Source organism: Salvelinus fontinalis, chromosome 23, assembly GCF_029448725.1.
Source record: "Salvelinus fontinalis isolate EN_2023a chromosome 23, ASM2944872v1, whole genome shotgun sequence".
Taxonomy (NCBI): domain Eukaryota; kingdom Metazoa; phylum Chordata; class Actinopteri; order Salmoniformes; family Salmonidae; genus Salvelinus; species Salvelinus fontinalis.
This window is the reverse complement of record NC_074687.1, coordinates 20911049-20971996: the sequence shown is the minus strand read 5'-3', so window position 1 is coordinate 20971996 and position 60948 is coordinate 20911049. Positions and strand designations below refer to the sequence as shown.

The following is a 60948-nucleotide window of genomic DNA, read 5'->3' as shown; positions in this document are numbered from 1 at the left end:
ATGTACTGTATATATAATTATGAATATGTACTGTATATATGAACATGTACTGTATATATGAACATGTACTGTATATATGAACATGTACTGTATATATAATTATGAATATATACTGTATATATATATATTTTTTTATTATTATTATTATTATTATTATTTTATTTTTTTACCGTTATTTTACCAGGTAAGTTGACTGAGAACACGTTCTCATTTGCAGCAACGACCTGGGGAATAGTTACAGGGGAGAGGAGGGGGATGAATGAGCCAATTGTAAACTGGGGATTATTAGGTGACCATGATGGTTTGAGGGCCAGATTGGGAATTTAGCCAGGACACCGGGGTTAACACCCCTACTCTTACGATAAGTGCCATGGGATCTTTAATGACCTCAGAGAGTCAGGACACCCGTTTAACGTCCCATCCGAAAGACAGCACCCTACACAGGGCAGTGTCCCCAATCACTGCCCTGGGGCATTGGGATATTTTTTTTTTTTTAGACCAGAGGAAAGAGTGCCTCCTACTGGCCCTCCAACACCACTTCCAGCAGCATCTGGTCTCCCATCCAGGGCCTGACCAGGACCAACCCTGCTTAGCTTCAGAAGCAAGCCAGTAGTGGTATGCAGGGTGGTATGCTGCTGGCTATATGAACATGTACTGTATATATGAACATGTACTGTATATATAATTATCAATATGTACTGTATATATGAACATGTACTGTATATATGAACATGTACTGTATATATGAACATGTACTGTATATATAATTATCAATATGTACTGTATATATGAACATGTACTGTATATATGAACATGTACTGTATATATAATTATCAATATGTACTGTATATATGAACATGTACTGTATATATGAACATGTACTGTATATATAATTATCAATATGTACTGTATATATGAACATGTAAAGTATATATGAACATGTACTGTATATACACTGCTCAAAAAATAAAGGGAACACTAAAATAACACATCCTAGATCTGAATGAATGAAATATTCTTATTAAATACTTTTTTCTTTACATAGTTGAATGTGCTGACGACAAAATCACACAAGAATTATCAATGGAAATCAAATTTATCAACCCATGGAGGTCTGGATTTGGAGTCACACTCAAAATTAAAGTGGAAAACCACACTACAGGCTGATCCAACTTTGATGTAATGTCCTTAAAACAAGTCAAAATGAGGCTCAGCAGTGTGCGTGGTCTCCACCTGCCTGTATGACCTCCATGCAACGCCTGGGCATGCTCCTGATGAGGTGGCGGATGGTCTCCTGAGGGATCTCCTCCCAGACCTGGACTAAAGCATCCGCCAACTCATGGACAGTCTGTGATGCAACGTGGCGTTGGTGGATGGAGCGAGACATGATGTCCCAGATGTGCTCAATTGGATTCAGGTCTGGGGAACGGGCGGGCCAGTCCATAGCATCAATGCCTTCCTCTTGCAGGAACTTCTGACACACTCCAGCCACATGAGGTCTAGCATTGTCTTGCATTAGGAGGAACCCAGGGCCAACCGCACCAGCATATGGTCTCACAAGGGGTCTGAGGATCTCATCTCGGTACCTAATGGCAGTCAGGCTACCTCTGGCGAGCACATGGAGGGCTGTGCGCCCCCCAAAGAAATGCCACCCCACACCATGACTGACCCACCGCCAAACCGGTCATGCTGGAGGATGTTGCAGGCAGCAGAACGTTCTCCACGGCGTCTCCAGACTCTGTCACGTCTGTCACATGTGCGTGTGAACCTGCTTTCATCTGTTAAGAGCACAGGGCGCCAGTGGCGAATTTGCCAATCTTGGTATTCTCTGGCAAATGCCAAACGTCCTGCACGGTGTTGGGCTGTAAGCACAACCCCCACCTGTGGACGTCGGGCCCTCATACCACCCTCATGGAGTCTGTTTCTGTTTGGAGTCTGCAGACACATGCACATTTGTGGCCTGCTGGAGGTAATTTTGCAGGGCTCTGGCAGTGCTCCTCCTGCTACTCCTTGCACAAAGGTGGAGGTAGCGGTCCTGCTGCTGGGTTGTTGCCCTCCTACGGCCTCCTCCACGTCTCCTGATGTACTGGCCTGTCTCCTGGTAGCGCTTCCATGCTCTGGACACTACGCTGACAGACACAGCAAAACTTCTTGCCACAGCTCGCATTGATGTGCCATCCTGGATGAGCTGCACTACCTGAGCCACTTGTGTGGGATGTAGACTCCGTCTCATGCTACCATTAGAGTGAAAGCACCGCCAGCATTCAAAAGTGACCAAAACATCAGCCAGGAAGCATAGGAACTGAGAAGTGGTCCTGTACTGTACATATGAACATGTACTGTATATATGATTATGAATATGTACTGTATATATGAACATGTACTGTATATATGATTATGAATATGTACTGTATATATGAACATGTACTGTATATATGAACATGTACTGTATATATAATTATGAATATGTACTGTATATATGAACATGTACTGTATATATGAACATGTACTGTATATATAATTATGAATATGTACTGTATATATGAACATGTACTGTATATATGAACATGTACTGCATATATGAACATGTACTATATATATAATTATGAATATGTACTGTATATATGAACATGTACTGTACATATGAACATGTACTGTATATATAATTATGAATATGTACTGTATATATGAACATGTACTGTATATATGAACATGTACTGTATATACGAACATGTACTGTATATATAATTATGAATATGTACTGTATATATGAACATGTAAAGTATATATGAACATGTACTGTATAAATAATTATGAATATGTACTGTATATATGAATATGTACTGTATATATGAAAATGTACTGTATATATAATTATGAATATGTACTGTATATATGAATATGTACTGTATATATGAATAGTGTGTAAATAGTATTTATGTTGTCTCTTGGTGTCTTTCCAAAATGTAACTCTTATTTTATTGTTATTTTTTATTTTGAATTTAATGTAATCTCTTATGTTGTTTTTGGCTATAACTGTTCTGCACTTTGTCATGTATTTGTATATTTTATGTGGACCTCAGCTAGAGTAGCTGCTGCATGTGAAGTAGCTAATGGGGATCCTAATACAATTCAATTAAATAATCTACGACAAAGGAACCATACGATGTTGATGAAATGGAATAGCTCATTCTTTAGGTTTAGTCTCAACTGTCATGAGAGACATTCTCCTGCACAGCGTGAGCATGGAGTCACTCTCCCGTCTACGCTTCACCAGCTGTTAACCAACAGGCAGCACAGTTACACTACATCATTAGGCGTACTGTGACAGCTACATTACATCAACAACATACAGGTAACTGACAAAATAATGGAAAAACTTGAGTAAATGAGGGATACAAAGTATATCGAAAGCAGGCACTTCCACACAGGTGTGGTTCCTGAGTTAATTAATTAAGTAACATCCCATCATGCTTAGGGTCATGTATAAAATGCTGGGCAGGCCATTATTTTGGCTACCATGGCTATGCCCCCATAGGATAACAATGCCCCCATCCACAGGGCTCGAGTGGTCACTGAATGATTTGATGAGCATGACAACGATGCAAACCACATGCCATAGCCGTCTCAGTCACCAGATCTAAACCCAAATAAACACTTATGGAAGATTCAGGAGCGGCACCAGAGACAGCATTTTCCACCACCATAAACAAAATACCAAATTATAAAATTTCACGCGGAAGAATGGTATCACATCTCTCCAATAGAGTTCCGGACACATGTAGGATCTATGCAAAGGTGCATCGAAGCTGTTCTAGTTTGTGTGTTATGACACTTTATGTTGCTGTTTCCTTTATTTTGGCAGTAACCTGATATGTTACAGTATGTAATAACATACTAGAGATAAAATATGTAGATGTGTTACGCATGCGTGTGCACGCTGAAGTTACCTCTGAGACTATACAACGTGGAACAGTAATACCACAGCTGTGTGGTTACCAGTGATGGAGAATGTAGGGGGTAACAGTGATGGAGTATGTAGGGGGTAAACACAGTGATGAGTACTGTAGGGGGTAAACACAGTGATGAGTACTGTAGGGGGTAAACACAGTGATGGAGTACTGTAGGGGGTAACACAGTGATGGAGTACTGTAGGGGGTGAACACAGTGATGAGTACTGTAGGGGGTGAACACAGTGATGGAGTACTGCAGGGGGTAAACACAGTGATGAGTACTGTAGGGGGTAAACACAGTGATGGAGTACTGTAGGGGGTAAACACAGTGATGGAGTACGGTAGGGGGTAAACACAGTGATAGAGTACTGTAGGGGGTAAACAGAGTGATGAGTAGTTTGGGGGTAAACACAGTGATGGAGTACTGTAGGGGTAAACACAGTGATGGAGTACTGTAGGGGGTGAACACAGTGATGAGTACTGTAGGGGGTAAACACAGTGATGGAGTACTGTAGGGGGTGAACACAGTGATGAGTACTGTAGGGGGTAAACACAGTGATGGAGTACTGTAGGGGGTAAACACAGTGATGGAGTACTGTAGGGGGTAAACACAGTGATGGAGTACTGTAGGGGGTAAACACAGTGATGGAGTACTGTAGGGGGTGAACACAGTGATGAGTACTGTAGGGGGTAAACACAGTGATGGAGTACTGTAGGGGGTAAACACAGTGATGGAGTACTGTAGGGGGTAAACACAGTGATGGAGTACTGTAGGGGGTAAACACAGTGATGGAGTACTGTAGGGGGTTAACACAGTGATGAGTACTGTAGGGGGTAACACAGTGATGGAGTAGTGTAGGGGGTAAACACAGTGATGAGTACTGTAGGGGGTAAACACAGTGATGGAGTACTGTAGGGGGTGAACACAGTGATGGAGTACTGTAGGGGGTAACACAGTGATAGAGTACTGTAAGGGGTAAACACAGTGATGGAGTACTGTAGGGGGTGAACACAGTGATGAGTACTGTAGGGGGTAAACACAGTGATGGGTACTGTAGGGGGTAAACACAGTGATGGAGTACTGTAGGGGGTAAACACAGTGATGGAGTACTGTAAGGGGTAACACAGTGATAGAGTACTGTAAGGGGTAAACACAGTGATGGAGTACTGTAGGGGGTAAACACAGTGATGGAGTACTGTAGGGGGTAAACACAGTGACAGAGTACTGTAGGGGGTGAACACAGTGATGAGTACTGTAGGGGGTAAACACAGTGATGGAGTACTGTAGGGGGTGAACACAGTGATGAGTACTGTAGGGGGTGAACACAGTGATGAGTACTGTAGGGGGTAAACACAGTGATGGAGTACTGTAGGGGGTAAACACAGTGATGGAGTACTGTAGGGGGTAAACACAGTGATGAGTACTGTAGGGGGTAAACACAGTAATGGAGTACTGTAGGGGGTGAACACAGTGATGGAGTACTGTAGGGGGTAAACACAGTGATGGAGTACTGTAGGGGGTAAACACAGTGATGAGTACTGTAGGGGGTAAACACAGTGATGGAGTATTGTAGGGGGTAAACACAGTGATGGAGTACTGTAGGGGGTAAACACAGTGATGGAGTACTGTAGGGGGTAAACACAGTGATGGAGTACTGTAGGGGGTGAACACAGTGATGAGTACTGTAGGGGGTAAACACAGTGATGGAGTACTGTAGGGGATAAACACAGTGATGGAGTACTGTAGGGGGTAAACACAGTGATGGAGTACTGTAGGGGGTAAACACAGTGATGGAGTACTGTAGGGGGTTAACACAGTGATAGAGTACTGTAGGGGGTAAACACAGTGATGGAGTACTGTAGGGGGTAAACACAGTGATAGAGTACTGTAGGGGGTAACACAGTGATGGAGTACTGTAGGGGGTTAACACAGTGATGAGTACTGTAGGGGGTAAACACAGTGATGGAGTACTGTAGGGGGTGAACACAGTGATGGAGTACTGTAGGGGGTAAACACAGTGATGGAGTACTGTAGGGGGTAAACACATTGATGGAGTACTGTAAGGGGTAACACAGTGATAGAGTACTGTAAGGGGTAAACACAGTGATGGAGTACTGTAGGGGGTAAACACAGTGATGGAGTCCTGTAGGGGGTAACACAGTGATAGAGTACTGTAAGGGGTAACACAGTGATGGAGTACTGTAGGGGGTAAACACAGTGATGGAGTACTGTAAGGGGTAACACAGTGATAGAGTACTGTAGGGGGTAAACACAGTGATGGAGTACTGTAGGGGGTAAACACAGTGATGGAGTACTGTAGGGGGTAACACAGTGATAGAGTACTGTAAGGGGTAAACACAGTGATGGAGTACTGTAGGGGGGAAAACACAGTGATGGAGTACTGTAGGGGGTAAACACAGTGATAGAGTACTGTAAGGGGTAAACACAGTGATGGAGTACTGTAGGGGGTAAACACAGTGATGGAGTACTGTAGGGGGTGAACACAGTGATGAGTACTGTAGGGGGTAAACACAGTGATGAGTACTGTAGGGGGTAAACACAGTGATGAGTACTGTAGGGGGTGAACACAGTGATGGAGTACTGTAGGGGGTTAACACAGTGATGGAGTACTGTAGGGGGTAAACACAGTGATGAGTACTGTAGGGGGTAAACACAGTGATAGAGTACTGTAAGGGGTAAACACAGTGATGGAGTACTGTAGGGGGTGAACACAGTGATGGAGTACTGTAGGGGGTAAACACAGTGATGAGTACTGTAGGGGGTAAACACAGTGATGGAGTACTGTAGGGGGTAACACAGTGATGGAGTACTGTAAGGGGTAAACACAGTGATGGAGTACTGTAGGGGGTAAACACAGTGATAGAGTACTGTAGGGGGTAAACACAGTGATGGAGTACTGTAAGGGGTAAACACAGTGATAGAGTACTGTAGGGGGTAAACAGAGTGATGAGTACTGTAGGGGGTGAACACAGTGATGAGTACTGTAGGGGGTAAACACAGTGATGGAGTACTGTAGGGGGTTAACACAGTGATGAGTACTGTAGGGGGTAAACACAGTGATGAGTACTGTAGGGGGTAAACACAGTGATGGAGTACTGTAAGGGGTAAACACAGTGATGGAGTACTGTAGGGGGTAAACACAGTGATAGAGTACTGTAAGGGGTAAACACAGTGATGGAGTACTGTAGGGGGTAAACACAGTGATGGAGTACTGTAGGGGGTAAACACAGTGATAGAGTACTGTAAGGGGTAAACACAGTGATGGAGTACTGTAGGGGGTAAACACAGTGATGGAGTACTGTAGGGGGTGAACACAGTGATGGAGTACTGTAGGGGGTAACACAGTGATGGAGTACTGTAGGGGATAAACACAGTGATAGAGTACTGTAAGGGGTAAACACAGTGATGGAGTACTGTAGGGGGTAAACACAGTGATGGAGTACTGTAGGGGGTAAACACAGTGATAGAGTACTGTAGGGGTAAACACAGTGATGGAGTACTGTAGGGGATAAACACAGTGATGGAGTACTGTAGGGGGTGAACACAGTGATGGAGTACTGTAGGGGGTAAACACAGTGATGGAGTACTGTAGGGGATAAACACAGTGATAGAGTACTGTAGGGGGTAAACACAGTGATGGAGTACTGTAGGGGGTAAACACAGTGATGGAGTACTGTAGGGGGTGAACACAGTGATGGAGTACTGTAGGGGGTAAACACAGTGATGGAGTACTGTAGGGGGTAAACACAGTGATGGAGTACTGTAGGGGGTAAACACAGTGATGGAGTACTGTAGGGGGTTAACACAGTGATGAGTACTGTAGGGGGTAAACACAGTGATGGAGTACTGTAGGGGGTTAACACAGTGATGAGTACTGTAGGGGGTAAACACAGTGATAGAGTACTGTAGGGGATAAACACAGTGATGGAGTACTGTAGGGGGTGAACACAGTGATGGAGTATGTAGGGGGTAAACACAGTGATGAGTACTGTAGGGGGTAAACACAGTGATGAGTACTGTAGGGGGTTAACACAGTGATGAGTACTGTAGGGGGTAAACACAGTGATGGAGTACTGTAGGGGGTTAACACAGTGATGGAGTACTGTAGGGGGTGAACACAGTGATGGAGTACTGTAGGGGGTAACACAGTGATAGAGTACTGTAGGGGGTAAACACAGTGATGAGTACTGTAGGGGGTAACACAGTGATAGAGTACTGTAGGGGGTAAACACAGTGATGAGTACTGTAGGGGGTAACACAGTGATAGAGTACTGTAGGGGGTAAACAGAGTGATGAGTACTGTAGGGGGTAAACACAGTGATGAGTACTGTAGGGGGTAAACACAGTGATAGAGTACTGTAGGGGGTAAACACAGTGATGGAGTACTGTAGGGGGTAAACACAGTGATAGAGTACTGTAGGGGGTTAACACAGTGATGAGTACTGTAGGGGGTAAACACAGTGATGGAGTACTGTAGGGGGTAAACACAGTGATAGAGTACTGTAGGGGGTAAACACAGTGATGGAGTACTGTAGGGGGTAAACACAGTGATAGAGTACTGTAGGGGGTTAACACAGTGATGAGTACTGTAGGGGGTAAACACAGTGATGGAGTACTGTAGGGGGTAAACACAGTGATGGAGTACTGTAGGGGGTAAACACAGTGATGGAGTACTGTAGGGGGTGAACACAGTGATGAGTACTGTAGGGGGTAAACACAGTGATAGAGTACTGTAGGGGGTAAACACAGTGATGGAGTACTGTAAGGGGTAAACACAGTGATGGAGTACTGTAGGGGGTGAACACAGTGATGAGTACTGTAGGGGGTGAACACAGTGATGAGTACTGTAGGGGGTAACACAGTGATAGAGTACTGTAGGGGGTAAACAGAGTGATGAGTAGTGTAGGGGGTAAACACAGTGATGGAGTACTGTAGGGGGTAAACACAGTGATGGAGTACTGTAGGGGGTGAACACAGGGCGTGTCAGGTAAATATACAGTACCTTCCTATCAATATATGGTACCTTTTAGGGTAGCAGCCACTGAAGTCCTCTGATTGTGGGTGGAATCACTGCTGCACTATAGAGATTGCGATACACACACACACGCACACACGCACACACACACACACACACACACACACACACACACACACACACACACACACACACACACACACACACACACACACACACACACACACACACACACACACACACACACACACACACACACACACACACATACACACACACACACACACACACACACACACACATACACACACACGCACCCTTTAGATTCAGGGGGACAGTGAATGACACAAAACACTTGTTTCACAACATGCTGTCCCTTTGTTTCTTGCACTGGCCTGTTTGTACTAGCGCCTGTTTGAAGACCCAAGCCACCACAGAGTTGCTGCTGCTCACTACATGAAAGAGATGAGAGTCCTTGGAACATGGAGCAGACTGGAGCAGACTTTCCCACTGTGCCTCTGTCCGCACGACTCCTTGGCCCTGCTGTGTCACACTGTGAGACAGCGATGCCGGGTTACAGGCCTGCCTGCCTGAATGTCAACCAGCTGCCAGCCATGGCAGACACAAGAACTGCAGAGCCCACACACACCCAGAGAGCGAGAGAGCGAGAGAGCGAGAGAGCGAGAGAGCGAGAGAGCGAGAGAGAGAGAGAGAGAGAGAGAGAGAGAGAGAGAGAGAGAGAAATAGGGGGGATGGAGGCAGGGGACAGAGAGCAACAGAAGATGGCAGGTCTGTCAACATGTATTCTCTCCTCTCCATGTCTTGACGCGTACTGTACTGAGCTCTTAATAAACTGATATGATATTTATGTTTAGATGATGACACAGTCCCACTGAAGACTATACTGTAATTGAGATTATATTAGAGACAGAATAGTCCTAACTGTTAGTGAGACAGCGCTAATATGTTTTTTAAAATAGCTGCATCTGCAAGGAAGAAGTTGCTATGGCAGCACGGCAACCACGCTTCACAAAATGTGTATATTTAGAAATTGTGAAACTAGGTCTCCCGGGTGGCGCAGTGGTCTAAGGCACTGCATCACAGTACTTTCAGTACTCCATCAGAGATTCTGGGTTCGAATCCAGGCTCTGTTGCACGGGAGGCCCATGGGGCGGCGCACAATTGGCCCAGCGTCGCCCGGGTTAGGGAGAGTTTGGCCGGAAGGGATGTCCTTGTCTCATTGTACACTAGCGACTCCTGTGGCGGGCCGGGTGTAGTGCACGCTGACCAGGTCACCGAGTGTATGGTGTTTCCTCTGACACATTGGTGCGGCTGGCTTCCGGGTTGGATGGGCATTGTGTCAAGAAGCAGTGCAGCTTGGCTGGGTTGTGTTTCGGAGGACTCATAGCTCTCGACCTTTGCCTCTCTCGAGTCCCTATGGGAGTTGCAGCAATGAGACAAGACTGGCCGGCAGGGATATAATACTACCAATTGGGGAGAAAAAAGGGGGTACATTATTATAAAAAATGTTTTTATAAAAAAAGAAAGTGTGAAACCAAATAGAAACCAACCATTGAAATGTATTCCTGACAGATAGTATGGGAACGTATCTAGAGATATAATATGTGTGACTTAGTGTGTGAGAGACAAATAATGACAATGTGTGTAGTCTACAGAATATGTATGTGGAACTGTGTGTGAGTGAAAGATAATAACAGGATATGTGTGTGTGTGTGTGTGTGTGTGTGTGTGTGTGTGTGTGTGTGTGTGTGTGTGTTGTGTGTGTGTGTGTGTGTGTGTGTGTGTGTGTGTGTGTGTGTGTGTGTGTGTGTGTGTGTGTGTGTGTGTGTGTGTGTGTGTGTGTGTGTGTGTGTGTGTGTGTGAGCATCATATCAGGGACTGGGGTAGTGAGAGATCCAGAAACATGTGTTAGTGAGACGGGGTTTAGCGAGCGTGTCTCTCTCACACACACACACACACACACACACACACACACACACACACACACACACACACACACACACACACACACACACACACACACACACACACACACACACACACACACACACACACACACACACACACACACACACTTACACTGCAAGGATGATGGGAGTTGATGAGTGTGGTGGCGCGTCTGTCTGGCTGAGCTGCATGGTGACAGAGAGGAGGGTTGACAGCAGCTAAACTATGCTAATGAAGACATCAGCTCTCTACCTCGGGCAGCTGCCAAAACTCACACGTTACTAGTGTTGAACCAAGGCCACTGACAGCCCAGCCACAAGAAGGCCGAGACACACAGAGAGAACATCATGTGCTGCTTGGAGAGGCAGGCTGAGATAGTGTCGAAGTGAGAGGTCCTCATGACTGTGTCTCACAGCCAGGTACATGTGTGGAGGCAAAGTGGGAGGAAAATGACAGCCTCTCTCTTTGTGTGATGGTTGGATCTAATTTCATTTGTTTCTTGGCTTGTAGTTTTATTCGTTTACTGCGGGAGGTGACTTCAGGTCGCAGCAGTCAAGCACAGTGAGCCACAGCAGCTGGCATCGAAAATCTGAAGAAGAAAAGTTCATTGCACATTTCACTCATCACTGTCCATCATCAGCTACTATGGTAATTCTGAGGGCTCGTGGATACAGGAGGAAAATAAGTGTCACATTTCCTCTGGAAGGGCTGACATGTGATGGTGCTGACTCACAAAGTCAGGAGCTTATGTGGCGAAACATGTTTTACAGAGATGCGTACTTTTCCTCACATGAATAGAGAGTGGGGGGAGAAAGTGGACATACAAACTGACATGTAAAAGAAAGAGGCACACAGAGACACACACATAGAAGAGAAGGTCGACATGGAGATAGAGCTGTACACAGAGAATAGACAACAGTCAGGGAAAAACAAGCATACTAACATGCAGATACTGTAGAGAGGTGGCAGGAGTCGGCACAGACAGATAGAGATGAATATGAGGAGGAGCACAGATAAAAGCACACAGATACACACAGACAAGCTGTACACAAACATGTAGAAAGACAGACAGACATTGTGAGAAGTGGCTTGCTGTTTTTACCCATCCGCAGTAAGAAAAGAATGCACTATAGACATTAGGCACCACTGTCATTTCCTCTCCTCTCCTCTCCTCTCCTCTCCTCTCCTCTCCTCTCCTCTCCTCTCCTCTCCTCTCCTCTCCTCTCCTCTCCTCTCCTCTCCTCTCCTCTCCTCTCCTTTTCCCCTCTCTCACAAATGATGAAGAGCACCAACAGGGTGCAGTGTGGGTAATGACACATTGACTGTGACATTTTTCTCCTCTCTGTTGGTCCCCCTCTTCTCTCACGAGAGAAAAACCATTTAGGGCCAAACTGATGGACTGTCAGATGTGAGTTTAGTCTGTAAGAGGTGTTGGATGATGTGTTGATAGATTAGGGTCTGCCGTCGCTGAGAGTGACTGATCTAATTCTCTGATACGGGTTGGTCTGTATTGGCACTTGTATTGGGAGATAAAACTGACTGAGCTAATGTTTTTGGGTCCGGATGACATTTTCCCTTCCTCTGATCCCGGAGCTGAGGCAGATGGAAACCTTGTCAAATCCAACATCGGATACGCCGAACAGCATGCAAACAAACAGAACCAGCTTAACTGCTGCTCTCTCATTGCCATCAAACTAGAATTCAGTCTGGAATCACCACATAGTTCTGCCAAACAGAAAGTCCAGCAGTCCAACTGCCAAAAGTCAGAGCTGGTTGCAGAGTTGTGTTGCCTTGGTGATGTTTGTGTCACCCCGGTCCACAGCGAGTTGTCATCTGTTCCCCGGCATGCGCGTCTCTGAGCCAATGAGAGACACGTCTTAGTCCCAGTGCATTAGTAGCGTATGTTGCCTCATCAGTTATTCATAAAGATGTAGGATCTTAATTTGATCATCCTGTTGCAGGAGAACTTTCCTGCAAGGAATTATATGTGAGGTATAAAAAGGTTTCGGAAGTTTGTAATTTCCATTTGGAAATTTCAGACTTGATTTTCCTCTACAATAATGTCCATTCATTATAATCCACATAATAATTCACATTTCCCATTACTGCGGGATTATTTTCATGCAGTTGCAAACTGGCTCAAATTAAGATATGTACTGGTTCTATGTTGCTGTCACTGGTATTTGTTTGATAGGGACGCCCAATAATTTATTAAAGAGACACTGAATAATTCTGCAGGGAATGATAACAGTTATGCTAGTGTGTGTGTGTGTGTGTGTGTGTGTGTGTGTGTGTGTGTGTGTGTGTGTGTGTGTGTGTGTGCGCGTGTGCGTGCCTGCGTGCGTCCGTGTGTGTGTGTTCCCAGAATGCTCTCTAGCAGTCACATACAAGCATCAACAGCATGTTGTTTATGCTGTTAAGCCTGTGAGACCAGACGGTGTTTGTCCTTAAAATGTAGATTCTGTGTCGTGTGCATACAGAACGGAGACAGCTAGAGACTTACTTGTTTAGCAAAGTGGTCAGTGGAGAATAGAAAACACAAAAAGAAAACCATTAGAAATGTGGACACTGTACTGCAAAGGAGGCTAACATTACTTACAGGCATACAGTATGAGTAAATGAAAACACCAAAACATGGCACCTGTCCAATGACTGGACGAAAGGAGGATCCTAGAAAAGGATAAAGCAGAAGAGACTGCATGACTAGAGAGAAGTAGGAATGGGTGAGGTTTCACATGCATGTTCCTTGTGTTTGTGAAAAGAGAGAGTGCAGTTTATCAAGTTAATCTGGTTTGAGATTTGTTGTTTTATTCATGCAACTCCTGGCACAAACTAAATTACACACCGCATTTACAATAAAGATCACACGTCTAATTCTATTCCCACGCATGCAGCAGTACAGGGCTTTATGAAGTCAGATGGAATTTAGAATTTTTCATTAAAATCCATATTTGTGTTTCTCTCTCAGTGGTCTTTCAAAAACTATTACAGAAGTGGCAACAACAAAAACCCAGCTCATACAGATGCAGTCAGGCAGGATGGTAGGCAGGCAGGATGGTAGGCAGGCAGGATGGTAGAAAGGCAGGATGGTAGGCAGGCAGGATGGTAGGGAGGCAGGATGGTAGGGAGGCAGGATGGTAGGCAGACAGGATGGTAGGCAGGCAGGATGGTAGGCAGGCAGGATGGTAGGCAGGCAGGATGGTAGGGAGGCAGGATGGTAGGCAGGCAGGATGGTAGGCAGGCAGGATGGTAGGCAGGATGGTAGGCAGGATGGTAGGCAGAAAGGATGGTAGGCAGGCAGGATGGTAGGCAGGCAGGCAGGCAGGATGGCAGGGAGGCAGGATGGCAGGCAGGATGGTAGGCAGGCAGGATGGTAGGCAGGCATTCAGGCAGGATGGTAGGCAGGCAGGATGGTAGGCAGGCAGGATGGTAGGCAGGCAGGATGGTAGGCAGGCAGGAAGGTAGGGAGGCAGGAAGGCAGGATTGTAGGCAGGCAGGATGGTAGGCAGGCAGGATGGTAGGCAGGCAGGAAGGGAGGATGGTAGGCAGGCAGGATGGTAGGCAGGCAGGATGGTAGGCAGGCAGGATGGTAGGGAGGGAGGCAGGAAGGCAGGATGGTAGGCAGGCAGGATGGTAGGCAGGCAGGATGGTAGGGAGGCAGGATGGTACGAAGGCAGGATGGTAGGCCTGCAGGATGGTAGGCAGGCAGGATGGTAGGCAGGCAGGATGGTAGACAGGCAGGAGGGCAGGCAGGCAGGATGGCAGGCAGGCAGGATGGTAGGCAGGCAGGATGGTAGGCAGGCAGGATGGTAGGCAGGCAGGATGGTAGTATGGCAGGAAGGCAGGATGGTAGGCAGGCAGGATGGTAGTATGGCAGGAGGGCAGGATGGTAGGCAGGCAGGATGGTAGACAGGCAGGAAGGCAGGATGGTAGGCAGGATGGTAGGCAGGCAGGAAGGCAGGATGGTAGGATGGAAGGCAGGATGGTAGGCAGGCAGGAAGGCAGGATGGTAGGCAGGCAGGATGGTAGGCAGGCAGGCAGACAGGGTGGTAGGCAGGCAGAAAAGCAGGATGGTAGGCAGGCAGGAAGGCAGGATGGTAGGCAGGCAGGCAGGCAGGATAGTAGGCAGGCAGGATGGTAGGCAGCCAGGAAGGCAGGATGGTAGGCAGGCAGGATGGTAGGCAGGCAGGATGGTAGGGAGGCAGGAAGGCAGGATGGTAGGGAGGCAGGATGGTAGGGAGGCAGGAAGGCAGGATGGTAGGCAGGCAGGAAGGCAGGATGGTAGGCAGGCAGGAAGGCAGGATGTTAGGCAGGCAGGAAGGCAGGATGGTAAGCAGGCAGGATGGTAGGGAGGCAGGAAGTCAGGATGGTAGGCAGGCAGGAAGGCAGGATGGTAGGGAGGCAGGATGGTAGGGAGGCAGGAAGGCAGGATGGTAGACAGGCAGGAAGGCAGGATGGTAGGCAGGCAGGATGGTAGGGAGGCAGGAAGGCAGGATGGTAGGGAGGCAGGATGGTAGGATGGTAGGCAGGCAGGATGGTTGGAGGCAGGAAGGCAGGATGGTAGACAGGCAGGAAGGCAGGATGGTAGGCAGGCAGGATAGTAGGGAGGCAGGAAGGCAGGATGGTAGGCAGGCAGGATGGTAGGCAGGCAGGATGGTAGGCAGGCAGGATGGTAGGCAGTCAGGCAGGCAGGATGGTAGGCAGGAAGGATGGTAGGCAGGCAGGGTGGTATGGAGGCAGGCAGGATGGTAGGCAGGCAGGATGGTAGGCAGGCAGGCAGGATGGCAGGCAGGCAGGAAGGCAGGATGGTAGTTAGGCAGGATAGTAGGCAGGATGGTAGGCAGGCAGGAAGGCAGGATGGTAGGCAGGCAGGATGGTAGGATGGTAGGCAGGCAGGCAGGATGGCAGGCAGGCAGGAAGGCAGGATGGTAGTTAGGCAGGATAGTAGGCAGGATGGTAGGCAGGCAGGAAGGCAGGATGGTAGGCAGGCAGGATGGTAGACAGGCAGGATGGTAGGCAGGCAGGCAGGAAGGCAGGATGGTAGGCAGGCAGGAAGGCAGGATGGTAGGCAGGCAGGCAGGATGGTAGGCAGGCAGGATGGTAGGCAGGCAGGAAGGCAGGATGGTAGGCAGGAAGGCAGGATGGTAGGCAGGCAGGATGGTTGGCAGGCAGGCAGGCAGGATGGTAGGCAGGCAGGATGGTAGGCAGGCAAGAATGCAGGATGGTAGGCAGGCAGGAAGGCAGGATGGTATGCAGAAAGGAAGGCAGGCAGGCAGGCAGGATGGTAGGCAGGCAGGCAGGCAGGTAGGCAGGCAGGAAGGCAGGCAGGCAGGCAGGCAGGAAGGCAGGCAGGATGGTAGGCATGCAGGCAGGCAGGCAGGCAGGCAGGCAGGATGGTAGGCAGGCAGGCAGGCAGGCAGGAAGGCGGGGTGGTAGGCAGACAGGATGGCATGCAGGCAAGTAGGCAGGATGGTTTGCAGGCAATGATGGCAGTATGCCAAGCAGGCAGGATGGCAGGATGGTAGGCAGGCAGGATGGCAGGCAGGCAGGATGGCAGGAAAGCAGGATGGCAGGCAGGAAAGATGGTAGGCAGGCAGGATGGCAGGATAGAAGGTAGGCAGGATGGCAGGCAGGCAGGATGGCAGGAAAGCAGGATGGCAGGCAGGAAAGATGGTAGGCAGGCAGGATGGCAGGAAGGCAGGATGGCAGGCAGGAAAGATGGTAGGCAGGCAGGATGGCAGGATAGAAGGTAGGCAGGATGGCATGCAGGCAGGATGGCAGGCAGACAGGATAGCAGGCAGGCGGGACTGCAGGTGGGCAGGATGGCAGGCAGGCAAGATGGCAGGCAGGCAGGATGGCAGTCATGCAGGATAGCAGGCAGGATGGCAGTCATACAGGATAGCAGGCAGGATGGCAGGAAGGATAGCAGGCACACAAGCTAGCCTTCAGGCAGTGATGCAACAGCAAAGGTGAGAAACTGAATGTTTCCTGTCTTTTCACAAACAGTGGGTTGTCACAAGACAGGAAATACTACACATTTTCTATAATTTACTTCTATAATTTATATTTACTTTATTTTAATTAGTCAGTATCAGCTGACTTCAGTATTTAATACAATAGCCATTCGCTACATTCAACTTGTTTTAAACAAACAAAAAATGTAATCTTTACTTAACTAGGCAAGTCTTGCCCCAATAAAATGTCCTATTTAGTCCCATTGATGGACAGAGTTCCTTAGAGCTCCCTTGTCAGTGAAGAGTACAGACTATTACTTCCTATTGCACCATTTAGTATGTTTTTGTTTTGGGCTTTTCAGCTTCCTCTAGCAGCAGGCAGTGTCTCTGGGGATCAACGTCAGGACTGAGAGAGAGAGAGAGAGAGAGACTGACAGACTGCACAGTCCTGAGCGTAGTCTGTGTGTTAGATAGATGGATTCCAGAAAGTTAAAGAGGGAGATGGAAAAGAAGTAATGAGAGAGAGAAGCTGATCGAGAGACGGAGAGAGGGAGGGAATCACCGAACATAAACGGGCTATAAACAGGCTAACTTCCGGCGCCGACCGAGATGGCCGCCTCGCTTCGCGTTCCTTGGAAAATATGCAGTATTTTGTTTTTTTATGTGTTATTCCTTACATTGGTACCCCAGGTAATCTTAGGTTTCATTACATACAGTCGGGAGGAACTACTGAATATAAGAGCAACGTCAACTCACCACCGTTACAACCAGGAATATGAAACGGATCCAGTGTTTTGCCTTCCACCCAATACAATGGATCTGATCCCAGCCGGCGACCCTATGCGACGCCGTAAAAAGGGCAAACGTAGCGGTCTCCTGGTCAGGCTTCGGAGACGGGCACATCGCGCTCCACTCCCTAGCATACTACTCGCCAATGTCCAGTCTCTTGACAATAAGGTTGATGAAATCCGAGCAAGGATAACATTCCAGAGAGACATCAAAGATTGTAACGTTCTCTGCTTCACGGAAACATGGCTAACTCAAGAGACGCTAACAGAGTCGGTGCAGCCAGCTGGTTTCTTCACGCATCGCGCCGACAGAAACATACATCTTTCTGGTAAGAAGAGTGGCGGTGGTGTATGCCTTATGATTAACGAGACGTGGTGTGATCATAACAACATACAGGAACTCAAGTCATTCTGTTCACCTGATCTAGAATTCCTCACAATCAAATGTCGACCGCATTATCTACCAAGGGAATTCTCTTCGATTATAATCACAGCCGTATATATTCCCCCCCAAGCAGACACATCGATGGCCCTGAACGAACTTTATCTGACTCTTTGTAAACTGGAAACCACACACCCTGAGGCTGCATTCATCGTAGCTGGGGATTTTTAACAAGGCTAATCTGAAAACAAAACTCCCTAAATTCTATCAGCATATCGATTGTGCTACCAGGGCTGGTAAAACCTTGGATCATTGTTATACTAACTTCCGCGACGCATATAAGGCCCTCCCCCGCCCTCCTTTCGGAAAAGCTGACCACGACTCCATTTTGTTGCTTCCAGCCTACAAACAGAAACTAAAACAACAAGCTCCCTCGCTCAGGTCTGTTCAACGCTGGTCTGACCAATCTGATTCCACGCTTCAAGACTGCTTCGATAACGCGGATTGGAATATGTTCCGCATTGCGTCCAACAACAATATTGACGAATACGCTGATTCGGTGAGCGAGTTCATTAGAAAGTGCATTGACGATGTCGTACCCACAGCAACGATTAAAACATTCCCAAACCAGAAACCGTGGATTGACGGCAGCATTCGCGTGAAACTGAAAGCGCGAACCACTGCTTTTAACCAGGGCAAGGTGACCGAAAACATGACCGAATACAAACAGTGTAGCTATTCTCTCCGCAAGGCAATCAAACAAGCTAAGTCCCAGTATAGAGACAAAATTGAGTCGCAATTCAACAGCTCAGACACAAGAGGTATGTGGCAGGGTCTACAGTCAATCACGGATTACAAAAAGAAAACCTGCCCCGTCGCGGACCAGGATGTCTTGCTCCCAGACAGGCTAAATAACTTTTTTGCTCGCTTTGAGGACAATACAGTGCCACTGACACGGCCCGCTACCAAAACCTGCGGGCTCTCCTTCACTGCAGCCGAGGTGAGTAAAACATTTAAACGTGTTAACCCTCGCAAGGCTGCAGGCCCAGACGGCATTCCCAGCCGCGTCCTCAGAGCATGCGCAGACCAGCTGGCTGATGTGTTTACGGACATATTCAATCAATCCTTATCCCAGTCTGCTGTTCCCTCATGCTTCAAGAGGGCCACCATTGTTCCTGTTCCCAAGAAAGCTAAGGTAACTGAGCTAAACGACTACCGCCCCGTAGCCCTCACTTCCGTCATCATGAAGTGCTTTGAGAGACTAGTCAAGGACCATATCACCTCCACCCTACCGGACACGCTAGACCCACTCCAATTTGCTTACCGACCCAATAGGTCCGCAGACGACGCAATCGCAACCACACTGCACACTGCCCTAACCCATCTGGACAAGAGGAATACCTATGTGAGAATGCTGTTCATCGACTACAGCTCAGCATTTAACACCATAGTACCCTCCAAACTCGTCATCAAGCTCGAGACCCTGGGTCTCGACCCCACCCTGTGCAGCTGGGTCCTGGACTTCCTGACGGGCCGCCCCCAGGTGGTGAGGGTAGGTAACAACATCTCCACCCCGCTGATCCTCAACAGTGGGGCCCCACAAGGGTGCGTTCTGAGCCCTCTCCTGTACTCCCTGTACACCCACGACTGCATGGCCATGCACGCCTCCAACTCAATCATCAAGTTTGCGGATGATACTACAGTGGTAGGCTTGATTACCAACAACGACGAGATGGCCTACAGGGAGGAGGTGAGGGCCCTCGGAGTGTGGGGTCAGGAAAATAACCTCACACTCAACGTCAACAAAACAAAGGAGATGATTGTGGACTTCAGGAAACAGCAGAGGGAGCACCCTCCTATCCACATCGACGGGACAGTAATGGAGAAGGTGGAAAGTTTTAAGTTCCTCGGTGTACACATCACGGACAAACTGAATTGGTCCACCCACACAGACAGCGTTGTGAAGAAGGCGCAGCAGCGCCTCTTCATCCTCAGGAGGCTGAAGAAATTCGTCTTGTCACCAAAAGCACTCACAAACTTCTACAGATGCACAATCGAGAGCATCCTGTCGGGCTGTATCACCGCCTGGTACGGCAACTGCTCCGCCCACAACCGTAAGGCTCTCCAGAGGGTAGTGAGGTCTGCACAACGCATCACCGGGGGCAAACTACCTGCCCTCCAGGACACCTACACCACCCGATGTCACAGGAAGGCCATAAAGATCATCAAGGACAACAACCACCCAAGCCACTGCCTGTTCACCCCGCTATCATCCAGAAGGCGAGGTCAGTACAGGTGCATCAAAGCAGGTACCGAGAGACTGAAAAACAGCTTCTATCTCAAGGCCATCAGACTGTTAAACAGCCACCACTAACATTTAGCGGACGCTGCCAACATACTGACTCAACTCCAGCCACTTTAATAATGGGAATTGATGGAAATTATGTAAAAATTTACCACTAGCCACTTTAAACAATGCCACTTAATATAATGTTTACATACCCTACATTACTCATCTCATATGTATATGTATATACTGTACTCTATATCATCTACTGCATCTTGCCATCTTTATGTAATAAATGTATCACTAGCCACTTTAAACTATGCCACTTTATGTTTATATACCCTACATTACTCATCTCATATGTATATACTGTACTCTATACCATCTACTGCATCTTGCCTATGCCGTTCTGTACCATCACTCATTCATATATCTTTATGTACATATTCTTTATCCCTTTACACTTGTGTGTATAAGGTAGTAGTTGTGGAATTGTTAGGTTAGATTACTTGTTGGTTATTACTGCATTGTCGGAACTAGAAGCACAAGCATTTCGCTACACTCGCATTAACATCTGCTAACCATGTGTATGTGACAAATACAATTTGATTTGATTTGATTTATAGATCAAATATAGATCAACAGTCGCTCAAACCTAACTCCTACATTTAATGCTGCACGCTACTCAAACTACTACTAGTTGGTGTTGCTTGAAAGTGTGTGTGTTTTTGTGTGCATCCCAAAATGAGAGATTGATGCTCAAATGCTCTATATTTTCTTCCCAAATGCAGGATTTTTATGGTGGTGATACGTCAGCACGTGGTACGTCCAACAGCAGGACCAGCTGACTTGTCCCCTCTAGCTAGCTGGTTAACACTATAACTTTATACAGTCAGGTTTAACAATAAAAATAATAGTTTTTTTATCTATTTTTGGATGAATAATTTCTGTTGCGTGTCAATGCATTGTCGATTAATTTGAGGTGTTCTGTCTGTTTCCTGGAATTGATAGAGTCTAGTATTGCTTTGGCCTGGTGTGCTTTTATGTCAACCAAGTGTATTCTTTTTGCAAGCTAATAATTTCTTCATATTTTTTCTACATTTGTATATTATGTAAATACAACTGGATCCAATTTTCATCTGCTCTGTTAAATAAATACAACCAATTTGCTCGTTATATACTGATTCATCTCCTCTATCTTCCACACAGGAACAAATTAATAGAGTTTGATCAGCCCTGACACTCAGTGAGTGAAGAGAAAGCATCCAGAGGATTCTGGATGAACACGCACACACATACACGCACACACACACACACACACACACACACACACACACACACACACACACACACACACACACACACACACACACACACACACACACACACACACACACACACACACACACACACACACACACACACACACACACACACACACACACAATGACACGACGAACTCTGAAAACGGTTTGTGCATTGTTTGCACTGTCAGCGCTGCCATAGCAACGTGAGTGGGCAGAAGTGTTGAAAGGGAGAGTTAAGAGTGTTTTTCTTTTGAAGAATCTCCCCTTGGTATTCCACTGCGCTGTGGACCGATGGGGGGGATTTAACAAGATCCAGACACACACACCTACTGTAGAGCCAGAACATGTATCTGTAGGTTGAAGATTGTGTGTTCAATTTAAGCAATAAGGCCAGGGGAGGTGTGGTATATGGCCAATATACCACGGCTAAGGGCTTTTCTTCAGCACGACACAACATGGAGTGCCTGGACACAGCCCTTAGCCGTGGAATATTGGCCATATATCACAAACCTCTGAAGTGCCTTATTGATATTATGAACTGGTTACCAATGTAATCATAGCAGTAAAAATACGCTTTGTCATACCCCTGGTACACGGTTTGATTTACAGCTGTCAGCCAATCAGCATTCAGGGCTCGAACCACCCAGTTTATAATGTACATTCTCACCTCTCAACACTTGACAATCTATTCACAGCTTCTTATCATACATTTCTACTCTACATTGTCTTTTATAGACTGTACACCGTACTGTTTTCCCTTACACTGTGACCCCGTTTTTTTTACAGACTGTCCACAGCTGGTACACCCTCAGTTGATTTGCCAGGAACATCTCTTGTAATGTAGGAGCCTGTTGTCCGAGTCCTTTTGCTCAAAGGTGCGAGAGCAGTAAGTGATGGAGTCTATTCTCTCCCAAACTCCCCCACAGATGGGCTGTGTTTAACATTGATAGGCTGAATGCAGAGAGGACAGAGAGAGAAAGAAATAGAGAGCGAGATGAAGGTAGAAAGGAGAGAGAGCAGTCCCATGCTGACACTCTTCCTCTGTAGGCAATGTTCTGTACCGCCGGCATTCCACTGTGCAGGAGCAACATCTGCTAGAAGCCTCAGCACTCTCTGAAACACATAGACACACACACAGCATCCCTCTCGGGGTGGTACATGCAATATCACGAGCAATGTGTAGACATCTCTCAGGTTTAGTGCAAAATGTTTTTAAGATGCTCTTAGCTCCATATTCCTGATGTGATTGTTTTATTCACATATAAATCATAATAGTAGAATAGTGTTACTATTACAAACTATTATAAATTAATATAAAGACAGATTACAGTAAAGCAACTCTCTGTGCCACTGCACACAGTATCCACTAGAGTGAGCTGTTTCACTGAGAACCAGTCAAATCAAATCAAATTTTATTCAATTAAATCAAATCAAATTGTATACATAACTAGGCAGCCATAACCACAACTTTTGTCATGTCTCGCATACATGCACAGCCCACTTCCCAATGGCCAAGGCACAGCAGAGATGGATAATTTCCTGATGAAAAGCTTGCGATAAGGTATACTTGGTAATACACTACTGTGCGTGTGTGAATGTTTCCGTTCTCTTCATAGTGTGACTGCTCTGACCTACATAGATGACATTCAGACCGCAAGACCAGAGATGACTGGGCCTTTCAGAGCTCAGCAGAACCACAGATGCTTCCTCTTTACAGGGTAGAGACACAATTAGTTCCTGTTTAACGGGCAGCCAATATGTTGCACATATGACAAGGAGAGAGATGACATAACCCACCACATTCACATCCACACGAGACAGAGAGGTAGTTTTCCACACAGTCCCATGCTGACAGAGTTGGAAAGCCAAGAAGATCAATCATGTGATAATACTCTATTCATTACAAACCAGATAATACACCAGCAACTTTACAAATGAAACATGTCTGAGAACAGCGCTTTATTAATCTCTTCATATAAAATGTTTGTGATATCATAAAGTCTTTCTCAGCGTTCTTTCAGAAGTGTTTCAAAAGTCTCGTAAGCAGTCCCAACTCAAACAAGTTAAGAAATAAAACTGATTCATTCTTGAGGAAAATTGTTACAAATGAGTACAGAATATCTTTCAACAATTCATAAATATAATATTTGTGAAAAACTCATTCATAAAAACAATGATCAGACATGATCCAAGGTTTCAGCACTGCTAGTCAGCGAGTCTAGAGCTTTAAGCCATCAGAGAATACTGATGTAAAACTACATTTGAAAAAAGTTGTCTCAAAGTTAAAGCCGTGCCAATGTACATTTCAAGTTCTAGAAAATGTGTGCAACTGTAAATCCTATTGTGTAAACAAGTGAAAAACATGCTTGGATCCAAAAATCAATCACAATAACATTCAAAAAAATGCTCATTCTGCCCTCTCCCCCTATCTCCTTTCCTGTTCTCTCACGTATCCCCCTTCCCACTCTTATCATCCCTCCCCATCCCACATCCTCTCCTTTTCTCTCCTCATGTCTTCTCCTCACTGATGTACTCTTCCTCTCATCTACACATCCTCTCCTTTTCTCTCCTCATGTCTTCTCCTCACTGATGTACACATCCTCTCTCTGTTTCACTTCTCCTCTCCCCTGTGCTCAGTCTTCTGGGCGTGGATTCAGTGGGTTAACCTCCAGGCACAGAGAGTTGGCCTGTTTCTTGTTTCCAGCTGAGCCCTTCCGCTTCAGCTTGATTGACAGCACCATGACAAGAATCGCCAGGATACAGACAAGAGGGATGAAGATGCCGAGAACTGATTCAGTGACGAATCCTTGTTCAGACAGCACCTCAGACACATCTTCTGGGGAAGGAGAAAACAGAAGAAGGTGAGAAATAAAAACAACACATTCTGATTCAGTTGTATTTGTACAGTCTGATGTCATGGACTCATAAGTGATGACATCATACCTATTGGTCGTCGTACAGTGAGGTTGGTTTTTCCTGATTGGTTGGTGGCGATTAATTCCCAGTTGCCATGATTGAGCTTGTACTGGTCCACTTGACACTGGTAGACTCCACTGTCACCCTGAAGAGCTCTCTGCAGACCCAGCAGAAAGGTACCATGAGAGGGACTGGAGAATATCAGCCTCCCCTTCTGGTCCTGGAGCCCTCGGTTGTCCTGGTCCTCAGGGTACTTCAGGACACCATCATGGCCCAAAATCACTAGAGGAACCCTGGGAGAGGAGGAGGAGCCACGCCTCATGTAGAACCAGGTGAGAGAGTAGAGAGAGGCGGGATCACCTGAGGTCAAGGCACAGGTCAACTCTGCCCCCTCCCCCTCTTTGACCTCCATCTCCAGATCTGTCTGGTTAACACTGAGATTAGTCACTGGGACAGAAAGAGAGACAGAAAGAGAGAGAGGCGGGTTCAGATATTTGTACATTGTTACAACACTGTATATGAACATAATATGACATTTGTAATGTCTTTAGTATTTTGGAACTTCTGTGAGTGTAATGTTTACTCTTCATTTGCATTGTTTATTTCACTTTTGTATATTATCTACTTCACTTGCTTTGGCAATGTTAACATATGTTTCCCATGCCAATAAAGGCCCTTGAATTGAATTGAAGAGAAAGTCATAGAAACTGCAAAGCAGCACAACAAGATACTCTACAGATGTGATATACATTGCAGATCCATGTCCTTCTACCAATGCAGCATTGCCTTGCCTTGTTCTCAGAGTAACTCGGTTTTGACTAGATGAAATACAGCTTTTGTCCGATTTGACTTTTCGTAGCAGGTTAGGAGAACTTACGCTGCAGGTTAGGAGAATTAAAGCAGCAGGTTAGGAAAACTGGGTTAAGGTTCGGAAAAGTGTTAGGGTTAGCTAAAATGCAAAAAAATAAAAAATCCCTTCTAGCCATGACCGGATAACACACCTTTCTGGTTTATACGGAGTTCCATGGCTGCAGAAGAGGGCTGGAGCTTGTACCATCGACCAAGAGGATCCTGTAGCCACTCCTCCACCACGCAGTAGTACATCCCACTATCCCAGCTACGTGCTTGTCGAATGGTCAGCTTGAAGCGTCGACCCTCACTTCTCCTCATGCTGATTCGCTGTTCACCACCTAATCCCGCACCTTGGCCTACCGTTACCACGGCGTCATGGTATGAGTGAAGGATGGTCTGGTTCCCCTCCCCCTTCTTCTGAGCCAACCAGATGACAGCGAAGCGGGAGGAGTTAGCGGTTGGCTTGACGACGGAGCATTCCATCTGTATGTCTGTGTTGACACTCTGATCCAGAGGGGAGGGACTAGAGGACAAGGTGAGTACACTCTCTGGAAGAGGTAGAGAGAGGGAGAGTCCACACAGTCAGACAATCATAGACAAAAACACAGTGTACACGTTCACACAGACACATAGATGAGTTGAGCTGGAAATTAGATGACTACCATCATCATAATCATCATACTTACCTATTGGTTTTACTGTGAGGTCAGCTGTGCCTGATTGGTCTGAAGCAGTCTGTTCCCAGATGCCCTCATGATTGAGCTTGTACTGGTCCACTTGGCACTGGTAGACTCCACTGTCACCCTGAAGAGCTCTCTGCAGACCCAGCAGAAAGGTACCATGAGTGGGCCTGGAGAAGATCAGCCTCCCCTTCTGGTCCTGGTGCCACTTGTCATCTGGGTACTTCAGTAAGCCGTCACGGCCCAGAATCACGAGAGGAACTCTGGAAGAGGAGGAGGAGCCACGCTTCAAGTAGAACCAGGTGAGGGCATAGAGTGAGGCGGGGTCAGAAGCACCAGAGGTCAAAGTGCAAGTTAGCTCCACTCCCTCCCCCTCTCTGACCTCCGTCTCCTGTTCTGTCTTATCCACACTGAGGTCACTCACTGGGAGAGAGAGAGGGTGGGGGGGGGTGGGGAAAGAAAGGACGAATGAGAGAGAAAGCAGGGAGAGGGTGAGGGGGAGAAAGAAAGGAAGAATGAGAGAGAAAGCAGGGAGAGGGTGAGGGAGAGAAAGAAAGAAAGCGAGAACGAGAGAGAAAGTAGGGAAAGGACCGTAAACAATCATTCAATTAAACAATTTGGGCAAACAGGCCAATTCAGCAAATCAGTACAGTACAAATCAGTACAGTACAAATCAGTACAGTTCAGGTCCATATCCTAACCTGCAGTAATCGGAGTAACTCACCCGTCTCTTGTAGGCGGAGTTCCATGGCTGCAGAAGAGGGCTGGAGCTTGTACCATTGGCCGTGAGGATCCTGTAGCCACTCCTCCACCACGCAGTAGTACATCCCATTGTCCCAGCTACGGGCCTGTCGAATGGTCAGCTCAAAGCTCCGCCCCTCACGTCTTCTCATGCTGATTCGCTGTTCTGTTCCTGATCCCAGCCCTAGCGTTATCACAGCATCACGGTCGGAGCTGAGGACCGTCTTGTTCCCCTCCCCGTTCTTCTGGGCCAACCAGCTGACAGCGAAGCGGGATGAGTTAGAGGTTGCTTTGGCTACGGAGCATTCCATCTGTATGTCTGTCTTGACACTCTTATCCAGAGGGGAGGAGCTAGAGGACAAGGTGAGTACACTCTCTGGAAGAGGGAGAGAGAGAAAGACAGAGAAATAAAGAAAGTGTGATGAGGCTGAGACCATAACTCTAACCCCAGGTTGACCTGTTGACCTGTAGCTTTTGACCTGACCTACCTGGAGTCTGGACCAGCACACCCAGAGCGTTGGAGTTCCACGGCTTTCTGTGTCTCCCTAGCAGGAACGCTGAGATCACACACTGGTAGCGCCCAGTCTCCTTGTGGCTCGCTTTGATGATGCGGAGGTAGTAACGCACTTCCTTCTTCCCGGTGGTCGCCCTCAACTGGTAGTTGCTCTGGTCGCCACTCCACGTGATGTCACCAGTGTACGACAGGGTCAGGATGTTGTCTGGGGCAGACTGCCCCTCACGCTGCAGGCTCCACGTTACAGTAACCGGGAGGGAGGGCCCTTGAACCCGACACACCAGCTCCACCTCACCCCCCACTGTCACCTGGACACCACGACTACTCAGGTACACACTCAGCAGAGACTCTGCAAGGACAATGATGAGATATCACTGATGACAATGATGAGATATCACTGAGATGACAATGATGAGATATCACTGATGACAACTATCAGGCCTCTTAGGGCCAAACTCTAACAGTGGCTGTGAGGATAAGGAGAACATGGTCATCTGCAAAAATATTGAATCAAACTATCTGACGTGAGAGATCAGTCATCAAGTATAAAGTTATTGATCTCTACATAGATAATGTGGGAGCTGATAGCCTACTTCATGCTTCTTGCTCAGTTGATCTTTACCAACACTGTCTCCAGTGACTTTGAAGAATAAATATTTGTGCTGGGTTAAATTAAATATTCATGGACATCAACGAGGCAAGCAAATATTTAGTTTTCATTTTTCTGTTATGTTTGTGAACTTTGAATCTCTCCCTCTCCCGTTCCCATATAGCCGCAGGAAGTAGTTTGGGGTGAGGGTGGAGGTTTTCTGTTTTGCCCTCAATACAGACTGTTATACAGGTCTGTTAATACAGGATTAGTAGGCCCAGCGCACATTTGTTTTTTTATTCTGTTTTTTTAGGTGGTGCTGTAGCACCCTCAACAACCCTACTTCCCATTGCTATGACCTCTCTCTCTCATCCCGGACGACGCTGGGCCAATTGTGCGCCGCTTCATGGGTCTCCCGGTTGTGGCCGGCTGTGACATAGACTGGGATTGAACCCGGGCCTGTAGTGACGCCTCTAGCACTACGATGCAGAAAGTGCTCTTACCCACATGATGGACCTCCACGCTGCAGTCCTGTGATTGGCTGTGAGTTTTCTTGCCGTTGCCGTTGGCTTCCGTGGTCCACTCAGAGACGGTGCACTGATAGGCTCCTGCATCAGAGGGCGTGACCTCACCCAGCTCCAGGGTGAATGTGTCTGCCATGGGACGCATTGTACGAACATTACGCTTCCCAAACTCTGCCCCCAGTTCCATCACACCCACCCGGCTCAGGCTGATGATATCACTGAAGTGGCCTGTTGCCATTGAGGCTGATCTGTGTTGCCAGGTGACAGAGAGCTGACCCTTGACCCCGCTCACTCTACAGGTGAGTTGTAGTGCATCCCCTTCGTCAACACTCACCTGTTGGGTCTCCATGGCAACAGCCAAACCACTTTCTGAGAACAGACAAAAAGAAGGTGCTGAGTGTGTGATGAGTGTGTGATAAGTGTGTGTGTGATGAGTGTGTGTGTGTGTGTGTAATGAGTGTGTGATGAGTGCGTGTGTGTGTTGTACATATGTAATAACTGTGTTCAGAGCCAGGTCAATGCACAAACTGAACTTATTGAGGATCTCACCCCTTGTTGTTGCTTGGTGTAGCAACCACATGGAAAGCTGATGAAACACCTACAATACTGCTCTGGCTCTGACTCAGTGCTTGATGACTTCATCTGACTATGTTTTCTCTCATAGTCCGACAGCATCTGGTCGTCGCGGTGGTGTCACAGGTCTACTCATTTCTCCTAAGTGGAGATTTTCTCTTTTCTCCCTCTCTCACCTGTCCATCTCCTCATTTGAATTCCATTCTGTCACTGTCACTGGTCCACTCAAGCTTAACATTATTGTCATCTATCGCCCACCAGGTGCCATTGGAGAGCTCCTCAAGGAGCCTGACACCTTGATAAGCTAATGTCCTGACGATGGCTCACTGATCTTCGTACTTGGAGACTTCAACCTCCCGACATCTGCCTTCGATTAATTTCTTTCCAACTCTCTCTTTCCCCTCCTTGCCTCTTTTGACCTCTCCCTTTCCCAATCCCCTCGAACTCACAAGGCAGTCAATACGCTTGACCTCATCTTTACTAGAGGCTGTCCGCCTACTTATCTCAATGCAACTCCCCTCCAGGTCTCTGATCACAGAGTGTCTGCTAAATGACTAAAATGTAAGCGTAAAAATGTAGCTCTGACTTGGATTGGCTTCTTACTTGCTTACTCACCTGTAGCTTTGCTTCTGATTGGCTTGGTGTCCGATCACTCACCTGTAGCTGTGATGGTGATAGTCTCTGTGGTGGAGTCCTGGGTGGATCCCTGTGTGAAGACCCCGTTCCCATCCCTCTCCTGTGGCCAGGCCCTGCAGTGGTACACTCCCTGGTCCTGGGTTCTGACGGGTCGCAGGGTGAGCAGGTGTGTCTTCTCCCTCATTCGCACAGCTCTCAGCTCACCCCCACTCTCTCGCCCACCGTACTCCGGCCCCACAGACAGAACCCCTGTGGGCCCAATCTGGGCCAGCTCCTGGTTGTCCTTGACCCAGGCCACTGAGAAGAACTGACCCACTGGGCCCTGTGTATCCACAATGCAATGCAAGGATAGCTCCTCCCCCTCCTGAAGCTGTGTTTTGTGCACGATCATCCTCACCACCATAGAACCAGAGCCCTGGTCTGGAGCCACCACTGAAAGAGAGACAGGAAATAACTCACAATAATCTCTTAGACATACAGGAAACTCATCACTCATAATCACCTCTGAGACACAGGAAACCCCATCTCAGCATTTACTTATAGGAAATAAGACAAAAGAGTGAATGGGTGAAAGTCCTCTTGAGCCATAAGTCCTCATAACCCAGAACAATCACCCTAATAATTGATGGATGTGTAAACACAATTTGGGCTAAGGCTAAGGATGGGAAGCAAAAAAACACTAAGGTGTTTCTCACCTATGGCTTTGACCTCCAACATGGTTGGCTGTGTGTCTTTTTGGGCAATTGGGTACCAGCTTCGGTCTGGGTCTTGGATCCACTCCTGGGCATGGCAGTAGATCATCCCTGCATCGGACAGCTCAATCCTGGCCATCTTCAGCCTGTAGGTGGCCTCCTCCAGCTTGTCCAGAACAATGAGCCCCTTCTGGTACCGACCCTCAAACCGCTGACCCGGACTCACCGTCAAATCACGGTCCAGAGAGATGATGGGGTGGGGCGAGGCCTCCCTGTCTCCATGGTGATACCAGGTGATGGACAGGTGGGTGTGCTGGAAAGTGTTGGTGGAGGCGAGACATTGCAGGGTTAGGTCGTCACCCTCTGATAGACTAAAGGAGGCGGGGCCAGTGGAGGAGGCGGTCAGGGTGTCCTTAATCACTATGGAAACAGGATTTGAGGGATGGACATCAACACTACAGTATGGTTCTGATTGACTGATAAAGTATATCTGGTAGACAAATCACTACGTGATAAGTCCAGAGTTATTTCAAATAATGGCTTGTTAATGATACACATACAGCAGGCACAGAAGGCATTGTCATTTAGGTAAAATTAGATGAATAAGTAAGAAAAAACCCATTACCCTTCAATGTGGTCTTTGCGTTGTACGTCCCGTCATATACAACTTCTGAGTTTGGGGTGTGGCACTCGTACTCGCCCTCGTCCCCATCCTCCAGACTCTTCACGTGGAAGAGGACCGAGGTCACTGACAGGCGCTCCAGAGTGATGACATCCCCCCTGACGCGGGCACCGTACACTGCCATGGCATAGTTGTTGTCATCTGTGCTGATGATCTGGATCTCCTGGGTGGGGTTTTTTGGCTTGTAGACTGAGAATCTGAAGTCCTGCTGGGCCGACGGGTTAGAGAAGCCACTCACGTTGCAGGAGATGGAGATAGGGTAGCCAATCACACGATGCAGAGGGCCAGACTGCACCTCTACAAGCACCCTGGCCCCGCCTAGATGGAGAACATAAATAAGTAAGTAAATACAGGAAGATGATATTCTCAGACAAACTTAAAGAGAATTATATCTAGCTTCAAATATGACCTCTCTTTTTTAGAATGGTTGCAGTCTGCACTGTCTGCCTCTCATCAACAAGCTATAAATAATGCATTCATATCGCAACTGTCATGTGACAATTGTAATGGCTTGAAAACAGCCACAGCTCCATCTCTTAGACTAACACCTGCTGTGGGGAGCTTTGATTGTGCTGCTAATCAAAAGGTGTAATTACTGCTGTTACATTGCAATCTGGAAGAAATCATTTTCAATCGTCAGGGTTTGTGTTAGTTTAATTGTTTTCACTGTTTGATCAAATCAAAAACATTATGTGACTCATTCCAAGTAGACATTTTCTGTCACGCGAACGGTATTTCAAAACATTTAAATCGGTAGACCAACTATGAAGAGAGGAGCTTTAATGATATACTGACACTGATATAGAACTGTGGCCATTTCAACAGTCCACCCCCATCATCTGACCAAAGGACTCTAAAATGCAACTCAATACTGTGAACTGTTAATTATCAGCAAAGTCCAAAGAGAACCGAGTATTTGCACAACCTTTTGTTCCTTTATGCAGATATTTTTTTCACCCAGCAAATTAATACAGGAAACTGTATCACATTTTACACATAACATTAGAATGTTCTTAAATGTGTGTAGTGTTCTTCCTCATTTTGCCAACCAACAGGCACCCCCATGGGTAGGACTGGAGGTATGTGTGTGGTGACCTGAAGATCATCTTACCCCATTGGATGAGTCCACTCAGGAGGAGCAGGATACTGGTAATGTACGACTGGAGACACCCCATCCTGCCCCTAACTGACTGACACGCTAGGCCAAACTGCACACCAAACACACGGCTGTATCAACTACACACCAGTTTCAGTTATCTGCTCTCAGACTCCTCCAGTCTGTGTGTCTGTCTGTGGTAGTATGTGTGGTGTTATGATCTTTCATGAAGACTTTCTTCAGACAGACTAGGAGGAAGCAGGAGATGTGGTTTCCTGGCAACTGAAAAAAAAACAGCACACAGTGTCTGTCTGTGATTGCGTGTGTGTGCGTGTGTGCGTGTGCGCGTGTGTGCGTGTGTGTGTGTGTATACATGTTGTGCATGTAGAGTACCAGTCAAAAGTTTGGACACATCTACTCATTCCAGTGTTTTTCTTTATTTTTACTATTTTCTACATTGTAGAATAATAGTGAAGACATCAAAATGTTATATTTAAGATTCTTCAAAGTAACCACCCTTTGCCATGATGACACTCTTGGCATTCTCTCGACCAGCTTCACGAGGTGGTCACCTGGAATGCATTTCAATTCATTTTCACCCAGCAAATTAATACATGAAACTGTATTGGAGCGGCAGGTAGCCTAGTGGTTGGAGTGTTAGGCTAGTAACCGAAAGGTTGCTAGATCGAATCCCTGAGCTGACAATGTAAAAAGCTGTCGTTCTGCAGTTAACCCAATGTTCCTAGCCCGTCAATGTAAATAAGAATTTTTTGATAAATGACTTACCTAGTTAAATATAAGTATTTTACACATAACATGAGAATGTTCTTAAACGTGTGTAGTATTCCTCTTCATTTTGCCAACCAACAGTCACCCCCAGTGAAGACGTCAAAACTTTATGTTTGAGATTCTTCAAAGTAGCCACCCTTTGGCTTCAACAGAACAATGACCCAAAACACACTTCCAGGTTGTGTAAAGGCTATTTGACCAAGGAGAGTGATGGAGTGCTGCATCAGATGACCTGGCCTCCACAATCACCCGACCTGAACCCAATTGAGATGGTTTGGGATGAGTTGGATTGCAGAGTGAAGGAAAAGCAGCCAACAAGTGTTCAGAATTCATCATGAAGCTGGTTGAGAGAACGCCAAGAGTGTGCAAAGCTGTCATCAAGCAAAGGTTGGCTACTTTTAAGAATCTAAAATGTAAAATATATTTTGTTTTGTTAAACACTTTTTTGGTTTCTGCATGATTCCATACAGTGGGGCAAAATAGTATTTAGTCAGCCAACAATTGTGCAAGTTCTCCCACTTAAAAAGATGAGAGAGGCCTGTAATTTTCATCATAGGTACACTTCAACTATGACAGACAAAATGAGGAAAACAAATCCAGAAAATCACATTGTAGGATTTTTAATGAATTTATTTGCAAATTATGGTGGAAAATAAGTATTTGGTCACCTACAAACAAGCAAGATTTCTGGCTCTCACAGACCTGTAGCTTCTTCTTTAAGAGGCTCCTCTGTCCTCCACTCGTTACCTGTATTAATGGCACCTGTTTGAACTTGTTATCAGTATAAAAGACACCTGTCCACAACCTCAAACAGTCTCACTCCAAACTCCACTATGGCCAAGACCAAAGAGCTGTCAAGGGACACCAGAAACAAAATTGTAGACCTGCACCAGGCTGGGAAGACTGAATCTGCAATAGGTAAGCAGCTTGGTTTGAAGAAACCAAGCTTCGTAAGATGCATTTCAAGGTCCTGGAGTGGCCTAGCCAGTCTCCAGATCTCAACCCCATAGAAAATCTTTGGAGGGAGTTGAAAGTCCGTGTTGCCCAGCAACAGCACCAAAACATCACTGCTCTAGAGGAGATCTGCATGGAGGAATGGGCCAAAATACCAGCAACAGTGTGTGTGAACCTTGTGAAGACTTACAGAAAACGTTTGACCTCTGTCATTGCCAACAAAGGGTATATAACAAATTATTGAGATAAACTTTTGTTATTGACCAAATACTTATTTTCCACCATAATTTGCAAATAAATTAATAAAAAATCCTACAATGTGATTTTCTGGATTGTCATAGTTGAAGTGTACCTATGATGAAAATTACAGGCCTCTCATCTTTTTAAGTGGGAGAACTTGCACAATTGGTGGCTGACTAAATACTTTTTTGCCCCACTCTGTGTTGTTTCATAGTTTTGATGAATTCACTATTATTCTACAATGTAGAAAATAGTAAAAATAAAGAAAAACTCTTGAGTTGGTTGCGTCCAAACTTTTGGCTGGTACTGTATGTGTGCATGTGTTCTCTATGCCTTCTGATTCTCGTCTCAGAATAATTTGATATTACAGAGAAAAGATGCCTGTCGGTATTATGATTACACCTGTGTCTCAGCATGAAATAAGCCAATTCTCCTCAAGAGATGTTTGGAATCACATGTACATTGACATGCCACTGCGACCTAGTGGACAAAGAGAAAATTCATGGTGAGAAGAGGGTATGACGATAAGATGTACCTATAAATCTACTGTAGTTTATTTAGTGAGCTTGGGCTGCGTGGCTCGATAGTGCCACTGTGTGGACTTCAACTATTTCTGCAGCTACAACTATTCAGGCTGCTTTAACGCTGAGTAAGGCAATAACTTGGTACTTGTTAAAAAACGGTCATGAAAGCACAAAATAGGCCCTGCACAGATGATTAGATATATCATTAAACAATGAGACTAGACGGGGCGTGTGCCCAATTAGCCTCGTCGAGAACCAGTCTTCCCGTGACAATGACGCGATTTTGGAGGTATGGCAACGGAAGACTAATGGCCAGTATAATCTAGGTCGTTTGAGTGTATGACAAAAAAAATATTTTTTCTGCTCTAATTCCATTGGGAACCAGTTTATAAAGCAATAAGGCACCTCGGTGGGTTGTGTCATATGGCCAATATACCACGGCTAAAGGCTGTTCTTATGCACGACGCAACGCGGACTGCCTGGACACACCCCATATACCACATCCCCTCATGCCTTATTTCTTAAATATACCACGGCTCTGGGCTGTTAGTAGGCACAACGTGAAGCAGAGTGAGAGAGAGTGGAATCTGCTCAGTCTGGTCCTTAATAAAAAGATGGCTACAAATCATCAAACACATGTACCTGTGCTAGTGTAACAGTATAACTTTAGTACGTCCCCTCGCCCCGACACAGGCGCGAACCAGGGACCCTCTGCACACATCAACAACAGTCACCCACGAACCATCGTTACCCATCGCTCCACAAAAGCCGCGGCCCTTGCAGAGCAAGGGGAAACCCTACTTCAGGTCTCAGAGCAAGTGACATAACCGATTGAAATGCTATTAGCGCGTACCCGCTAACTAGCTAGCCATTTCACATCCGTTACACTAGGTAGAGCAGGGGAGGATTCCAACGGCCAGTTCCAGGGATTGACAGCTGAGGGAGGGATCTAGAACAGGAATGTTGATTCATCATGTACCACATGACATCCACCAATCACAAAGCATCAGCAACAGGGCCTGACAAGAAGAGCTATTAAACACACTTACACATGCTATGAAATTCTGTGTTGTGATGAATGTGCATTCAAGGGCTGGTGGGAATATTGTCTCTAAATTCTGGGATAGGTGTGCACCAGTGGAGGCTGCTAAGGGCAGAACGGCTCATAAAAATGGCCGGAACGAACCAAATGTAATGGCATCAAACACATGGAAACCATGTATTTGATACCATTCCACCTATTCCACTCCAGTCATTACCACGAGCCCGTTCTCCTCAATTAACCTCCTGTGGTGTGCACAGCTAACATATTCTAGTCTGAATCCGGTGACCACTAAGATATTACTGTATTCTAGTCAATCAGGTGACAGCTAACATATTACTGTATTCTAGTCTGAATCAGGTGACATATAACATATTCATGTATTCTAGTCTGAATCAGGTGCTAGCTAACATATTACTGTATTCTAGTCTGAATCAGGTGACAGCTAACATATCACTGTATTCTAGTCTGAATCAGGTGACAGCTAACATATTACTGTATTCTAGTCTAAATCTGCTGACTGCTGAGACAGGGAAGTGAAAGTCATACTTGATGTTAAGTCTCAGGATCAGTTTTCTACTCTGGCCTGAATGAACCTCACAGCTGTGAAATGTTACCTAGAAATGTTATCTAATACTGGTAATGATAGATAACAGTTAGATAACAGTTGTCACGTTCTGACCTTAGTTTAGTTTTTATGTCTTTGTGTTAGGTTGGTCAAGGCGTGAGTTGGGGTGGGCAGTCTATGTTCTTTTTTCTAGGTTGTTTGTTTTCTATGTGTTTGGCCTGGTGTGGTTCCCAATCAGAGGCAGCTGTTTATCGTTGTCTCTGATTGGGAGCCATATTTAGGTATCCTGTTTTCCATTGTGTGTTGTGGGTGGTTGTTTCCGTTTCAGTGTTTCCACCATTCGGGACTGTTTCGGTTTTCATTTTGATTCTCTTGTTCTTTGTATTCATTCTAATAAAATATATTATGGATACGTACCACGCTGCACATTGGTCCGATATTTCCTACTCCTCCTCAGACGAAGAGGACGAAAGCCATTACAACAGTAATGTTATCTAATACTAGAAATGTTAGATAACTGTAATGTTATCTACTACTAGTAATGTTAGATAACAGTAATCAATAAATCACATTTATTTATAAAGCCTTTTTTACATCAGCTGATGTCACAAAGTGCTGTATAGAAACCCAGCCTAAAACCCAAAACAGCAAGCAATGTAGGTGTAGAAGCACGGTGGCTAGGAAAAACTCCCTAGAAAGTTCAGAACCTAGGAAGAAACCTAGAGAGGAACCAGGCTATGAGGGGTGGCCGGTCCTCTTCTGGCTGTGCCGGGTGGAGTTTATAACAGAACATGGCCAAGATGTTCAAATGTTCATAGATGCCCAGCAGGGTCAAATAATAATAACCACAGTGGTTGTCGAGGGTGCAGTAGGTCAGCACCTCAGGAGTAAATTTCAGTTGGCTTTTCATAACCGATCATTCAGAGTATCTCTACCGCTCCTGCGGTCTCTAGAGTGTTGAAAACAGCAGGTCTGGGACAGGTAGCACGTTCAGTAATGTTATCTACGACTAGTAATGTTAGATAACAGTAATGTTCTCATACTAGTAATGTTAGATAACAGTAATGTTCTCATACTAGTAATGTTAGATAACAGTAATGTTATCTACTACTAGTAATGTTAGATAACAGCAATGTTCTCATACTAGTAATGTTAGATCACAGTAATGTTATCTACTACTAGTAATGTTAGATAACAGCAATGTTCTCATACTAGTAATGTTAGATAACAGTAATGTTATCTACTACTAGTAATGTTAGATAACAGTAATGTTCTCATACTAGTAATGTTAGATAACAGTAATGTTATCTACTACTAGTAATGTTAGATAACAGTAATGTTCTCATACTAGTAATGTTAGATAACAGTAATGTTATCTACTACTAGTAATGTTAGATAACAGCAATGTTCTCAACTACTAGTAATGTTAGATAACAGTAATGTTAGATACCAGTAATGTTCTCTACTACTAGTAATGTTAGATACCAGTAATGTTCTCTACTACCAGTAATGTTAGATACCAGTAATGTTCTCATACTACTAGTAATGTTAGACACCAGTAATGTTCTCTACTACTAGTAATGTTAGATAACAGTAATGTTTTCTACTACTAGTAATGTTAGATAACTAATGTTCTCATACTAGTAATGTTAGATAACAGTAATGGTATCTACTACTAGTAATGTTAGATAACAGTAATGTTCTCTACTACTAGTAATGTTAGATACCAGTAATGTTCTCTACTACTAGAAATGTTAGATACCAGTAATGTTCTCATACTAATTGTAATGTTCTCATACTACTAGTAATGTTAGATACCAGTAATGTTATCTACAACTAGTAATGTTAGATGACAGTAATGTTATCTACTACTAGTAACATTAGATGACAGTAATGTTATCTACTACTAGTAACGTTAGATGACAGTAATGTTAGATACCAGTAATGTTCTCATACTACTAGTAATGTTCTCATACTACTAGTAATGTTAGACACCAGTAATGTTATCTACTACTAGTAATGTTAGATACCAGTAATGTTCTCTACTACTAGTAATGTTAGATACCAGCAATGTTCTCTACTACTAGTAATGTTAGATACCAGTAATGTTCTCAACTACTAGTAATGTTAGATAACAGTAATGGTATCTACTACTAGTAATGTTAGATAACTAATGTTCTCCTACTAGTAATGTTAGATTACTAGTAGTAGATAACATTACTGTTATGTTAGATAACAGTAATGTTCTCATACTAGTAATATTAGATAACAGTAATGTTATCTACTACTAGTAATGTTAGATACTAGTAATGTTAGATACCAGTAATGTTCTCTACTACTAGTAATGTTAGATACCAGTAATGTTCTCTACTACCAGTAAGGTTAGATACCAGTAATGTTCTCATACTACTAGTAATGTTAGACACCAGTAATGTTCTCTACTACTAGTAATGTTAGATAACAGTAATGTTCCCTACTACTAGTAATGTTAGATAACTAATGTTCTCATACTAGTAATGTTAGATAACAGTAATGGTATCTACTACTAGTAATGTTAGATAACAGTAATGTTCTCATACTAGTAATATTAGATAACAGTAATGTTAGATACCAGTAATGTTATCTACTACTAGTAATGTTAGATACCAGTAATGTTCTCTACTACTAGTAATGTTAGATACCAGTAATGTTCTCATACTACTAGTAATGTTAGATAACAGTAATGTTATCTACTACTAGTAACGTTAGATAACAGTAATGTTATCTACTACTAGTAACGTTAGATAACAGTAATGTTATCTACTACTAGTAACATTAGATAACAGTAATGTTATCTACTACTAGTAACGTTAGATAACAGTAATGTTATCTACTACTAGTAACGTTAGATAACAGTAATGTTATCTACTACTAGTAATGTTAGATGGCAGTAATGTCATCTACTACTAGTAATGTTAGATGACAGTAATGTTATCTACTACTAGTAATGTTAGATGACAGTAATGTTAGATACCAGTAATGTTCTCTACTACTAGTAATGTTAGATACCAGTAATGTCCTCTACTACTAGTAATGTTAGATACCAGTAATGTTCTCATACTACTAGTAATGTTAGATACCAGTAATGTTCTCATACTACTAGTAATGTTAGATACCAGTAATGTTCTCATACTACTAGTAATGTTAGATACCAGTAATGTTAGATACCAGTAATGTTATCTACTACTAGTAACGTTAGATACCAGTAATGTTATCTACTACTAGTAATGTTAGATACCAGTAATGTTATCTACTACTAGTAACGTTAGATAACAGTAATGTTATCTACTACTAGTAACGTTAGATGACAGTAATGTTATCTACTACTAGTAACGTTAGATGACAGTAATGTTATCTACTACTAGTAACGTTAGATGACAGTAATGTTATCTACTACTAGTAACATTAGATGACAGTAATGTTATCTACTACTAGTAACGTTAGATGACAGTAATGTTAGATACCAGTAATGTTCTCTACTACTAGTAATGTTAGATACCAGTAATGTTCTCTACTACTAGTAATGTTAGATACCAATAATGTTCTCTACTACTAGTAATGTTAGATACCAGTAATGTTCTCAACTACTAGTAATGTTAGATACCAGTAATGTTCTCATACTACTAGTAATGTTAGATACCAGTAATGTTCTCAACTACTAGTAATGTTATCATACTACTAGTAATGTTAGGTACCAGTAATGTTATCTACTACTAGTAATGTTAGGTACCAGTAATGTTATCTACTACTAGTAATGTTAGGTACCAGTAATGTTATCTACTACTAGTAATGTTAGGTACCAGTAATGTTATCTACTACTAGTAATGTTAGGTACCAGTAATGTTATCTACTACTAGTAATGTTAGGTACCAGTAATGTTATCTACTACTAGTAATGTTAGGTACCAGTAATGTTATCTACTACTAGTAATGTTAGGTACCAGTAATGTTATCTACTACTAGTAATGTTAGGTACCAGTAATGTTATCTACTACTAGTAATGTTAGGTACCAGTAATGTTATCTACTACTAGTAATGTTAGATACCAGTAACGTTATCTACTACTAGTAATGTTAGATAACTGTAATGTCTCATACTAGTAATGTTAGATAACAGTAGTGTTATCTATGTCGTGTCTTTGGCTATGCCGGCTTAAGTGATAATTCATGCTATTCTATAAAATACTTTCTCTGTAATTAATGTTACCTGATTAAGCTAATCATGTAAATGTAATTAACTAGAAAGTCGGGGCACCACAAAATAATGTTTATAGAGCTGATATCTTCCGAATAAACTCTTAAAGACCTGGTAATCTTTTACCTCAATAGCAGTCAATATTTAATCGTCACCTTATTCAGTCTCATCTGAAAGTTGGAAATTCTTGGTAATCTTCACGAACCCTGGCTAACAAGTTGAATCAGCAATACAACATTTGGTTTAATTATTTATTTACTAAATAATCACACAGAATTACATCTACACAGAATGGATCATACATTGATTACAAATGATGTCATAAAGGAAAACGGCCCTAGCGGACGGAACAGATATGACGGCTGATTACACAAAGGGGGTTGGATTTTGAATGAATGTGTGGGAAGACTGAGTAACAAAGGGAGAAGCTATGCTATCGTAAATACAGTATCTTATGCATTCTAAATAACCGGCCATTTGGGAAAAGGAAAATGCAAGGAATATTTACTCTGAGCTGCGCTTCAATAGGTTGGTCGTAGATGGAAGGCTGTGTTGCTTAGCAAAGATCTTCCTTGTCCTCTGAAGAATGTCTCTGGTGGTAAACTGGATACGTTATAGTATCGTCGTTGTGTGTTAGACTGGATACGTCGTCCGTCCTTTCCTAGCCCACGTTTACAGTTGCTGCGGCTAACTCAATCGGCTAGGAGGTCTCACTTCTTTCGTGAATAAGTTCAAACCAAGTTGCCATACTTTAAGCTCATGCTAGATTCTGGCTGGTATAGTCGAAATTCATCCTTTCGGCGTGTCGACCGTCATCTTCACTTTGAAATTCGATGCTAATTTCGTTAGGTTATCATCTTAGCCCTTTCAACGTGGGGACCGTCGCCCTCTCGTCCTTGGAACACAAAGTTGAATTTGTGTCACTAGTGGTGAAAGAAGGGCGTCTTTCATAGTTAACAACCAATGTCTGTTTACTTGGGTGGGGCCTCTGAGTGAGCAGAGTGGTGTTCTTATGACAAACCGTTCTCTCATTAAGAAGCTAAAATTACATTTAACCTGTTCACAAATAGTTTCATATTTAAACATTTAAATTGCACAACAATTCCATGTAAATCTGATAACTAGAATGTGTAGATTTTCCAAGATACAGTTTGTCATACTATCATTAGTAATGTCTCAGACAACAACTGATCTGAGATCACATTCATTAAGTACCCATGCATATTTTCAACACACACACACTTATTTATCTCCCTGCACTGCAGAGCAGGCAGTTTCTTTGTCTTGCAGGTGTGGTATAGAGATCTATACACCCATGAGAACTCAGCCTGTTGAGTGCACTGGAAGGCCAGGGTGTGGTGTGAGTCAGAGACAGGCTAAGCCACAGCGGACAGTTTACTGAACATTCAGTTAGAACAGGAGGACCCCAGGAACAACCATACAGTACAAACCACATAGCTACACAATACACAGACTATAACTCACAAGATATGTACTAATTACATTTCCCATAGGAACACATCAGATGAACAAGCACTATATGTTTCAACATATCAAAGATATTTATTCCTCTTCATCTCATCTGAAAAAAAAAATGAAAAGAAAAAGGCAAATATAGCTCCGTGATTATGATGCTCTAGATGTCAAATGTCATGACGGCGACTTTTGATGCAGCACTAGTAAAGTCAGGTTGGTGTTACTTTATGAGTAAAGAATATAGATCTGACAGATTCCACTTTTGTTACTACAGGGGTTGTTGTGGTTAAGAAGAATTTGCGAATGTTTGCACACAAACACACACACGTCGAATTCCTGTAGTTTCGTGGTCCTGTACACCTGGGCATTTGTATGGGCTGAGTCTGAGCATCATCTGGTGCTTGCTGTGGAGACCTGGGTCAAATTTGAGGTCCGGAGTTTGGTGTGGCCTGAGACGCAGCTCTGTTAATGGGCCGGGGTCAGCTTTGGCCCCTTTGTTGGTGGAGGACGTATGCTTAGCGTGTGGGATGGGTGAGGGGGGCCAGTCTCATCTCCTCCTCCTCTACAGGGAGATATGAGAGAAGAGAATACATCTGGGTAAATCAGGGGCTAGGATTCATAGGTAATGGAGTTAAATGTTGGTACATTGTGAGTAGCTTGGGTTTTATCATAGTACTGTTTTATCATAATGTAGATAACATGTGTGTTGTGTTCAGCACCTTCTTGGCGTATCTTGTGCTGCCTGCGGCTCCTGCAGACACACACCAAGGTGATGATGATGAGGATGAGGAGCAGGCCACCTCCGCCAGCCAGAATCAACACCATCAGCCATAGCTCCATCCCAAACAAGAGCACTGCAGAGGAATCATCATCTGCAGAGGAGTCATCATCCATCGTCATCATTATAATCATCCTCATCACCGTCATCCTCATCACCAGGTATGTTCCTTAAACATAGTATATTCTACACACCTGTACATTCAGGGTAAACATCATCACTCTTCTCCTCGCTGGCTTTAATACTCACTGTACACACATAACTGTCTTCAGGTTTGAGCATTGCCTTGGTTATGGTCAGAGTAGCGTCTGTCTGTTCTGGCAGTATGTTTCTGTTACGGCTCCACGTCACATTCACAGAGTTTCCCACATCACACCTCAGAGTGACCGATGCGTCACTACAGGTGTGTGTCAAACGTGGTTTAGACACAGCCACTGGGAACACAAAGCACACACACACATTGTAAAGAGCACATACAGTATCTGCCCTAACACTGGCTGTGAGTGTGTGAGTGTGTGCACACTTGTGTAAACAGGTTACTTAAATGTTGTACAGTTGAAGTTGGAAGTTTACATACACTTAGGTTAGAGTCATTAAAACTTGTTTTTCAATCACTCCACAAATTTCTTGTTAACAAACTGTAGTTTTGGCAAGTCGGTTAGGACATCTACTTTGTGCATGACACAAGTAGTTTTTCCAACAATTGTTTACAGACAGATTATTTCACTGTATGTCAATTCCAGTGGGTCAGAAGTTTACATACACTAAGTTGACTGTGCCTTTAAACAGCTTGGAAAATTCCAGAAAATTATGTCATGGCTTTAGAAGCTTCTGATAGGCTAATTGACATAATTTGAGGAAATTGTAGGTGTACCTGTGGATGCATTTCAAGGCCTACCTTCATACTCAGTGCTTCTTTGCTTAACATCATGGGCAAATCAAAAGAAATCAGCCAAGATATCAGAAAAGGAATTGTAGACCTCCACAAGTCTGTTTCCAAAATGCCTGAAGGTACCACATTCATCTATACAAACAATAGTACGCAAGTATAAACACCATGGGACCACGCAGCCATCATACCGCTCAGGAAGGAGACGCGTTCTGTCCCCTAGAGATGAACGTACTTTGGTGCGAAAAGTGCAAATCAATCTCAGAACAACAGCAAAGGACCTTGTGAAGATGCTGGAGAAAACAGGTACAAAAGTATCTATATCCACAGTAAAACGAGTCCTATATCGACATAACCTAAAAGGCCGCTCAGCAAGGAAGAAGCCACTGCTCCAAAACCGCCATAAAAAAAGCCAGACTACAGTTTGCAACTACTCATGGGGACAAAGATCATACTTTTTGGAGGAAAATCCTCTGGTCTGATGAAACAAAAATAGAACTGTTTGGCCATAATGACCATCGTTATGTTTGGAGGAAAAGGGTGGAGGCTTGCAAACCCGAAGAACACCATCCCAACAGTGAAGCACGGGGGTGGCAGCATCATGTTGTGGGGGTGCTTTGCTGCAGGAGGGACTGGTGCACTTCACAAAATAGATGTCATCGTGAGAGTCAGGAAAATTATATGGATATTTGAAGCAACATCTCAAGACATCAGTCAGGAAGTTAAAGCTTGGTCGCAAATGGGTCTTCCAAATGGACAATGACCCCAAGCATACTTCCAAAGTTGTGGCAAAATGGCTTAAGGACAACAAAGTCAAGGTATTGGAGTGGCCATCACAAAGCCCTGACCTCAATCCTTTAGAAAATGTGTGGGCAGAACTGAAAAAGCCTGTGCGAGCAAGGAGGCCTACAAACCTGATTCCGTTACACCAGCTCTGTCAGGAGGAATGGGCCAAAATTCACCCAACTTACTGTGGGAAGCTTGTGGAAGGCTACCCGAAACGTTTGACTCAAGTTAAACAATTTAAAGGCAATGCTACCAACTACTAATTGAGTGTATGTAAACTTCTGACCCACTGGGAATGTGATGAAATAAATAAAAACTGACATAAATCATTCTACTATTATTCTGACATTTCACATTCTTAAAATAAAGTGGTGATCCTAACTGACCTAAGACAGGGAATTTTTACTAAGATTAAATGTCAGGAATTGTGAAAAACTGAGTTTAAAACCTCTTATGGCTTGGGGGCAGTATTTCGACATCTATATGATAAGCGTGCCCAAAGTAAACTGCCTGTTACTCATGCCCAGCAGCTAGGATATACATATAACTATAATATAATTTGGATAGAAAACTCAAAAGTTTCCAAAACTGTTTAAATAATGTCTGTGAGTATAACAGAAGTGATATGGCAGGTGAAAACCTTTTTGAAATCTGACAAACTGGCTGGATTAACAAGAAGTTAATATTTACGCCGATGTATAACACTTGTATTTTTATGAATGTTTATTATGACTATTTCTGTATTTTGAATTGGCGCTCTGCAATTTCAGATGTTGAGGTGGGTCGCTAGTGGAGCGCTGCGCCAGAAATGTTAAATGTATTTGGCTAAAGTGTATGTAAACTTCCGGCTTCAACTCTAGGTCCTGGATGGCAGGGGGCTTGGCCCCAGTGATGTACTAGGCCGTTCACACTATCCTCTGTACTATCCCCTGTTTGGCCCGCCTTTTCCTGTAGTCCACGATCAGCTCCTTTGTCTTGCTCAAATTGAGGGAGGGGTTGTTGTCCTGGCACCACACTGCCAGTTCTCTGACCACCTCCCTATAGGCATTCTCATCGTTGTCGGTGATCAGGCCTACCACTGTTGTGTCGTCAGCAAACTTAATGACGGTGTTGGAGTCGTGTTTGGCTACGCAATTGTGGGCGAACACGGGACTAAGTACACACCCCTTCATGGGCACTATGGTGTTGAACGTTGAGCTGTAGTCAATAAACAGCATTCTCACAGTGTTTCTTTTGTCCAGGTGAGAAAGGGCAGTGTGGAGTGCGATTGAGATTGTGTCATCTGTGGATCTGTTGGGGCGGTATGCGAATTGTAGTGGGTCTAGGGTGTCCGGGAGGATGCTGTTGATGTGAGCCATGACCAGCCTTTCAAAGTACTTCTCAGCTACCAATGTGAGTGCCACGGGGGCGGTAATAATTTAGGCAGGTTACCTTCGCTTTCTTGGGCACAGGGACTATGGTGGTCTGCTTGAAACATGTCGGTATTACAGACTCGGTCAGGGAGAGGTTGAAAATGTCAGTGAAGACACTTGACAGTTGGTCCACGCATTCTTTGAGTACCCGTTCTGGTAATCCGTCTGGCCCAGCGGCTTTGTGAATGTTGACCTGTTTAAAAGTTTTGTTCACATTGGCTACCGAGAGCGTTATCACATAGTCATCCAGAACAGCTTGTGCTCTCGTGCATGCTTCAGTGTTTCTTGCCTCGAAGAGAGCATAAAAGGCATTTAGTTGATAGGCTCGAGTCACTAGGCAGCTCGCGTCTGGGTTTCCCTTTGTAGTCCGTAATAGCTTTCAAGCCCTGCCACATCCGACGAGCGTCAGAGCCGGTGTAGTAGGATTCAATCTTAATCCTGTATTGACACTTTGCTTGTTTGATGGTTCGTCTGAGGGCATAGCAGGATTTCTTATAAGTGTCCGGATTAGTGTCCCTCTCCTTGAAAGTGGCAGCTCCAGCCTTTAGCTAGAGCTGCCGCTTTAGCTCTAGCCTTTAACAACGATGCAGATGTTGTCTGTAATCCATGGCTTCTGGTTGGGATATGTACAGTGGCTTTTAAAAGTATTCACCCCCTTGGCATTTTTCTTATTTTGTTGCCTTGCATCATTTGATTTACACAACATGCCTAACACTTTGAAGATGCAAAATATTTTTTACTCTAAAATAAACAAGAAATAAGACAAAAATATATATATAATTTGAGCATGCATAACTATTCACGCCCCCAAAGTTAATACTTTGTAGAACCAACTTTTGCAGCAATTACAGCTGCAAGTATCTTGGGGTATGTCTCTATAAACTTGGCATATCTAGCCACTGGGATTTTTGCCTATTTTTCAAGGCAAAACTGCTCCAGCTCCGTCAAGTTGGATGGGTTCCGGTGATGTACAGCAATCTTTAACCTGTTGAGGCTGGGGGCGCTGTTGTCACTATTTATGGTAATCGTGTAATTTTTGAAACGGCTTCCTACAAAATTCTTGATCGTACAATATGCATATTATTATTATTATTGGATAGAAAACAGTCTATAGTTTCTATAGGAGTTGAAATTTTGTCTCTAAGTGGAACAGAACCCATTCTACAGCAATTTCCCTGACATGGAGTCAGATTTCAGAAATTTTGGCCACTGTTCTGGAGTCAGTTTTAAGGCCAATGTTATTCCTATGAGTATACGGACACTGCTTACATCTTCCCCTGGATGCCTTTACGTGATGACGATTTGAATGGGGTCGATTGCGCGTTCACAGGCACTATAAATTAAAAAAAACCTGTAGCTAGTCACTCTTTTGGAGCTGCGTCATGCGCCTGGAGGACACCGACCCGCACCTGTTCCAAGCATTAGTGTTGGGAGTAATCTTTCTCCGGTCATGTTAAGACTCGTTATAGGAGTTAAAAACATCATAAGGTAGTTAATTTAAAGCGTTTTATAGCAATTTATATCCGTTTAGTGCGATTTTGGGACATTTATTTCTGAAACGCTGTGAATCGCTGGGCACGCTTCTAGTTCATGCTGAACGCAGTTGGCATTTCCACATGGCAAGAGGACAGCTTTCCACCAAAAGACGATTAGACCCAAGAAAGGATCCTTTGCCCAAGATACTGATGGAAGAACAGCTCAAAGTAGGACATTTTTATTATGATAAATCGTGTTTGTCGAAAAATGTTAGTGGCTTAGGACGCCATGTTTTTTGACGTAGCTTCGCTTGGCGCAAACTATTGAAAAGTAAGGATAATTTAAAAAATGTAATTCCGCGATTGTATTAAGAATTAAATTGTCTATCAATCGCTGTCCACCCTATATTTTTTAGTCACGTTTATGAGTATTTATGTATACGAGTAGATCACTGTCTAATATGGTGCACGGACATTTTCTCACCAGCTGGGCTACTTTCCCCATTGTCTAACCATGATTTTGGTGGCTAAATATGCACATTTTCGAACAAACTGTATATGCATGTTGTAATGTGATGTTACAGGGGTGTCATCTGAAGAATTCTGAGAAGGTTAGTGAAAAAAATTCATATATTTTGGCGATGTTTACGTTATCGCTCACTTTGGCTAGAATTAATGCTGGGGTAATGTTTGCACATGTGCTATGCTAATATAACGATTTATTGTGTTTTCGCTGTAAGACACTTAGAAAATCTGAAATATTGTCTGTATTCACAGGATCTGTGTCTTTCGATTAGTGTATGCTGTGTATTTTTACGAAATGTTTGATGATTAGTAAGTAGGTAAACACGTTGCTCTATGTAGTTATTCTAGTCCATTTGTGACGGTGGGTGCAATTGTAACCTATGCCATCTACCTGAAATATGCACATTTTTCTAACAAAACCTATCCCATAAATATGTTATCAGACTGTCATCTGATGAGTTTTTTTCTTGGTTAGGGGCTATAAATATCTTAGTTTAGCCGAATTGGTGATAGCTACTGGTGTTGGTGGACAAATAAAAGATGGTGGATTATGCTAATGTGTTTTTAGCTAATAGATTTACATCTTTACATAGTGTCTTCCCTGTAAAACATTTTAAAAATCGGACATGTTGGCTGGATTCACAAGATCTGTGTCTTTCATTAGCTGTATTGCACATTTGTGGCCTGCTGGAGGTCATTTTGCAGTGCTCTGGCAGTGCACCTCCTTGCACAAAGGCGGAGGTAGCGGTCCTGCTGCTGGGTTGTTGCCCTCCTACGGCCTCCTCCACGTCTCCTGATGTACTGGCCTGTCTCCTGGTAGCGTCTCCATGCTCTGGACACTACGCTGACAGACACAGAAAATCTTTTTGCCACAGCTCGCATTGATGTGCCATCCTGGATGAACTGCACTACCTGAGCCACTTGTGTGGGTTGTAGACTCCGTCTCATGCTACCACTAGAGTGAGAGCACCGCCAGCATTCAAAAAGTGACCAAAACATCAGCCAGGAAGCATAGGAACTGAGAAGTGGTCTGTGGTCACCACCTGCAGAATCACTCCTGTTTTGGGGGGGGTGTCTTGCTAATTGCCTATAATTTCCACCTTTTGTCTATTCCATTTGCACAACAGCATGTGAAATTTATTGTCAATCAGTGTTGCTTCCTAAGCGGACAGTTTGATTTCACAGAAGTGTGATTGACTTGAAGTTACATTGTGTTGTTTAAGTGTTCCCTTTATTTTTTTGAGCAGTGTATGAAATAGCATCACAAAATGGTTCCTACTTTTGCTGATCTTCTATCAGAATGTTGTACCTTTGGTCCTTTGTCCAGAAGAGTCTTTGTTTGGATGCAGAACGTTATTTTTCCCTCTTGAATTAGCAAGCACACTGGCCATGCGGCGCTAAGCTCTCCAACGTCAACAAAGTCAAACAACGCAACACAACTAACGTCCCGAATAAATTTCAATAATCTAATGAAACTATATTGAAAAAACATACTTTAGGATGATATTGTAACATGTATCAAATAAAATTTAAAGCCGGAGATCATATTCGCCCATAACGACTGGTTTCCAGTAGGCAATAACAGGTCCCAACACACACCTTGCAGAAAACAGAAAATGCGGGAAACCTTGTTCCAAGAGGGATTATTCAACGTCAGACAGAGATAATCAACTCCTTTTTCCTCTCACTTCCTCTTGACATCCGGGTGAAGGTGTATGACGTGCACGTATAGCCATACCTATCATGCCCATTTATAGGCAGTCACTTGAACAGAACATAGATTTCAGACTTTCCACTTCCTGGTCACAAAGTGTGCTGCCAAATGAGTTCTGTTTTACCCACAGACAAAATTCCAACGGTTTTAGAAACTAGAGAGTGTTTTCCATCCAATAGTAATAATAATAATATGCATATTGTACGAGCAAGAATTGAGTACGAGGCCGTTTAAATTGGAGACGTTTTTCCCCAAAAGTGAAAACAGCACCCCCTGTCCTCATCAGGTTAACAAGAATATAAGCTTTTAAATGATACAAGACACTGTATGTTCATGAATTTTTAATATTACGATTATTTATTTGAAAACCGCCCTCCAATTTCACGGGATGTTGTCGACAGGTGTCCCGCCTATCCGTAAGTTAATCATAGCCTCAATTTTGCCCCGCACGTTGAATATAGTTGCAGAGAGTCACTAATCCTAGATTCAGATAATTCAGGTGAGAAAAAAAAACTCAGGTCAGTCGTGTGAGAAACTCATCATGCAAGTGGTCAGACAAGTGAAAATAATGGTCAGTAAAGAACTTTAAGCTCGTCTCGCAATAAAAAATAAAAAAAGTCAATACTTTGCCCCTTGATAACCAGAGCACTTCTGTATGTTGTAAAAACTGTACATGGTCACTGCCCAGATCATTGTATAGTGCAGAAAATACACAAGAGTTCAGTGGTCTTGCTTTAACAGAGTTAACCATTTTCACTGTAGTGTCCAAAACTTTCTTTCAGGCATTCCCTTGGCAGCAAGAGCCTCTCGTTGGCTGCTGCAGTGTACCCAAGTGGCGTCGGGAGCAACTCCTTGCATGCACATTACCACTCCACTATGTCTCTCTGTCATGGCTTTTGCACCATCAGTACAGATTTATTTTTTATTTCACCTTTATTCAACCAGGTAGGCTAGTTGAGAACAAGTTCTCATTTGCAACTGTGACCTGGCCAAGATAAAGCATAGCAATTAGACACATACAGAGTTACACATGGAATAAACAAAACAGTCAGTAATACAGTAGAAAAATAAAACAAAGTCTATATACAGTGAGTGCAAATGAGGTAAGATAAGGGTGTTAAGGCAATACATAGGCAATGGTGGTGAAGTAATAACAATATTGCAATTAAACACTGGAATGGTAGATGTGCAGAAGATGAATGTGCAAGTAGAGATACTCAGGTGCAAAGGAGCAAGATAAATAAATAAAATACAGTATGGGGATGAGGTAGATAGATGGGCTGTTTACAGATGGGCTATGTACAGGTGCAGTGATCTGTGAGCTGCTCTGACAGCTGGTGCTTAAAGCTTGTGAGAGAGATATGAGTCTCTAGCTTCAGAGATTTTTGCAGTTCGTTACAGTCATTGGCAGCAGATAACTGGGAGGAAAGACAACCAAAGGAGGAATTGGCTTCGGGGGTGACCAGTGAAATATACCTGCTGGAGCGCATGCTACGAGTGGGTGCTGCTATGGTGACTAGTGAGCTGAGAAGGCACGGCTTTACCTAGCAGAGACTTGTAAATAACCTGTAGCCAGTGGGTTTGGCGACGAGAATGAAGCGAGGGCCAACCAACGAGAGCGTACAGGTCTCAGTGGTGGGTAGTGTATGGGGCTTTGGTGACTAAACGGATGGTACTGTGATAGACGACATCCAATTTGCTGAGTAGTGTTGGAGGCTATTTTATAGATGACATCTCCAAAGTCGAGGATCGGTAGGATAGTCAGTTTTACGAGGGTATGTTTGGCAGTATGAGTGAAGGATGCTTTGTTGCGATATAGGAAGCCGATTCTAGATTCAATTTTGGATTGGAGATGCTTAATGTGAGTCTGGAAAAAGTGTTTACAGTCTAGCCAGACACCTAGGTATTTGTAGTTGGCCGCGTATTCTAAGTCAGAGCCGTCCAGAGTAGTGATGCTGGATGGACGGGCAGTGATTGGTTGAATAGCATGCATTTAGTTTTACTTGCATTTAAAAGCAGTTGAAGGCCATGGAAGGAGAGTTGTATTGCATTGAAGCTCGTCTGGAGGTTAGTTAATAGTGTCCAAAGACGGGCCAGAAGTATACAGGATGGTGTCGTCTGCGTAGAGGTGGATCAGAGGATCACCAGCAGCAACAGTGACATCATTGATGTATACAGAGCAGAGTCGGCCCAAGAATTGAACCCTGTGGCACCCCCATAGAGACTGGCAGAGGTCCGGACAACTGGCCCTCCGATTTGACACACTGCACTCTATCAGAGAAGTAGTTGGTAAACCAGGCGAGGCAATCATTTGAGAATCCAAGGCTGTCGAGTCTGCCGATAAGAATGTGGTGATTGACAGACTCGAAAGCCTTGACCAGGTCGATGAATACGGCTGCACAGTAATGTCTCTTATCGATGGCAGTTATGATATCGTTTAGGACCTTGAGTGTGGCTGAGGTGCACCCAGCTCTGACCAGATTGCTGAGGTGCATGACAAGCTCTGAAACCAGATTGCATAAAAGTGACAGTACGGTGGGATTCGAAATGGTTGGTAATCTGTTTGTCAACTTGGCTTTCGAAGACCTTAGAAAGACAGGGTAGGATAGATATACGTTTGTCGCAGGTTGGGTCTAGAGCGTCACCCCCTTTGAAGAGGCGGATGACCGCTGCAGCTTTCCAATCTTTGGGAATCTGACGAGACGAAAGAGAGGTTGAACAGGCTAGTAATAGGGGTTGCAACAATTTCAGCAGATAATTTTAGAAAGAGAGGGTCCAGATACCAACAGATCTTGACCATCAAAGTCCATTTGATATCACAAAGCTGCCCAGTACTTTAAAAATAAGGTATCCTGTTGTCCTGGTTTCCTGTGGTTCGCAGAAGAGGATTGTCTTCCTTAACTGACCCACCATAAACGTAACGGACCTATACCAGGGGCTGTGCCACGTCTGTTGACTCATCCAGCTGTAACGCATAGAGTTCACTGGCTTGTATGCGAAGCAGTAATTGTTTCAAAACATCTCCTGCCATGTCACTGATGCATCGTGAAACAGTTGTTTGATGGAGTCTGTATAGTGTTTTGGGCCTTTTCCCCCAGCATTGTCCCAGCCACATCCGCGGCAGCAGGAAGAATTAAGTCCGCCACAATAGTATGGGGCTTGCCTGTCCTAGCCACTCGGTAGCTCACCATATAAGATTCTTCTAGCCCCTTCTTATTAATGGCATTGATGCTTTTATACATGTCTTACTACTCAAAAGTCATCTCAATTCTCACAAAAAACTCCCATGGCTTATTTTTCAAGTTGGCATGTTTTCTTTCATAATGTCTACACAAGAGTGAAGGTTTCATCCGGTTGTGAGATAGTACTTCTGCACATATAAACACTGTGGCTGAGGAAAGGCACTACTCCCAATGTAAGTGAACCCCAAATCAATGTAGTTCTCATATTTGCGCCTCTTCGATGGTCCAACGTTCCTGTCTGTTCCGTGCTTTCCCGGGCAAGGGGGCAGTAGCTCTTTGGCTGCATCAGATTCACAACTGTCAGTGTCCATGCTAGCTGGGCTAGCAACAAATGTATTATTACTGATGCTAGCATTGGATGTGCTCATGGAAGCAGAACAACTTGTGTCATCGACAGGTGCAGTACTGCAGGTAGTAGCAGTACTACCAGTAGAGCTGTTATGTATCTCTATGGACACAGGCCTTACTTTTTAAAAAACATTTATGGGGTATTGTGTCTAGATTGATGAGGGGAAAAAATGATTTAATCAATTTTAGAATAAGGCTGTAACATAACAAAATGTTGAAAATGTCAAGGGTTCACAACACTTTCCGAATGTACTGTATATGCTTTTCAGTTTGATATGGAGAGCATGAAGATGAGAAGGATGACCTGAGGTCAACTTTGATAGCTTGCTATTACTAGAATTGATTTTATTAAAAACAATATTTTTATTGCCTATGACATATGGGCAATAAAAAAATAAAAATCTGAGTTATTGACCTCACAATAAGCCAGATTCGAGTAACTTACATTGTGGTCCTGAAACTTGAAGCAGCAGCCACGGCACAATCAATTGGCAGCTTATTGTGCTGATAGTAGGCGAATTCGAGTGGACATAATTAATTTCAAACAGTCTTCATTTTCATTAGACTTTACTAACATCAAGAGGGATTTGTTGGAACCTATTTCTCCCTATTTAAGAAATAAGCCTACCTGTTTGAGACAATTCGGCTAAAGTTTGCTATATCCATAGATTTTCTTGTCAATTTCTCCACTTTAAATAGCCTACCTTCATGTCAGTGAAGGTCTGTTAAGTTAAAACCAAAGCTGTGTTCGAATACTCATACTAGCTGCAAAAACAGTACTATTTGTGATGTAATTTGAGTATTGTCACGGTTTTGTCTTGGTTATTATTTATAGGGGTGCCAGGTAGGTTATTATTTATAGGGGTGCCAGGTAGGTTGTGCCTACCAGAGAAAACATTCGCTTCTCCTTTTGGTTTGGGAGGGAATGAGTCCCATCTGGTCCGTCAAGTCTACACCAATACAAAGGACTTATGTAAAAGTCAGGATGGAAATACACTTTTCATAAAACATTGGAAAGAACTTCAAAAACTACTATTATTTTGCGTGGGTTGCATTACCAACATAAATGATCACACACACACATAACAAATAATGAGCTCTGGTTCCCCCAGAAATGTCCTGTACCTCGGCCTAAAAAGAGTCCAGCCCGGTAAAGAAGTTCAGGGAACTCAGGTGACCTTAGTCATGTAATGTTTGTCCGTTCATACAAGTGTAGCGTAAACCCAGTATCAAATCATACAATCAACATAACAAATATTTTACCACACAACCATCAAGCGTATCAACTCTTAATAAGTCCTCAACTACAACTATCTATATAAAATCACGGTATACAACACACCAAAACAAATGAAATACCGTATACAAAAAGGCTGTAGTCAGTCAGACAATCCAATCCGCCAACAGATCTCCAGCGGAGAAAGGCCACGAAGAACAACGGACGCAAAGAGTGGTTCCGATCCCGGGTAAACTTGCTATTATGCTACAAAACACACTTTTAAAGGCAACAAAACAAACGTTATAGACGCTTCGGAACTGGGGGTTGAACACATCCTCATTCACGTCTCCATCACAACCCCACTTTTGCGCAGCTGATGCTGGCTATTTAATTGGGAATTAAAGGCGAAGCACTATTTAATTAAGAATTAAAGGGGAAGCACCCTATTGGAAGGCGAAGCACTATTTAACTGGAATTTAAAGGGAAAGCGCCCTATTGGAAGGAGAAGCACTGAGACGGTTCAGAAAATTCAGGGCCATCACAGTATGCTTTTTCATAGTATGGATATAGTTAGTATGCCAAAAGTTTCCGGAAGTCCTACTACTTTCACTAAAATACGAAGTATACAAGCAATGGACACTATTTCCCATAATGCAATTCTTCATAAAATGGGTGTGGCTTCACAACGTTTTCAGATTTGAAGAAAATGGCAGAAAATATGCAGCTAAAGTCTAATGAGAGTGGATCCAAATTTGTTGCTTTAACTAATTATGACAAATCTTAAGAAAATGTTGAGTAATGTAATAAAGTAAGTTAAACGTTACATTACATGTTATGTTGGCTGACAATTTGTTAGCTACGCTATCCTTACGAACCACATAACATATGATTACAGCAGTAATGTACCAGGTATGTTAGTTACCTACTGTAACATTAGTTGGCTACTAATACATCGAACCTGCCAGTATATTTACTTTATGATATCTAACTAATTACCCAACGTTTATTGACTTGATTATTCACGTCATTCATAGTTTAGCTAAGTAGTATAGTCGTTCTGGTATGGGGGGTGATATGTGCCAGAATGAACTTCTTATGGCTGCAGGGGCAGTATTGAGTAGCTTGGATGAAAGGTGCACAGAGTTGCCCAGAGTAAACGGCCTGCACCTCAGTCATAGTTGCTAATATATGCATATTATTATTAGTATTGGATGGAAAACACTCTGAAGTTTCTAAAACTGTTTGAATTATGTCTGTGAGCATAACAGAACTCATATGGCAGGCAAAAACCTGAGAAGTTCCACTTCCTGTTTGGATTTTTTCTGAGGCTGGTAGATTTTCAACCAAGCTCCCATTGAAATTACAGCGAGATATGGATGAGTTTTCACTTCCTACGGCTTCCACTAGATGTCAACAGTCAATAGAACTTTGTCTGATGACTCTACTGTGAAGGGGGGCCGAAGGAGACAGGAATGATTCACCACTGCCATGAGGTGACCACGCTTTGACCACGCGCATTCTTGTGAGAGGCAGCTCCGTTCCATCGCTCAACTGTAGTCAATGTAATTCTCCGGTTGGAACGTTATTCAAGATGTATGTTAACAACATTCTAAAGATTGATTCAGTACATCGTTTGACATGTTTCTACTGACTGTTACGGAACTTTTGGAATTTTCGGCACGTTTTAGTGAATGCGCTTTGTGGCTTTGGAATTGTTTACCAACCGCGCTAACCAAAGTAGCTAATTGGACATAAATAACAGACATTATCGAACAAATCAAGCATTTATTGTGGATCTGGGATTCCTGGGTGTGCATTGTGATGAAGATCATCAAAGGTAAGGGAATATTTATCATGTCATTTCTGGTTTCTGTTGACTCCAACATGACGGCTAATTTGACTCTTGTTCTGAGCTCCGTCTCAGATTATTGCATGGTTTTCTTTTTCCGTAAAGTTTTTTTGAAATCTGACACAGCGGTTGCATTAAGGAGAGGTATATCTATAATTCCATGTGTATAACTTGTATTATCATCTACATTTACATATCATCTACATTTAAGATGAGTATTTATGTTGAAACGATGTGGCTATGCACTATCACTGGATGTTTTTGGAACGAGTGAATGTAACGCGCCAATGTAAACTCAGATATTTTTATAAATATGAACTTTATCAAACAAAACATGCATGTATTGTGTAACATGAAGTCCTATGAGTGTCATCTGATGAAGATCATCAAAGGTTAGTGATTCATTTTAGCAATATTTCTGCTTTTTGTGACTGCTATATTTCGCTGGAAAAATGGCTGTGCTTATTGTGGTTTGGTGTGACCTAACATAATCGTTTGTAGTGCATTCGCTGAAAGCATATTTGAAGTCGGACACTTTGGTGGGATTAACAACAAGATTACCTTTAAAATGGTACAACACACATGTATGTCTGAGGAATTTTAATTATGAGATTTCTGTTTTTTGAATTTGGCACCCTGCACTTTCACTGGCTGTTGTCATATCATCCCGTTAACGGGATTGCAGCCATAAGAAGTTTAAGCCTAGGCAACCGCCTACCATTGAACGTCTGTGTAACATGTACGCTGGGAGTCGGGAAGCAAGTACTGGGAGTCAATCATTTAATAAATAAACAAACATGGAAGAATACAAGAAAGAAAAAAAGCATACTGACATGAAACAGAGTCAATAACACCTAGGAATGAACCAAAGGGAGTGACATATATAGGGAAGGTAATCAGGCAGGTGATGGAGTCCAGGTGAGTCTGATAAGGTGCTGGTGCATGTAATGATGGATGGTGACAGGTGTGCGGAATAATGAGCATCCTGGTGACTTCGAGCACCAGAGAGGGAGAATACTTGACAGTCTGATACCGATGCCTTACTAACGTCTGTGTGATGACTGCGTGTTAATGAAAATCATAGTTTATATTAATTATATCTCAATCATGAATGTTAGACACTTAACGTTTTTCCCATGCAAGCCGACATTCCAAAGTAGCCACCTTGAGCTATAGTGTAGCCTATGGCTTGTGTATTTCTTGTTGTTGCTAATTGCCTAGAAAATAATATGTCCAATCTATAGGTAATCTGTCCTTCCCTTAACACCTCATGCCATGGTATGTTATCTTACCTCGCTGTATACAGATATAAATGTTGTTAGCCAATCACAGTGTGTTACCAGTTCCCAGAAGCTGACATCAGACAATCAATAAGAGTTGTGTCCATGGCTTTCAGTTGAATAGAGGAGTTCATAGTCTTTCCCAGAGGGTCTGTGCTATTCGGGATCCTTGGGATGTCCCTACCTCAATCAAATATAAATGTAAAATGGTTAAGTTTAGTGTTAGGTAAGAGTTATAGTTTAGGGTTCAGGGTAGGGATGTCCCAAGGAATCCAGATAGCAGTGACCATTCATATGGAATTTTCGAGAGTGTCTGCACCAGATTGTTTACTTAGAGATGATGAAAAGAATTACCAAGATGTCCTTGATCCAGGAGTAAGTAGTCTTTATTTAAGTTGTGATGTCGCTAGGAAATATTTAGGCCTACTGTGTTGATAAGGCAGATTTGGTTAACTGCAAAATAATTACTTTTTGTTGATAAGTTGATAACGTATTGCCAAAAGCACATAGGCAATATTATTTACTGTGCCGATATGGGAGTAGGCCAGTCTACACTAATAACGTAATTTGATGTGCTAGTATTAATATTATTTATTTCATGAATAAATTAAATTGTAAATGAAAATATACACACATGGTGCTAAAGGATATTTACAAAGAAAGGTAAAGTAAAGGTAATGGCGGACTGAACGAAGTTATGTAGAGCACCTCAAGATAAAACATAATATTCGAAATATCTGCTAAATAGACTAAAATATTAGCACTACATAATCTGGTGAGTGATAAACCTTCAATCTGGATAATAACACAAAACAAATCCTAAGACTAGAGACATTTATCGACAAATATTACGAACACAGACAACAACCAAACATGACGGAGAATAAGACAGGGGAACCGTTTACAAAACGCAAGCGAGATTCTTCGACAGATACTGACGATTTAATATTCTCACCACCGGGAATGGTAAAGGTCGAAACTGATCTGTTAAAATCAATAAATGACAAACTGGGTTTACTTGAATTACTTAGTAAGGATATAAAAGAGTTAAAGGCAAGCCTAGAGATGAGTGATGAAAAAGCTGCGACAATGGAGAAGGAAACACACGCGCTAAAAGGGACAGTCAATAAGATTCAAACCGAAATGAATGGAATTAAAAAAGAGAACATCGTTCTGAAGGAAGCCTTACTGGAGATTCAAACTAGATCCATGAGAGAGAATTTGGTACTTACAGGTATCCAAGAAAAAGAAGGAGAAGTTCCTGAATCTATAGTTAGAGAGTTCCTCCGTACAGCGCTTCAGATTCCATGCGAAGTTGTCGACAAAATCCAACTTGAAAGTGTTCACCGCTTCGGACAGAGAGGGCAGAGGTACGAACGCCCAATCGTTGCAAAATTTGCTTCATTTAAAGATAAAATAATGGTTAAAAGCCTAGGTAAAAGACTTGCTGGGACCAAAATTGGCATGAATGATCAGTTTCCGAAAGAAATTGCAGAACAGCGCAAAGTTCTGTATCCAATTTTCAAAGAAAACAGATTAAAAGCGAAACGAGTAGCTCTCGTCGTTGATAAACTATATATTGATAACCAGTTGTTCAGAGACACAAAGACTACTCCATGGTTATTTTAAAATTTACAAAATTCTCATAGACGAGGAAAATAAACACAATTCAAGCCCGGTTACTGATTGTAACAATACAACAAAAAATATAGCTTTTTTATAAATCTTCACATATAACTAATTGAACACACAAGCACTATTTTTACACAGTGAAGATAAAAACTAAGTAAACAGAAGGCACAGTATGTGTGGATGGTATGGTTTGTGTTTATTTTATTTTTTATCTTATTTGTTATGTTTGGAAAGTTGAGTGAGTGAGTAATGAAATGGTTGCATATCCCAGAGCCAATGTATTGCTGTGAGCCGGGTATGAGAGGGCTTTCAATGTTGTTCAGATGATGGATATACTTTTATAATGAATTATACGTCTTATTTATTTATTGTCCTTTTATGGAAAACTACATTTTTTTATCTTAATAAATTATATCTAATTATTATCCTATTTTAATGGTACTGTCTATGGCCCTATACCCTAGACACCCACCTGAATGACCCAGATATTAAGGAGAAGTCCCTAACTGTTTTATGTGCTCGCTGTAAGTGGTCTATATGCAGCTAAAAGGAGGTCAGAGACCAAGAGCAGCACTGCCCCCTCAAGATTCTGAGCCTGCTTGGCAGGGTTGGTCCTGCAAAGCCAAAGCCCCCTAAAGGGAGAGGAAAATATACAAGGAATTTCTCAAAGCTGCTAATGAGAACCTTGACGACCTTGTACCTAGCCGGTGGGGATTCCGGTGGGGTACCCCCACCCAGGCAGTGGCAGTGCTGGCAACACTAGCTGCAGTAACCCATGGGGAGGGGGTCACACTCGGACATTCAGAGAGGGGGTATATTATTGTGGCCCTGGTGGCACAGAATCAAGGTCGGACTGCATGGAGATGCGTGGGGACATGGTCATGACTGGTGGCCGTATTGTGGGTGTTTTTTTCAGGAATAGGGTGTACATTTGACGGCCATTATCTAGGATATGACAATGGTAAATAAATTTCAATTTTTGCTTATTTTTTTGCGCGGTCTTGCAGGCCTTCTCATGCAGCTGCAACTGCAATGGCATTTGGAAATCATGACCCATCTTGAGTTGGGCTCTGGGATGGTGCAACTGTTGAGAAAGTGAGCTTATGGTTGTGTGGGGGTAAGGGCTGAGTGTGTATGTGTGTATCCCACAACTGTTGCGAAAGAAGAAGTAAAAGATGTAAGGTACAATAGAGGATGATCCACAGCTATATATAATACAAATCGAGGTGACGATTTGGAAATGCATATGGCAATTGATTTACTTCAATTCGGTAAATGGAACTGTATGCTCTTTTCAAAGAATGGATCCCAGTCGGTTCAGGGCTATGGGATACAGGGGGTCGAGGGTGGTCTGCCGGGCATTGGGATGACAAGCCATCTCGAGATGAGGCCTTTTAGCGGGTGGAATAGTAGGGACCAATTGGAGGTTTACTTAGTAGAAATGCAAATATCATGGTACAACTATATAGACACTCAATCATTATGTTACTTTTTAATAGTACGTTTACAAAAATATATTCTGATTAAAAGAATGAAAGGTGTGTCTCATGGTAAGTGGTGAAATAAGTATAGCCAGTTACAATTGTAATGGCTTAGCAGATAATAAGAAAAGACGATCAGTATTTACCTGGCTAAAAGAGAAGGATTATAATATTTATTGTTTACAGGAAACCCATTCAACAGTTTTAGATGAAGTTTTGTGGAAAAAGAACTGGGTGGGCAAAATATATTTCTCCCATGGGCAAAGAAATTCAAAAGGGGTGATGATCTTAATTAACAATAATTTTGATCCAAATGTGCAAATTGTCCAAACAGATCCTCAAGGTAGATGGATTATTTTAAA

At 43.6% G+C, this 60948-nt stretch overlaps 1 protein-coding gene across 2 annotated transcripts; it reads right to left on the bottom strand.

Annotated features, from left to right (window-relative positions):
* Window positions 1-23576: 23576 nt before the first annotated feature.
* Window positions 23577-32467, bottom strand: LOC129821004 (immunoglobulin superfamily member 3). Of its 2 annotated transcripts, none has more exons than XM_055878201.1 (11): window positions 32147-32467; window positions 30979-31353; window positions 30357-30773; window positions 29683-30093; window positions 28432-28821; window positions 27314-27688; window positions 26809-27201; window positions 26091-26507; window positions 25554-25952; window positions 24580-24999; window positions 23577-24472 (listed from the first exon to the last, which is right to left on the bottom strand). In XM_055878201.1, exons 1-11 carry the CDS (start codon window positions 32208-32210, stop codon window positions 24270-24272), a joined length of 3864 nt encoding a protein of 1287 aa, XP_055734176.1. In that variant the 5' UTR covers window positions 32211-32467; the 3' UTR covers window positions 23577-24269. The 2 variants fall into 2 exon arrangements, with proteins under 2 accessions (XP_055734176.1, XP_055734177.1); XM_055878202.1 differs by having other exon boundaries at window positions 23577-24469.
* Window positions 32468-60948: the final 28481 nt, after the last annotated feature.

Excerpts from the sequence above, each read along its gene's own strand:
- LOC129821004 (XM_055878201.1), bottom strand. The coding sequence starts at position 32,210 with ATGGGGTGTCTCCAGTCGTACATTACCAGTATCCTGCTCCTCCTGAGT. Across the intron at positions 28,822-29,682 it reads TATCACCATCACAGCTACAG|AAAGTGGTTTGGCTGTTGCC; the intron begins GTGAGTGATCGG and ends GTCTGTTCTCAG. Across the intron at positions 26,508-26,808 it reads ACTCCGCCTACAAGAGACGG|TGAGTGACCTCAGTGTGGAT; the intron begins GTGAGTTACTCC and ends TCTCTCTCCCAG.